The 72,089-nt window shown below is 29.4% G+C and overlaps 5 protein-coding genes and 1 long non-coding RNA gene across 12 annotated transcripts in view; 4 read left to right on the top strand and 2 right to left on the bottom strand.

Annotated features, from left to right (window-relative positions):
- Window positions 1-2,551, bottom strand: part of LOC111041984 (glutamyl-tRNA(Gln) amidotransferase subunit A, mitochondrial) — a 3,195-nt gene extending 644 nt beyond the window's left edge. The window contains exons 1-6 of the mRNA XM_022326459.1: window positions 2,349-2,551; window positions 2,028-2,269; window positions 1,228-1,420; window positions 1,042-1,170; window positions 594-975; window positions 294-514 (exon numbers count right to left, since the gene is read on the bottom strand). Coding sequence (XP_022182151.1) covers window positions 294-514; window positions 594-975; window positions 1,042-1,170; window positions 1,228-1,420; window positions 2,028-2,196 — 1,094 coding nt within the window. The 5' untranslated portion in view covers window positions 2,197-2,269; window positions 2,349-2,551. The remainder of the gene's footprint in view (window positions 1-293; window positions 515-593; window positions 976-1,041; window positions 1,171-1,227; window positions 1,421-2,027; window positions 2,270-2,348) is intronic.
- Window positions 2,552-6,242: 3,691 nt separating this feature from the next.
- On the bottom strand, window positions 6,243-13,084 carry LOC111041977 (chromobox protein homolog 2). The gene is made up of 6 exons (XM_022326451.1): window positions 12,328-13,084; window positions 10,143-10,186; window positions 10,014-10,079; window positions 9,830-9,887; window positions 9,578-9,752; window positions 6,243-9,271 (listed from the first exon to the last, which is right to left on the bottom strand). The coding sequence occupies exons 1-6, from the start codon at window positions 12,379-12,381 to the stop codon at window positions 8,418-8,420; spliced, it is 1,251 nt and encodes a 416-aa protein (XP_022182143.1). The 5' UTR covers window positions 12,382-13,084; the 3' UTR covers window positions 6,243-8,417.
- A 469-nt stretch (window positions 13,085-13,553) lies between these two features.
- Window positions 13,554-15,656, top strand: LOC111041979. Its single transcript, XR_002605386.1, has 2 exons — window positions 13,554-15,112; window positions 15,176-15,656. It is a non-coding gene; the product is annotated as an uncharacterized LOC111041979 (long non-coding RNA).
- A 3,241-nt stretch (window positions 15,657-18,897) lies between these two features.
- On the top strand, window positions 18,898-47,366 carry LOC111041971 (ras-related protein Rab-37-like). 7 transcript variants are annotated; one of them, XM_022326441.1, is made up of 8 exons: window positions 18,898-19,109; window positions 20,293-20,508; window positions 20,818-20,928; window positions 36,203-36,311; window positions 37,851-37,961; window positions 38,074-38,218; window positions 38,399-38,518; window positions 41,718-41,998. In XM_022326441.1, the coding sequence occupies exons 1-7, from the start codon at window positions 19,098-19,100 to the stop codon at window positions 38,505-38,507; spliced, it is 813 nt and encodes a 270-aa protein (XP_022182133.1). In that variant the 5' UTR covers window positions 18,898-19,097; the 3' UTR covers window positions 38,508-38,518; window positions 41,718-41,998. The 7 variants fall into 7 exon arrangements, 5 of the variants coding, with proteins under 5 accessions (XP_022182133.1, XP_022182135.1, XP_022182132.1 ...); XR_002605383.1 differs by lacking the exons at window positions 18,898-19,109; window positions 20,293-20,508; window positions 20,818-20,928; window positions 41,718-41,998 and adding exons at window positions 31,095-31,684; window positions 35,460-35,570; window positions 42,714-42,900; window positions 43,806-47,366; XR_002605384.1 differs by lacking the exons at window positions 18,898-19,109; window positions 20,293-20,508; window positions 20,818-20,928; window positions 41,718-41,998 and adding exons at window positions 31,095-31,684; window positions 35,460-35,570; window positions 42,714-42,900; window positions 42,975-43,747.
- A 1,477-nt stretch (window positions 47,367-48,843) lies between these two features.
- Window positions 48,844-57,945, top strand: LOC111041960 (zinc finger protein Xfin-like). Its single transcript, XM_022326420.1, has 3 exons — window positions 48,844-49,696; window positions 49,763-49,891; window positions 54,898-57,945. The coding sequence occupies exons 1-3, from the start codon at window positions 49,532-49,534 to the stop codon at window positions 57,880-57,882; spliced, it is 3,279 nt and encodes a 1,092-aa protein (XP_022182112.1). The 5' UTR covers window positions 48,844-49,531; the 3' UTR covers window positions 57,883-57,945.
- A 2,198-nt stretch (window positions 57,946-60,143) lies between these two features.
- On the top strand, window positions 60,144-67,535 carry LOC111041970. The gene is made up of 3 exons (XM_022326438.1): window positions 60,144-60,676; window positions 63,933-64,058; window positions 64,981-67,535. The coding sequence occupies exons 1-3, from the start codon at window positions 60,497-60,499 to the stop codon at window positions 67,189-67,191; spliced, it is 2,517 nt and encodes an 838-aa protein (XP_022182130.1). The 5' UTR covers window positions 60,144-60,496; the 3' UTR covers window positions 67,192-67,535.
- The last annotated feature ends 4,554 nt before the right edge of the window (window positions 67,536-72,089 follow it).

Here is a 72,089-nt window from a genome sequence, read left to right as displayed (position 1 = left end):
CAGTCCGGATACAAGTTACCAATATAAACAAGTAATACAACATTTAGTTAACATAACGTGTATCATTAAATAATCAAATAGGAAGTTATAAAGACAAATACAAACAAATGTATTGGTAATAAAATATTAAGTATTCATTGTTTTAAAATAACTTTTAACTATGAATAAAAATTATGGTAAGATGCGTACAACCATGTAAAACATAAATTAACTGCAAAAATATTTGTTTCCCATCAACATTATTTGGGCACAAGTAACATGTAGACTATTCAAATAATTTCTAACAAATTTACCTTCGTAAAAGGAAAAAATTTCCACTTAAGATTCGAGACCTTACAACTTCTCCTAAAGCTTCCATTCGACTAGCAGAGATTAATGATTCAAATGATTTGTGATCATTTGTTGATCGATAACCATAGAAGAGTCCTGTGTACCGTGACATATTGCTTGCTACTTCACAAGCATTCAATACTGAATATGTGGCTATTGAAACACTAGTATGAGGCATTGATACCTATAGAAGTTAATTAGGATAATTAAGAGGTTTATCTACAAATAAATAATAAATACATTTTAATATTTAACAGTCATACCTTCTTTACTGTGCCTTTAGAATCATCAATAAGATTTGCAATATAATCCCAAGTTTCTTTAACTTCGTTTGACAAATCCTCACAATTATATTCTTCGGGTATGCCAATACGACACTTGTCTATTAAAAAATTTGTTTGAAATGAATTTGTATCCAAATTTGTGTTTACACACGTTGAATCATTTGCATCTGGTCCTATTAGCACACTCAGCACTGAGACCACATCTTCAACAGTCTTAGCTACAAGACTAGGTACATCCATTGAATTTACTAAAGGTATCAAACCATGGCGTGATAATAAGCCATAGCTAGGCTTATAGCCAACGACACCACAGTATGAAGCAGGATTTCTTATAGATCCACCAGTATCTGATCCTAAAGCACTAATTTTTACAAAACATTATATTATAGACTTAACATAATGCTGCAGTTATCTTTTTAATACTCACGCTAAACACATTCCCGAAGCAACTGCTACACAACTGCCACCAGAACTACCACCTGCAATGTGCCATTGATTGGGTTTTGAACGCCATACATTTTTAGTAGGACCAAAAATTGAATCTACGGTGCCAGAACTTGATAGAAAAAATCCAATTTTTATATAATATTGAATTTGTAAAAACTAAACCTACCCCATGGCAAATTCGTCCAAGTTAGTTTTGCCAATAATTATAGCCCCAGCAGCTTTTAAACGTTCTACCACTGTAGCATCATAAACTGGTACAAAGTTTTGTAACATTTTTGACGCGCATGTTGTGGGCACACCTTTAGTACAGAAATTGTCTTTGACTGCAATCGGAATCCCTTCCAGTGGCCTCTGTGTACCTGAACACAAACAGTTGTTAATTGTTACAACCATGGAATGTAATTTCAATAGAACAAGCATACAATCTGTAATTTTTTAGGCTATGCAATAGTATTGTTTAAAAGTACCATCATACTGTAGCATTTTGTACTAGTAGTCAATATTAGGTATATTTTCCTACATGAATCAGCGAACATGACAACCATCCATCAGTCAGTTCATAAATGGTTAGACGCTAGTGTTATTCCTAATTTAAAATTAATTTAAGCAATTGTAATTTTAACATTTTCAGAAAGTATGTGAATATTGTGAATATATAAAAAAAATAAACCTCTGGTGTAAATAATTGAGACTTGAGAGTAAAACGAACAGTTTTGTACACAAACTGATTTTTTTATGTACGTAGGTACTTAGAAGTTTTAAACTTATTGAACCGGTGATTATTATGCCCTACCCTAGCAAATATTGAAATAATGCCTGCACTGACAGATACTTTTTGGTTAATTTAAAAGCTCACGATTATTATAGAATACCTACAGCTAAAATATAACAACATTACCCCTATGGTTAACAACGTTAAACGGTATGGTGTTTAATAATATTTATTTAATATGGGTGAATACGTACCATTTTGCAACCGTCTATGGCTTTCCGCTGCTCGCTGGTCTGCATCTCGTATGACTTGAACGAACGCATTGAGATCAGACTTCTTTTCAATATCACTCAACGTCTTGGCATAGAGATCTACAGCCGACAGAGTTCGATCCTTCAGCTGCTTCTTCAGCAACGATATCATAGCATCCAAATATTAAATAGCTGTGGGGTATTATGTGTAGTAGTACACCACGACGACCAGTTACTCGGGCGACCTATAAGAAAATTACTTTTTATAGGCTCTGTTTATATAATTATATTTACAGGTTGCAAATAACAGATGAACGTGAGTACCGTGAAGTGCTGAAGCAAAGCTAAGTAGTTAGTAGTAACTAGTAAGTAAGCACTCAGCGACTCTGGGTAGTGTCGTACTAGGTAATACTGGTAATAGGCAGTCGCCAAGCACACGCCGGCACGTTTTTACGAAATTATCAATGGACAATATTATTATGAAGTTTTCGCGGGGATATCATAAAATGTGCCTATGGTGGTCGGGACCTCTATCACAATTCACAGTATCACTAGACAATTCGTTATCAGTGTCGTGGTATTTTCTATTTAGGTATGATTGTAGTGTTATGGCGTTATGCTGCAATGGTAATAATTCCTAACAAAATTGAAAATGTGATTTTAACAAAAATAATAATCTAAAGTCAATGTTAAACAATGCAATTTAACTGTAGCCACTTCAAACAGTACAAACTAATCAATTTTAATTTTGTAACACATCCAATTAGGAAAAAAACCTTGGTTATTATTAAATTAAATATTATTATATTTTAATATAGTTCTTAAGGAAAATTGTAAGAAACCCCCATGAAAACAACATAGGTTTAATATAATGATATAATACATTATGTAGGTACTGACTGAGGCGGGCCAGTCAAACATTTATTTTGATGGAGGGCATGAAATCAAAATAAACGACATCTTAAAACCGTTATTTAAATAACTTTTTTTTTTAAAGCGCATTAAAATAACTAAAACGTATTTCATTCCTCAAACTTCAAGGAACTCCATTCTTCTTAGGTACCTAAATAATAACTAGAATGTCTTAAAACGATATATGAAAAACATTGTTTCCCTGCCTCCCAGGTAAATTTGTACCATGAATGAAGATATAAGTATATAAGATTGATTTCAGATTTGTACATATCCATTCGCTGCTGAACTACCTTCAATTTAAGTGAATAGGTACAAAATAAGAAAAAAATATTTAAAAAATGAATGGTATACTTCATAGTATTTAGGTACTATTTATAGTTTTTATTTAATGGTTAATATTGTTTATTGCAAATTACTTCTGTATGTTTCAGCTACACTATTTTTTAAATAAGTGAAGGTACCTTTGAATATAATTGAATTGATCTAAAAATAATTATAAACAAGTGAAATATTATTTTTACTCGCATATTTAAATAGATTCCATAATAATAGGTACCTAGTTAATATTTACAAAATTTCTATTAAAATATAATACATCCATATTCCATGTATAACCTCTGGTCAGTAACAAAAAATTGCTATTCAAGTAAACATATAAATACATTGTTAGATTACCTTAGGATATTTGCACATCTCACATTAGGTTATTCACATTAAATAATAAACAATATTACCTACTATTCTCTTTCCAGAATTGTTTGTAACAAGACTTATAAAAGTAAGCAATTTCTACCTATACATAGAACCACTCCCACAACACATATTATCCAACTTCCTCAATTCCATGCTATATCTAATAGTGAATTTCCTCAGTTTTCATCACACTGTCTATCAATCCAGTACAAAGTCTTTAGAAAATATTTCTTTCCTCTCATCAATGTAACTATAATAATAAATAAATAATAAAATATTGTAAATAATACCTATTTAATGATTTTTCTATCCTAGGAGTGAAACCTGTATTAAATTTTGAATTTCGAGGTTTAAATATTTAAATTATAATTAAAAATCAACCATAATATTATTATATACATGATGATCTATTTAAAATGGTACACATTAATATCATAAAAAGTATTTTATTTTTTTTTGATTTTTTTTTTTAAACTGTATAATATTTTAATTTTTTCCATCATTATATTTATTGGTGAAACCACTATCAATTTTTGATTTTCAATTGGGAACATATAATAAAAAGGTCATAAATTGATAAAACTATTTTTTATGCATTTTCGCATTAAAATGTTTCGTTATTTGGTTTGCGAGATACAGTTCCTCAAAGTTTGGTGATCTAAGGTGTTATAGTCGGTAGTACAAGTACTACAAATATCCAGTTATTCAAATAACCAGTTTTTTACTAATCATTCTTCATATCTAATTAAAGGATAGACAAATAAATTATTAGAGTTCAAATACAATAGTTAACACCAGGGTATCTCATTAATTGTTACCTTGGATTGAATGGTATCAAATTCATCAATTATAGCTCCTGGTCTTTACAAATGAATAGTTTAATCAGCACCTCCTTAAACCACCAAACTTTGAGGAGCTGTATCTCGCGAATGAAATAATGAAAAATAAAAATTATAATGCTAATATTCATAAATAAAATAGTTTAATTAATTTATGACTTTTTTATCATATGTTCCCATTTGAAAATCAAAAGTTGAAAGTGGTTTCACCAAAAAATATATCGGTGAAAAAAATTTAAATAGTTTTAGAAAATCATAAATCTAAATCTAAGTTCAAAAAAAGAAATTTTAAAAAAGTTTATATTTTTTGAGATAATTAGTGAAAATGAATGAATCACTCTTTATAGTATGAATAATGGTACAAATTGTTTTTATTTTTTATATATTTGGCACTTTTGACATAGATTGGGTACAGTTTTATATTACTGCTTTATATCTATTCTATTGATTAAGGCTCAAATGATATTAAGTAATTTATATAACTCTGGTTCTTATGGCATGCAGGCCTTTATACTAATGTGTAGGACAATTTGTATGAAAAACACACTATTAGCAATAATGATGTCCATACCTAATACAATTCATCACTCCTACTAAGACCACATCAATTTTTGTTTGTAATTATTAATTAATAATGTTATCATATTATTTAATCTATATATTATATATACACAATGCAAGGTATAATTTATATCATAAAAAAGTCAAATGGAATAAATTCATACAAATAAATAAAAATAAATACTAGTAATCTCACTTAAATGCAAGTTAACAGCGATACTAAAATCATAGCAGACTATTATTAATAATTTTTTTTTTTATTTATAAAAAATATTTACAATCTGTGTTAAAACGGGACAATACGCAAATAAGATAATTTATGAACAATTACTGTGAATGTTATGAGGAGAGAGGCGAACCAGTGATGGAACATAACGTGATACATAATTTTCGGTTAGTAAATCTCTGCAATATTTTTTGAATTTATGGAATTTACGGGCTGATTATTGGATGATCCTTGCAATACTAATGGGTTAATTAAAACAAAAACAAAAATTTTACACATCACTTAACTAAGTAATGTCATGGCACATAGATCTAGGCATCTGCATATGATACCATGCTATTATGCTTTTAATAGTAATAATTTCTTTTTAACAGAAAAAAATATGCATATTAAAATTTTTCATTTGTATACAAATAATACAGATCAACATTATTTAAAATATGTAATTAATGATAGTTTGATATCCATAATAAAATTTTGGGAGCCCTACTATTCAGAAACGACAGGGCTCTAGTACAATGTTGCACATATAATTTATCTAGCACTGAATAAAACTCCTATAAATGTACTTAAGTATTACTTTAAATAGTACATTTGGCTTTCTTAATTCTTTACAAATTTTTACTAAGTATTAAACAAAAATTAAGATATATCTCATACATCTTAATTAGTGGTGTCAAGTCACCAACCATGTCATTTTGGTTATGATAGGTAAGTAACTTGGAAGTTGGAACTCAAACAAATCATTTAATATTTGGTTTAATTGGTTAACACTTATGAGCATGTAGTAATGTCAATTGTTGAGAAGCCTTTTTCATACAATTACCTAACCTTTAGCATACTTTTTTCAATGTTCATATATTATAATAAAACCAACAATCTCATAAAAAAACACATTGTATTCTATTAATTTAAGACTGCTCTGGAGCATGTCATATTATTCATAAGAACCGATGACCAAAGTTAATGCAAATAAAAACAAAATATTATTTAAACATCCTCGACATTTATTACAAAGGCACATATAACTATAGTAAAACTCCTACAATGTAAATATTGCAACACAAAAATATGCCACTTATAATATCGTGTCCTGTAATTAATACTTTTGCATCAAAATTCACAATAATTAATAACAATAAAACGTTACATTTTCATAGAAAAAAAAAAACAATACATTCATTTCAATTAGAAAAGACCGGCCATGACTAGAGAGATGGGTAAATAGAGACAGCATTATAACGCATTAGTTTGGGTTTTTTTGGGAATTTCGTATACAGTCAATAACAGTTAAGAAATTGAATAAATAAAAATTAAGGTTTAAAACAAACCACAATGTGTCTTACATAAGATCATAAAGTTGGACACAATATTTTTTTCCATGTGAAAACTTAAACGAAACGAAGCATACTATATTTAATTTTTAATAATACCTACGTAAAATAACCAGTGATACAGTTACGTAATTTGTTATTTAAAACTTAACTAAAATAATCAAATAAACACAATAATTATAAATTAACTGTTGAATGTTAGAACTTATTTACTATTAATTTGTTAAGGAAGTGTACCGTATCTCCCATGAAACAATAAAAAAAAAAATAACAAAGTAATAGCACAGATTATATAAAGTTGTATCTAATCCGTGGTAATAGTACGGCACAATCCTCAAACAAAATAGAAAACTACTTAATTGTTTGTTGAATATCGGGTGCTAAAAATTATAGTGAAATTAATGTGCAATCATAATCATAATAATGATAATACAAATAATAATGTTAAAAAAATGTTAGGTAAAATAATAAATTAAAAAGTGTAAAGAGGAAAAGCAATGAAGAGAAACATAGTTTAAACAACAAATAACACTTATAAATAATCATAAATAGTATTAAACTAGAAGAAAATATAATATACAAGAAATTCATATTTATAGTTTTTTTTTCTTATTAATTTATAAGTTTTATTTGTTCCTAATTTTTATATAATTAGATTTCAGATTATTGGAAATTAATTTGATTCCCCTATACCATTTTAGAAGTACAATTTAGACTATAATATTTATTTAACTTGGATTTTCAACAATTGTTATAACTGTATTCACTTTAAATTAAGCTTGGAATAAATAATTTTATTTTGCTATCAGCATGAATATAATAGTATGTATATAAACAAAATTTATGATAAACTAGAGATCATTTGGGTTTGATAAAATTGGTTCTGTAAACTCACTAATAGAGGAAATCAATAACACATATGTTGAGTTAATACACAATAATAAAATTAAAACTTAAAAAATATGACATACACAATATTAAATTATCTTGTAACCCATTATTATAAAATCAAGTGGTTCATTACAATATTAATTATTATTAGGTAATCTATAAATACTGTTATATTTCAAATTGACTCTTAGAATATATTAGGGAAGAATTGTTTGTACTTATTTTTAAGCACATAAGTCCGATCCCGATCGCTCATTTAAATATAAAATAAACATTCACATTATTATAGTCAAAATATTGTAATCAAGATCTGATTGAAAGACATTAAAACTATTACAGAAAAAACTAGAAATGTAAATCTGTTTAGCTATGCAGCTCACAAAAATCAATTTGAAGAATTTTCTATATTTACTATACAGGGTGATGTATAGGCTTGAATAAATCACTGAAATAGATTATGTTTGTCCAAATGGAAGACCTATAAATTCTGTCAAGAACATTTAAAGACAAAAAATATTAAATTTCAGAAGTATAAAAATGTTTACATGACAAAACATTTGCAATGAACTTCATGTCGGAACATTGAATGAGCAAAATACAAAATATTTGAAAGTCACTTAAATTACAAAATTATAAATTATCTCATATTATGAGATGATAACATAGCTTAAAAAACCATCCAAACAAATAACTTCTCATTGTTTCAAAATGTATATATTATTCAGTGCTTGAAACACAGCTTCACCAATCACCCTGTATGTATATATATACATATATATATATATATATATAAATAGTTTTAAAAATATATTTATATTTTACTAATAACTGTTATAACTATCTATTAACTAGCCATAAAGAAAAATATTGCTCCTACCTATTATATCTAACACCATAGGATTATTAATTAAATAAAATCTCAACATAAATTTCTTTAAATTCTAGTTTCAACACTAGACTTAAAAAATCCTTTTTCTGTTTTACATTCCCTTATTGTAACAGTATTTAAATTAACTGTCACATCAGTAATAAAAACATTATCTACAACTGGATTGCGCGCAAGCCAATACTCTGGTCCAGGGTTTGCCAGTATTGTCTTGTACTGTAAACGCTGAGTAGGAGTTTCGGCAACAGAAGCTGTATCTAGTACCTGATGTTGACCTCCAGCCCCTTGAGTTACAGCCGTTGCAGCATCCTCCTGTGGCCTAGCTGGTTCACCAGATGTTCGAGAACTGATGGGTGCTGCTGCAGCTAAAGTGTCTCTTGACTTTACACTTGTTGGAGTACTTTGAAGTATAGCCGTCAGTGTTATATGTTGATTTTCTGGAGCTGGAGAAATTTGATTTGTCAAAACTGCGGGGACTGCATGTTCTGATGTTTTTCTTTTAGGAGTTCTTCCGCCATCTTGAGTAGGTACTACTGGAGGCAAACTATTGGTGTTTTGAATATTGGGGGGAGATTGTAATTTGGGCACTTTAGAATCTGTCACAGGAGGACTAGTAGTTATAGTAACACCAACTTTACCAGATTCTTTAGACAAAACCTCTGCTTTGCGTTTAACTTTATGAGGTTTAGGTAAAGGTGGAGGTGATTTGGAAGACTGCTTTGGTGTAGATGGAACTAGAAGTGAAGGTGCAGGTTTCACCACTGGAGTTAACTTTTCTTCTTCTCGTGTATCATTGACTTCTATGACTGGTGACTTTTTTTCTTCACTTACTTTTTCATCTTTCACTTCAACCTTTACCGCTGCGTTTAACTTTGGCATTTCTTCCAATGAGTCATCATCAACTGTAATAAAAAAAACTTAGAAAATCTGTTTTTGGACAAACACACAATAATTTACAACTTTTGACATATTATTATCTTATTTTATTAAGTTTTAGTATTTTATTTGAGTATATCTAAAACATTTTTTTATAATTTGCACTACAGTTAACAAAAGATAAATTTAAATTTGAGAAAAAGTATTTTAAGTTTTATATCTTTTAATAACATAATTTATTTATCGTGAACTAAACTCTAAATGAAAGTATTATCTAAAAATTCTATAAATATGTATATTGTAAAAGCATGATAAGAAAATTTAAAAATTACTTGTTTTATCTTCTTCGGTGTCATCGTCATGTCTGGGTAACAAAGGTGCTCCATTAGTAGACTCTGGAAGTACTTCAGCTTCATCCTGGCTGTTATAATCAGGTACATCACCATCGGCAGTTTCATCTTCATAGTCACTTCGGGTAGGTTCTGTAGTTGGTGTTTCAATGTGTGCCTAGAATTTGCCAAGTATACAAAGTAAATAACTATACATTATAACAAATATCCTGATATTTGTTTTCAACTACTTACATTTTGTGTTTTTCTTTTAGGGCCTCGTTTATGAGAACTATTATCTGTACGGATTTGGCTAAAACAAATACACATAATATGATATATAGGTAATAGGTAGATGAAGAGTTTAATGCATTTAAAAGTATCTTAAGTATTTGTATACAATTAACCTATACATAAATTATAAAAAAAAAGGAAATACCTTTGCTCAAAAATATCAATAAGCCTGGTGTCAATAATATTTTCTTCGGGTTCCCAAGTATTGTGCCTAAACATATTTAAAATTAATTTTAATATCAAAATCCAATCATTTTATATTTATGAAACATACTTAGGTCCCCATCCTTTCCATTTAACATGATATTCAACTCTGCCCTAAAAAAATAAACAATTATTAAAACACATGACATAAATAATAATAACATTGACACAGTTTCAATTAGGTAAATAATTATACATTTAATTTGTATTAAACTCAAATATCCAAGTAATAAAAGTTTTACAATTATAAGTACCTATTAAAGTAATGTTTATAAAATAGTGCTAACTTCTCCAGGGGAAATAATGTCAAGGTTAAAATAATAATAATAATAATATAATACCTACATGTACATTATAATTTGTTTTATTTTTAGGGAATATAAAAATGTGTGGTACCTAACTGGAGTACATGAATTATTTTGTCAATACATTAAAAAATATTTTTCTTATTCAGATTTTATACTATAATATAACTATTTTATAACATTATTGTATATAGATCAGTGTTTATCTACCTTTTTCATTCGAGTACCCCTTAACCTCTCACCACTACTCTACAGACCCCCGAATGTTAACTTCACATAAAATCTAGTGTAGGTACACGTTCGCCTAATATAATGATATATTACACTCTTATTATATCTAGTATACACTATACACGTATAATATACAATATATATTATGAAACCAATTTACAATATTTCACAAATACCAATCCATTTCAATTGAATGACAACAAATTTCATTTTTTTCTCTCGTGAACCCCCAATTACCTTTCTACAGCGTCCTAGAGATTTGCATACCCCCAGTTGAGAAACAATGGTATATATTATAAATATAAATAAAATTCTCGTAACACTATAGGTAATTGAGATAAAAAATTCACAAAAAAACACATGCTATCTCATAAAAAAAATGGATAGTTTTTAAACTAAGTATTAACTGCACATTAAGCTCGTAATAAAAATCATGGTGTATATACTTTTTCAAAAGAGAATGATCAGTTAGCCAACCAACTTTTGTCAGTGCTGAGCATCTCCTACCAACTTTACGGTGTTAGTGCGGTTCTCAAAGCGTCAATCGCATCATCCACGATGCACATAGAATTATTGTTCTCATTTGAGACAGAGTATAGACTATAGGTAATAAGTCGATATGGTATATTATAAAGATTTATAACAGATAAATTTAAAGATGACGAATATTAAAATTCATAAAAAGTCGATAGGTTCCAGCCAAAATTTTCCCTCCATTTATCTGAAATGGAATATTTCTAGCATTCCCTTAATTATGGGGGGGGGGGGTCATAGAAATGTTGATATCAACATTCTATCAGTAGTCACACAATTAACTGAATCATTTTGGGTTCTTTCAGAATCAACAATATTATAAGTGACTGTATTTACAAGCATTACAGTAGCTTGGAAAGATTCAGAGATAATGTCTCTCAATATGCTCAACCTACCTGGTTGCACCACTGAGATTATCTAACTCAGAACCAAACTATTATAACTGATTGAAAATTAACAAATTATTTGGTTCAAATATGTATAGCAAATTCAGACTGCTTGATGTTGGGTCATAATTTGAAGATAAATAGTTAAAATAGGTGGGTAGTGGCCTAAATGATCTTTAAGATATTCAGAATTATGATTGTAAATATTCTAACAAAGATTAAATTCAAAATTGGACAAATATCCACTACCCAAGTTATCAGGATTTACTTTCTAAAATACAGAAGATTAGCTAGATATAATATGCCTGCTTCACGAGCTGCTTCATCTTTCCGAAATATAGGTACGTAATGTCAAGTTGAAAGAAGTGATTGTTTGAATATTAAACACAAGTCACAACTTCTACAAGAAAAACATTACAAAGGTACCAATAAAGTCCATGGTTATGAAAACCCGCGGCAATTTTAGAATTCGACCCAGTTACAATAGAAACCTAGACAGGTTGTCGACAGCCAAAAGCTGTGCCATTTACAAATTAAGAGGTATACCTAGAACGGGTTAACAACGGTACTGACACGACCCGATGACACTAAATGGGGTTACCGAAAGTTGATTGGATACGGGTGATGGGAGAATCGTGGCCTAAACCTGCCTAAATACAGAAGTTCGAAAAGAAGCGAACCGGGGGGGAAAAAAAGGCGCGCAAGCCGTTATCAAAAGTTGATGGTACCCAGGTGGCCCGCGAGGACGAGACGTGTCTCCAGCGTAGGAGGACGAGGTAGGTAACTAGGTAAGACTCACCTTTCGGACACGCTTCTTCATGAGCTTTTCGGCCGCGTACACCCGGTCCCCCATTGGTGAAGATTATTGTGCACACTACGTAACCGGGAAACGGCGAAAATTACGTAAGTCGACGGACTCGCGCGACGACGGCGACGGCGGACGCGGCGAACGGTGAACGGCGGTGGTGACGGCGACGTTGACGGACGTCCTCCTCCTGGTGACGGTCGGCAACGGTCAGCGGCGGCGGCAAAGTTAAGTTCAGTAATAATCATAAAAAAAAAATAACGAAATTTCAAAATAAAAAAATAATTCTACATGTGTACACCTAAAAGATAAAATAAATAACAATTAAACGATGTTCACGGACGGCGAAATACCGTACACGGCGGACGGTCCATAGCAATTATTCGGTTTCGACACGAAAAATAATAATAAGTAATAACATGTAAACACAACAAATATTTACGTCGCACGCACACGCACGCGAATCACAACGTAAAATGTGGTGTGACCAACCGTATCCGGTGTGTGCCGCGGCCACCACGTTTCGAAACCGGAAAAGAAAATAAAAAATATGTTTTTTAACACGCACGGCAACGATAGCAGTGTTATTATTGTATTATAATATACCCTACGATTGGTTTATACTCTGCGCGGGAGACGGTTCACGCGATATTAAAAAGTATTATATCTCGATGCCCCGTCTCTGAAACGTTCGTTTCTCGGTTTCTCTAGCACGCCGCCGACGACGATCGAACGGATTATTGTTCTGGGTTACGACTAACGTCGTCGACGACCGTTTTGGGCGGTGCTGTCTCTAATCTGTTTTGTATGTCGCCGCTTACCTATCCGCGGCTGGCCGGTTATGTGGCGGGTGGACGGGTGGACGGACGGTGCCAAGGAGATCGCGACGGATATTCGCGCGAATCCGACACAAACTGGTTTTCGCAACACGCCCGGCAGTACACTTTTATAATATTATAATATTATTGCTGCTGCAGTGCTGCGACCCGCCATCGGCGTAACTAAGGGGGGGATTAGCCCCCTCTTGAAATTTAAACCAAGTCTTTGCAAAAAATACTTTTGTCATGTCATGATGGGTTCAATGAGTATAATAAATAATGGTCAATAACTATGCAATACTACATACATAAATTATATTAATAATAAACTATATTGGTAAATATAATATAATATTATATTTATTAATATTTTGAATATAAATGGTTATAATATTTCAATTTTTCATATGTACAATAAAACGCACGACAATATTTTATATACCTATTCTTTTTCTTGTAAATCGTATGAGGAAAAATAAAATTAACATAACACATAAGGTCGACCAGAGGTGGCTCTAGCGACATGGTTGGAGGGGGGGGGCTAAGTCATAATTTTCTGAAAACTTTCGATATTATTATGGTTCTTTTTTGAAATTTTGTCTTCAAAAGTATACAATTTTAGATATACGGGCTTGGGGGGGGGGGCCTGGAGCCGCCCTGAGGTCAACCATATCACAAAATACATTTTAGATTTCTAGAGTGGTTCTTCTAGTGATCTAGAGCTATCGTATTCGTATAGCTGTATATACTATGAACATGAAATTATCGAAAAAGATTATAGGGTATACTATTATTCAAAAGATCCAATGTGTTTACTGTAGAAATAAAAAATAGTTTTACTGTTCAAATTTTATTTTGAGAACTACTTTTAATGACGAATTTGCTGAGATCATGACTTATTTTGAACTTTGATCTTCTTGAACTCAGAGCACTAGAGCAGCGCCGCTTTAACAATATATCCTATAAATGAGCCCATGCCGATCACGTTCCGACGTCATACCTTTCCTCATTCCTCAATGGGGCCAAGCCATGCTTCCCCCCCCCCCTGGCATCGACTGTTTCTTGCCAAATATGACAATGTAGAATAGAAAATATTTACCTCTAATATAAAAAAAATCTCGTTGAGGAATGAAAGTTTTAGATTTTACTTGTACACAAAAATATTATTAGTACCTCAAAAAGATAGTTAAGAATATCAGTGCCGGGTTTTTCCTATTTTTCACAATTCTATCAAATTTGAAAATTATATTTTATATTTTAGATACTTCCTCATCATAATACTTTTCCTCTATTCTACTGCCATATTTCTATTTAGAGGGGTTAATACGGTGGATTATATCAACGAAAATGACTTCACAGAAAAAATTCTCATGCCCTGTAGAATAATCGGATTTCGTTCATTTGTTTTTTTTTTATTTAAAACCAGAGAACTTTTTTCAGGTCGAATCAAACAACAAATTTTCATTATACCTTAAATAGTGCTAAAAAAAATACCCTTGAAAAGAACAAGTATCGTGTATTATTAAAATTCATATTTTAGCTTCTGTAGTTATAATTTAAATAATCGGGCTTTAATTCGACCTGAAAAAAATTACGATATTTGACTGATCTACAAGGCGTGAGAGTTTTTCCTGTAGGACATATTGGTAGTGATGTCATACGCGATTTACCTAAATAGGCGATCTACCGAGCAGTTCCAAGATAATTTACAAATTTAAGATTAATTTTAAAATTATTAAATCATAGCCTAAATTGTATTGATCCAGGTACAGGAGCACATACTTAGTCAATGGAGGGTCTTTGGCGTATTTTGAAGAAAAGATACGGTATAAAAGTAAACGGAGCTTCACCTTTACTCGAAAAGCAGTTGAAGGAAGAGTGGTGGCGATCACTTCATCTATCCATAGATACAATAGTTGACGATTTTCTTTCAGACACGAAAACAACATTTTTAGCTTAAGGTATTTTATAAAAATAATACTTAAAAGCAGTACATTTAGGTGGATAAACAGCTCTTTAAACAGAAAAGAAGAATCGGTACTCAACAGATTGAGAATAGGACACACGCGACTTACACACGGGCACCTAATGGCTAAGGAAGAACCACCATTATGCGAAGTATGTGGTGTCCAGATATCAGTGAAACACATAATAACAGAATGCCTAAAATACCAGCAAGAACGTCAAAACACCGGATTGGACACGACCCTCGACATCGCATTGGGACCCAATGCTGTGGAGAACAATAAGATGATCCTTTTTTTGAAGTCAACAGGTCTTTATAATTTAATTTAATGATTCACATTTGTTTTATTTCTTTCTTATATAAATACTTAGAAACCATACTGTTATAACTTATCTTTAATATTGTAATCCCCTACAAAAAAAAAAAAAAATGATGTAAAAATCTTAAACCATGTAAACATACCATAACTGTAACTAATGGCCATGCAGTTGCCGAGTTTTTGTATTTGATCAATAAAAAAAAAAAAAAAAATAATAATACTTGTATAATCTTTGTATATTATTATTTCGTTGTGATAAAAATTTTAAGATAAAAATAATACGGAAATTAAATACTATTTTTGGTAGATCGCGCACTACTTGAAAACAAGTTTGGTAGATCGCGTACGACATGAGTACCGACATATTTTTATACTAAAAAACGCATCGGTTCAGACGTCCTTAAGTCTTTTATAATGAATGACTGCAAATAAAAAGTTGTTAAAATTGTTATGCAATAAGAATAAAAATTAAAAGTTATCCATTTTCGGTTTTATTTTTTTTTAATTGGCCCTCCCCTGATAGAGATTCTCGCTGCCTAACAGTATACGTATGCTTCATAATTTATATTTAATATAATATTAGTGCAGTAAGCACAATAGCCTGGCTATTGCACCGCCGAGACTGCTGCTGGTAGCTGCACTCGGCCGTACATATACGCGCTCGCGTCGTCGTCGTTGCAGCTATAGCCTCGTGGTGTACAACAAGTCTGTAACGAGGGCAGCTGCAGATGTGTCTTAGTTTTTCGGCGCTCGTACAAATATACAATACAATAATACAATGCACGTACGCACGCATAATAATAATATTATAAACCTTCTTCAGTTCTTCCCTCCGGTTAGTTCAGACGGCGCTGGCGGTGAAGGGTCGTCATTCAGTAGGGGTTGAAAAGGACAGATGAAACGCTCGGAGCGCGCGCGTGTATGAGTTATCATCGTCCTTCTTGTAGTTTAATAATTTAGGTACCGCCACCGCCGTCGTCATCGTCGTCGTCGTTAGCAATCCGTCTCGAAGGGCACGTTCTAAGCACTGCAGCTGTATAGGAGGTACCTACATATAAATATATAATATTATGATATTATATTATATAAAATTATGGGTACAGCGAGTGTACGACAATAATAAGACGTCGTTTTGCCATTGTATTTCGGAGGCTCCCCTCTTACCCATCCAACCATCCCCCGACCGTTTTTGACGTATTAAACTCGCGAACAAAACCGGATTTAATTTTAACGACTGTTTTGCGCGATATCTACGATGATCTATGCCGTTATTCATCAAATTAATATTATGCATATATCATTCAAACGTCATAATATATCGATTTATATATATATAAATATGTATAATATTATTGTTGTAGTGTGGTAATATTAAAATATTGAGAACCGCGGCTTACAAAATATTATAATATAGAATTATTATGGTTCTTTCGACGCCGCGGCCGGTGTGAACATCGTCCGGGCCGAAGGTAGCCGTACCGGCACGGCAGACGAAACGCAAGCTGTTCACGTGCCGGAACATCTGCCGCTCTGCCCGTTGCCGCCCGGTGTGGCGGTGTCTAATCAACTGTTGTCGCGACGGCCGGACGGACACCCAATGAAATTCCACCGCCACCGATGAAACGGTGGTGGCGGCGACGGTCAGCAGGACGTCCGTAACATAATAACACGATACGAGAACATTAACAAAATAGTCTTCTTTGGGACTAAAGATGTGGTGTGTAGGGGGCGATAACAATAATATAATAATATAACGTTGTTTACGGAGTACGCAACAACTCTAAGCAGAGCAACTATTAAATGTATAATATTACATAGGTTAGGCCTAATTGGTATTTTCTATATAAACCATTTTTTACACTGTATACCCAAACCGGCAAGCCCCCAATTCATCTGCCGTACCTAACCGATCTCGCTACTATTTCTTTATTCCATACAAACATATAATATTCCTAAATAATTATTGCACGCGCCGGGACAGCAATACATTATGCAGAAAATGATGAATCTGATTTTTTTTGAGAACTAATTGACCACGGTGCAAATTTTTAAAAAGACCTCCTTATACATTTTACGCCTATGTGTGAAAAATGAAAAACGATAATGAAGTATAATCAATGGGTTTTTATTGATATTACACCAGCCATCATCATCAGCAGGAAATAATAATGGTTGTATTTGATGTTTGATTTTATATAACACTTAAAAACATATAAATATGCATTATAATATTTGTATTATATTTCCTTAAGAGGATGTCAAACGCACTGTTTGTTTTCTCTTCAGCCCACACGCAACATATAGATAAAATTCATTCGCGCAAAATCAATTTTTATGTTTTTGTGTAATCTTAGAGTAAAACGACACAATTTACAAATTAAAGAAAATAATATTTTTGAGGGTAGAGAAATTTATTTGCCTTGATATTGTGTCTTAAAACAATTTAAAGTCCAATTAAATTTACAACTTTTTTTATAAGTCAAATAATAATAATTAATACAATTTAAAACCGATATGCCAAACCCTCAAAAATATTATCTTTTTTAATGATTCTGCCTATAGTGGCCAGTAGGTGATTATTTACTATACAATCACTCAAAAATCATAAAAAGAAAACGTAAATGCATATTTTTATCTATAATGAGTAATGACATCTTCTTAAATAGGTATTATGAAAAACTATCCTAAAAAATATATGCAATTATTTTGGCATGCACGCTATGTATGTTTGTACGTATGTAAAGAAATGTTAATCTTTCCCTGCTATAATGCTTTTATTATATTTTTAAAAATAATTCGAAAATGCGCATAAGTAATATTAGTGTCACCGTAAACAAAATTAAAAACTCATAATATTCGTCTGATTATGAAATACAATATAATAATATAAATCATGATAGAAATAAATAGGTTTTTTCTTTCATGATATAAATAATATTATTATTTATTAATTTTACTAGAACATTGTATATTATAGTAATAAAGAAATTCAACAGGTGCCTAATTTATTAATTTTCATTTTTCAATTATCAAAACTCCCGAATTACCTTTTTACCTTAATAATACCTCTGGGAAATTATTCCGGCGAGCATAACTTATAGAAATAATGATCATACACTAATTTAATAGTGGTAACTCAAAGAAAAAAACAATATTGGGTATTTAGAGTATAAACAACTCAAATCTTAACGAGTTTAAATGAAAATAGGTATTGGTATATTGATGAGTAGGTTCATTTTTTAATAAGTTTAATAATTTTAATTAAGATTGTTAATTTAATTAAATATTATTCGAGGTGTAATAATTTGACTGATTAAAACATATAACAACTATTAGATATTTAGATGTTAGATCTAAATGTATTTAGCTTTGATATGATAAGTGTATCAATGGTGGCTTATATAAAAGGGTCAAAAGGTAACAGAGCATGCGCTACCGTGTCTGGGAAACTCCCAAAATTGATTGTTTCGCCCCAGTTTTATATTTTCTCCTCGAAAATCTTCATAACACAACAAGTGTTTTTGTAGACAACATCGGCTGCAACCTGAAAAATATGTTTCGTCAATTATGTTTTTACCTTCCTTTAAGACGACCAATACACAACAATTATTGCAATTCGACTTTAAAAGCTTGATAATTATCTACAACACAAAAACATTTAATGATGAAAAAGGTAAGTTATAATTATAATACAATACGTCGAATCTATATAAACCGAAGCTTAAATACAATTATTCATAGCCAGATGTTATGCTTATAGATATGTCTAGGCAACATACTTTTATGTACACATAATATCGCTAAATAATTGACTTGTAATTATTTGTATTTACTTTTGGCAATTGGCTGTATATGTATGAATATACTAGGTATAGTATTTGTTTTTACGATGTTTGAAACAATTAAATCAAATCAAATATTATTTTATTTTATTTTTTTAATACTATGCTTAATAATTATTAATTATTAAATTCATCGAATTTTAATAGTTATAACTTATGCATTATAAATGCATGCGCCCCGAGTACAATATTAATATACAATATTATGTAAGTAATCGGAAACATAATTTTTACAAAAATATTTTATGTATACAATAAAATAAGAAAAGGCATTGTCGAGATGAATTTAACAATTTCACATTTCACATTCATATATAGCAAAATTCTAAAATCTAAAGTTTATTTGAAATCCGTACTTTAAACAAATGTTTACACTTTTTAGACACCAGATGTATCATAATAATTATCATAACATGCAGATTGTAGGCATGTCTTACGTGCTAGGGCACAACTAATATTTAATTGCAGTTTATAAATTGTACACGGTACCTTTATTGTATATGTCGTTTATAAACGTTTCATATTACATTATCAAACACTAATACAATATGTACATTTTAGCAAAATTGAGTTGGAAATTATTTAACTCGATCACAATTATGTATATTTTTGAAAGGTATGAATAAAGTACTTAGTATTTATTTAATGGGGATTTAAGATGTATTTAATTTTACATTCGTGGCAGTAAATCGAATAGTATGATATTTTTTTACGAAAATAGGTATAAAATAAGTTTACAAATTACTCTTAATGTAATCAATTACAATATATACATATATTACATTATCATACTATATTGATTGTAGATTTGTAGATTTGTAGAGAGAATATATAAAAAAAATTAATTATCAACAAATTCTAAACTCAAACTTTTTGTGCTTATTATTTAAATAAATATATATAAGACATCATAAGTATATATATATATATACCTCTATGTATTTATGTTTACAGATTTATCTCTATCAATATTTAATTTGATTTATAACTCACTAAAACTACATTAATGTTTAGATAAAAACACCGGTGTTAGCGATGTCATTACATGACAACATAAGTGACGACGTATTCGAGAGCATCGAAGAGGCTGAAGTTAACCAAAACACCAAAAACCTATCTACCACAGACCCGAATTATGATAAAAGGCCTTCGACGACTGGGTACAGGGATTATAAGCCCCCAAGTACCACAAGAAAGCCTTCGGATCCATCCTTAAAAATTGTACACAAGGTGAACAAATATATTTATTTCAAAACTATGGCACTGAGTTCTTAATAATATTTAAATATTATAATTTAATAAATTATAGAAAACAAGAATTATTTATTTATACTTTTTCGTAAAATTATACCTTTATAATAATCTCTGTAGGTATACCAACATCGACATTACATTAAAACTGAAATTTAGGTATTTAAATTGGAAAATAAGTTGCAATTACAATATCATTAAACATCATCATTGAAATACATAAAATATAGTTATTATGAACTCATTTTAAAGTTAAAATAATTTTGCTTATTAATATTTATATTTCAGACTATTTTATTAGGCGATAGTGGAGTGGGGAAAACATCACTTTTGGTCAAATTTGACACTGGAAAATTTCAAACAGGAAACTTTTCTGCTACCGTTGGTATAGGCTTTACAGTAAGTACAATGAACATTAAACGATTAAACTATTAGATCTTGAAATTCAAAATAGTCTTAAGTTATGCATAGTTAATAGTTTTAAAGTTATATTTTATAATTATTGTAACCATAATATTCGCGTCTCAGGTACATTATAATATATAGGTGTACAATATTACCAATGTATTAAATTATTTGTATTGTATATGTATGTATTATTAAGTCTATTGTCAGTATACATACGCTGGTACACTCAATATGATTTCATTTATTATAATTTATTCTAATTATTTAAATTTAGTAATTATTATTGTAAGTGTCTACTTTTTTTTTGCATACCTACTAAAAGTATGCTTACGTCAATAAGATTATATAATTATAATACTTTTTATTTTTATTGATAATTAATAATTATGTACAAAGGTCGTAGGTATATTACTGTCAGACTATTTAGTGTAAAAGTATAAATAGTAAATATGTTTAAGTTATGTGATTTTCATTCTTGACTTTAATATTTGAAAGCGAGAAAAGTTAAGTTAAATTGCAACCTACGATTTTTAAAGTACATGCAAATTGCGGCCCAAGCTTTTTATGGGTACATAGGTACGTACCAATTAACAATATAAACTTATATTGTATATAATGGAATTACTGGGGTTAGGTTGAAATGTTGTTTTATTCTTATTTCATTTTTTTAAAACTGTTTTTCATATTCTAGATTCCGATCGGAGACAAGAATGTCTTGACTATACAAAAATGTGTATTTTTTATTCTTGTGTCAGAAGACATGTTTCCTAGTAGACAAATTCTCTTTGAAGGAGGTTTTACCGATAGCGAATGTATTCTAGTACATTTGGAAAGTCAAAATTGAAAATTCTCAGTACTTTTTAAATTAATCGAAGAATAAAATACAAACATTTGTTAAAATTGTAATATTATTATAAAAATAATAGTTTGGTAACCAAGGTTACCAAACAATTAGATCGTCGTCTCTAATAATCGCTTTTCATCTTATACAATTATATATCATTGAATTCAAATTTAACACATCCGATATACAGTTTCTAATCTATGACTGTGGTTTTGACGTTCAGCAGAGAGGTTATTATTTTTATTTTTAAATGTTTGTCATATATTTTTTAAATTTTTGTTAAATTTTTTTTTAATGTATTGTATTTTTTTCTGCAGATGTGTCAAATTTTGACATGATATGGCACTGGTAAAAACTTGTTTGACATTTTTTTTGTAATTTTGAACTTGTTAATTTAATTTTCTTCTATACAAGTGTGCCATAATATATTTATAATTAATATATCTTTATCTACTATATGTTTGTTCTGCCATTATATATCTAAGGAGTATTTCTTATAGCTTTGTATTTTATATACGACGGGTATATTATTACATATTTTTGAAAACATCGATATTTGATGAGCACAAATTTTTTTAGATGTTTACTGTAGTCGATAGAACATATGCCATTGCATTTTTAATGAAAAGCCTCACAGCTAATATAGTAGTTCACATAGAAGTCGTTGTTATTATTAAACTGGCAACAATAATTTAATATTATAATTATTTATATATAGTATATACTTCATACCTACGATAGACACAAGACCCATATAAAGTGGTAAATATTATTCTGGCTGTAAATCGATATTCTGCATAAAAACTCGGGCCACAAATTGAATTAGACCTTTTTTTGTAGATTATCTTCGAGACCCAATTAGTATGCAGCCGAAACAATAATATACATTACAATAAATCATCGATTCTGATTGTTAAGATTGAGATCAGATTAAACAAAAATATTTTTAATCAATTAAATTACACTTGCATTGTTTTTACTTCGCACCGTTATATCTTATATACTTTACACGATTTTCTAAAAGAATATACTGACACATTTTTTAGAAACATAATATCTGTGTTAAATGCTGTAAACGTAGGCTCTGCATTTGACCTTTTTTAAATAATACTAACAAAAATGTTTTTCACCATTGTCATTTGTCAAACCATATTATCTTCATAAACTCTAAAAAGATTTTAAAACTAATACATATTCATAAAAAAAATCTAGGGGACGTTATTCACAGTTAAGTAGGTAGGTAGTATTTATACTAGAAATATATTGTATCTAAGTTATATATTATAGGTAATTTTATTTTTTTGTAATGAAATTATTTCGTAATTATTTAACGAAAACAAACAATTTACTATTAGGGGCCATTGTTATTTAGTTTGAAATTTTTGAATTATAATGATTTTAGATTCTGACGGTAACAAATATCGTGTCATCAGTTTTTTATTGTAGTCAAAAAATAAAAAACTGTAGAGACTTCACTTTTAAACAAATATTTAAACTGGAATTTTGTTGAGAAGATACTTATAAATATTTTTTCTCCCTTTGTGAAGTTTATAGACATTTGAAGTTTTTTTGACTTTTTTTGGATTTTTTTGAATTTATGTGTGATGCAGTTTTTGTTTATGATTATGAGTAAAGAAGTTTGAAAATTGAATTCGAGATTAGTCAAAATTTTTTTTACTGGAAAAAAAGTTAAATGTAATGCCACTTGAAAATTGTATGAGTGACTTAAGATCGTATTTTGACGATATTGCAAATATGTAAATAATAGTAAAATAATTTTTCATATTTTGTTGTAATAAAAAAATGTAGCCCTAAAAACTTGAAACTTACTACACCATCGCTTAAATGATAACTTTTTGTACAAAATGAAAGTTTCAAAATATTAAGACTAATTTTAAGCCAGTTATGCATGAATCTATATTCACACTGTTCTATGGAAGGTACGCCGGACTTCGATATTAACTTATAAGTTTATAACAAGCAAGAGGCAACAGCTAGTAATATTATATGAAATAATAGTAATAATAATTATATTAATATAGTTAATACTTAATACCTATTGTATAATAATGTGATTAGTTTTTGGCATAATCAACATTAGTTTAACACTTTAACCTACCACGTATAAGCATATTACTTATTAAAAAAATAAATCACAAATAGAAAATAGAAAAATATATATCATAAAATATCCTCAGACATATAGGCTGACAGGTAGTCTCCGCTCAGATTTGTTTTTCTTATGCAATAAATTATTTATTTATTTATTTATTTATTCATTCATTTATGAAATACACAATAGAGTCAAATATAGTTAAATAAGGTACAAATTTATTGACATTAACTCAGCCATGTGTAATAGCTACGCAAAACTATCTGATTCATTTATTATCTTCTTATTAATAATATCGAATATTCTAATTTATTAAGTAAGATCGGTATTTGTAGTACTTGTAACTTGTACTAACAATTATTCGATAAAATTTCAAGTTTATATTTTGCCCCTTTTTTAAAAAAAATGTGCACTGATTCTTTTTTCCGAGAGCGCTTTTGCATTGTAATCTAATTTGTAAGTACGTCAATTTCTTTTTTACGTCCCTTGAATGTTTTAGAACGAAAACTATATTTATATTTTCAAACTAAAACCCATTATTATATGTATCACATTATTATGTTTCAGTACCTGCTTAATCTAAAATAAATTATTATTTTATTATTTTTTTCTTGTTGGTTTTTCTAGATTATTATTATATATTTTTGTGTCTCTGTATTTAAATTTTAAAGTCAAGCCCGGCCCGTTAAAAATGTTAATAAATAAATAAATTAAAAATATAATGTAAACATGTTTAAATACTTAAGTAACAAATATATTTTCAAACTAAATGAAATTATGAATCTTCAGAAAGTTTCATGATACGAATTAAAAGCCTCGCGTACCTTAAATAATTAGTAGAATTGCGAGGTATAAGAAATGGGACAGTGTTATACGAGTATTGTAGGTTGGTACTTTAAAATTAATGAGAAATAGGATAGAAAAAGAATGAATGGTTTTTCTGGAGGAATAAATAATGTCGAGTGCATGTCAACGATCTACTAAGGATGCTAAATTAAGCTTATGGAGAACTAAACCACGACCATGAACTGGTGAGCAGAGTAAATTTAATTTAATACCAGCAAAAAATAAAAATGTCCGTTAAGGTTAAACACGATCCAGTATGTACCTATCAGCAGTAGTCTGAGGGTTTCATATAAGTAAACAACTGACTAATATTATATTATTATAATATTGGGCTGATAAGTGCACAACAAGATAGTGATTTGATAAAACTAGAAAGCTTGAAATCACAAGCGTTTCTTTTATAATGACACCTAATAGCTTAAGGGCCTAATTTATAGTAATTATAAGGGCTTTGGAGACTAATATATTAGACAAATGTGAAACATAGTCCGTGTTTAGTGTGTCTGACGGATTGGAGTATCACACAGTTGATAGAATATAATTTTTTGGCACTTCGATATATTTATTGGTCGTTGAACTATATTTGATTCTAGAAAGAAAGTTTCCGCTTATCATTGAATTCACATACAACACATTCATGTTATAGTGAGTTACTCAATGACGATGTATCAAGGTACACTGACACCTACTACTATACAACAGCAGAATGTAATTTTTTTTAAATTAAAGATATTTATTATTTAGATTTATTTAAATTTGATTTTTAGCTGACGCTTGTGACTTGTGAGTTGTGAGTATTAAGAATTGACACTTTAATAGAATGTTACGTCTTATCCAACTCGTATAAACATAACTTTATTCAATAAATGTTTGAAGTAATCAAAATCAGTAATCGTCAATTCTTTATCACTAAAAACGTTAAACCCACAATGGTAATAAGTTGATTTCTTCTCAATATCTTTATTTAAATTCTATGGTTTATCATTGCATCCAAATCTATAGTAATACTACACCAGTATTCTACGTCTTAGTTAGCTATGCAGGACGAATGTATACTACTTTAATATAACTCTGTCTCTGTAGTTTGTATCCTGTTCAGCTTTTTGGGTATTTGAATTAATATTCCAGCTATATTATTTGGAAATTGAAGTTATTGAGTTTGTATCGTATTTTGAATATTTAATCAAAATAGGAAAAAATGTATTCTTTACAAGTCTATTAACATTTATAAACTCGTCACGTACTGAATGAAATTGAAAAAAGATGATAAAAAATAAAAATATAAATTAAGTGCATCAAAAATAAGATGAAAACATTATTAAATGAAAATAAAAAATATTTGTATTATAGTCTAACAAAATGTTGTTATCATCTTTGCTGTATTGTGGGTTAAGATAGGTTTATACTATCCGTCAGCTGCAGTTATAACGCAAGAATAAATATATTATATATTTCATTATGAGTGAATTGAAACATGAAACACAAGATGAATAAAGTCAAACAAAGTTTTGCACTTTAGTTGGCATAGTGGTATACCTATAATTTCGTCTGATAATAATTATTGATTTGTTTCCAAAAATATAGTGGTATACGGCAAATATGAAAATATAAGTTTTTGTATTTTATGTCACAAATATTTCCTTAGAAACTAAGAATTTTACACTCTTATTTAAAAAAATCTTAAAAACTTGCATCAAATCGGTAATAAAACTACCCAACAAGTAAATGGTATTATAGGTACCATCATTTTTTTTTATGTATTTATATAATATACTAATATATTATTATATATAACGTAATATACTCCCGTCATACTTGAATGACATTCAAAATGAATTATAAATTTCATTACATCAATGTATCGGCATATGTTAATGAAGTGAAATTAACGGGGCGAGTTACGATTTGTGAAAATCGGGGGGGGAGGGGCACAACAGACAGCTTATTAGTTATGTGGGATGTAAGTCCCTTGCTCGCATTGAAGTACTCCCCCCCCCCCATTAAAAAAGAAAGGATTACCGCCTATGATAGCTATACTATGTAATTAAATAATAATTAAAAGTTTGAAAGTTGCAATACAGAATTAGAATAGGAGTAATGCGAAACGTTTTTTTAGACTAGTTTTAATATGTTAATATGATTTTTCAAAGCAGGCACGATGACTGATAATAATATAATATCTCCTCGCGTATTATAACTATTGTCTGTTAACCCAGAAAATCTGTCCGGTCAGTGAGATTCCTTGACTATAACGCGTGTTGGGAGTGATGCATAATGCATAAATAATGAATGTTTGACTATCCATAGTAATATAACACATACAGCATAAAATATGTTCAAGTATTCTATATAATTTATTATACGCAATATTTTGTTGTACGAATTTTTAAATATTGATATGTTTTAACCACGTGTATTATATCCATTCTATAAACATGTAAATTACATACATCGGTCCTATTGGTCGATGCACATCAGGGGTAAGGTGAACATTTATAAACCATATGATACACAAAACTCTGCACCTTTTTCTCGAGAATATTACCCATGTAATTTGTTTAAAACATAAATTTAAAAGCTCCACAAACTGATTAAGTTTTTTTTCAATTCTTACTTATACCATATTACCATATAAATTAATAATTATACATTTATACCTGCCACTCAAAAATGTCTACCACGACTGCACTGTAAAATGATGTAGCAGGTAGCAACGGTCATTCTGTGGACATTTTATTCGAGTTTGTCACGTAAACGATTTATAACGTATTATATTACTATATATATACACTATACACAAATACACAATGTAATAATGTAATACGTTGTCATATTATGGATATAGTAATACACTACTGCATGAAGTGTAATAATAGTATAATACTATAAGGAAACTGCTGTGAGACCCTTTTAGAAAAAACTAAAAACCCACCTATACCCAGTAAACAAATATACATATATTAAACGTATAATATACGGATACACATAATCTAAGTTACGTATAATAAACGAATATATTTAGTTGATGATAAGTAGAAATCATGGATATTTTTGGGTCAAAAGATAGATATTCAACGTATATTATGTGTGTAATAAACGTAAATTCTAACGTATATTCAACGTTTAAAATACGTTTATATTTGTGGCTAAAAATATGTTTATAATTAGTGTATATACGAGTATATTTATTTAGTTAGCAACGTATAAATTACGTTTAAAATACGTATAAATTATAATAATAGTAGTATAAATTTGGGATATGATACGTTTATCATATACGTGTATTTTGGTATAAATTTCGTGGATATGATACGTATATCATATACGTGTATTTTGGTATAAATTTACCTACCTAGTTTTACCCAGGGAGTCAAAATGTGTTAAAATATTTCGGGTTTTGGGTTTCGTGTTAAAAGCCGGGTAAAATTTTTTGCGGGTTTCGGATTTTGTGTTAAAAACTTGTTAAAATTTTTTGCGGGTTTCGGGTTTCGTGTTAAAAATATATTCGTATATCCTTACACGTAAATCGATGTAAGCAGTGGCGTCATTTCAGTTTTTATTAGACTAGGACAACTTTTCACTACTTTTCTGACTCAAAATTTTTTTCACTCAGATTCTCATAGCATAGTGCCGTATACTACAGTATACTATAGTGGTTAAGGGCCTAAGGATGGGGGGGGGGAGGGTTGGTGTTGGTAAATATGCCGACTTTAGGTTGATGTAAATACTAGACTGGGGAAAATGCCCCAGTTCCCCCCCCCCAAATGACGCCACTGGATGTAAGTTAGACCAACCAATAATACACGTACGATCGACGTTAATTAAACGTAGTTTTACCACGAAAAATATACGAATATTTATCAACGTATTTTAAACCTAATATATTCGTATATCCTTACACGTAAATCGATGTAAGTTCTACCAACCAATAATACACGTATGATCGACGTTAATTAAACGTAGTTTTACCACGAAAAATATACGAATATGTATCAACGTATTTTAAACCTAATATATTCGTATATTCTTACACGTAAATCGATTTAAGTTCGATCATCAACCAATAATACATGTAGTATTAACGTATATTATACGAATATTAATTACGTATATATATACACCAATATTATCCTTAGTATACACGTATATTATACGTACTGTGTTCACTGGGTATCCGAGTATACAATAATAATATTATTATGCTGGACAACGCATTTCTCACAATTATAGTTCGATTATTAAGTTACTGGCTGCAGAGTAGGTAGGTATGTATATCACACTCCTTTTGGACCCTCCTATAAAGACTAAAGAGTTTGTGGACGTCACACACATAATATAACTAACAATAATAGAGGTATATTGGATGTACATCAGATACGACAGCGCACTATATCAGCACTTAATTTCGGTTAGTTCATATAATATTAAACAATATTAAACGAAACATATTTTACCTCGTATACATACATATGTATATATATATAGGCATTGGGTGGTATGATATGTATGAATCTAGGTAAAAACGGCCGAAGAAATATATGTTCAGGAAAAACGGGTCCACAAAAAAATATTTTTTAACTCACTTTTTGGCGAAATAATATTTTTAATGATAAGGGGCCAACTCACGTATCCCCTTAAACTTCGGAGATTTATATTTTACATCAGTTTTTAATCTACCTCTTGTGTATTTAGCAAATTAATATGAGTTTAATCCATTAATCCATATTAATTATGCGGTTTATTAAAACCAAATAATTTATAAATTAGTAAACAGAGTTGGAGATTCAAGGAAGTACTAAAAAAGTAATATTATAATGTTATCAAGCACACGTTATTAAAGTATACTGACTAATGATTATTTAGATTCGTCATTCGGGATCATGATTTTAAACTTTATTATGATCCTATGAAACCAAAACAGTGGTGTAATTGGGGGGAGGTGGGAATTTGGCCTTGTCTGATATTAAAAGTAGCCCGATGGGCCGGTGCACGGTTGTTGCCGTTTAACCATTATTATATTTTATTAGAGCAAAAATATGCCTATTTTTATAATATTTTCAAAAAATATTAAACAGTGTACTAAGAAATTATCGACACAACAATACTTTTTTAATTAATAATTGATAGTTGGAATACATGTATGTTTAGAGTGTTTAGACACATAGGGGGACGTGCATGTATGTTTGTATTTGTGTGTGCATGTGTGTTTTTTGAAGTAAAAGGAACATAATATTGTTGTATGTACAACAATAATAATAATAATTAATATCATAATCCCGTGTAGTTATACTTCTAAAATCTAAAATTAATACAAATTCTAAAAACAACAACCGATTGGCACTTTTATTTATCATTGATCTCAGACTTCAGTTAACTTGGTGATAGTCTGTATTACTACGTGGACACGTGGTAAACTATTCTGTATTTACTATTTTGTTAATTTTGCTGAGTAGGTACCTTATTCTACAAACAAAAAAATTAAACATTTTTTTGTGTTCACATTAATATTTTAATATGGACACAAAAAAATTAAACATTTTTTTGTGTTCACATTAATATTTTAATATGGACAAAATATGTCTTAAAAAAAGAAATGAGCGGAGCGGCTAAAAACCGACGTGCTACAAAAAAAGTATATCATAGTATGGTAGATTTTGTTTTAATCTTCCGGGTCGGTCAAAACTTCCCCCCCCCCTCTATTGAAAACTGAAATGACGCCACTGAATTATAATAATATGTTGGATTTACGCTCGAGCTACGAATTTGTATTTAAATTATATTAGGCTCGGAATCACAAATTAAAATAGATAATAATGATAGATAATAATACCAATATTATCTATTTGTTAGTTGAAATTACTCATGGGTAAAAAAAAAAAATTTTGTCTAAAATGAATCAACTATTGTCCCTTTTTTTTTATAAGACGATTTTCACGAAACAAGCCCGTTTCAATTTGGCCATCATTCTTTCCGTGGCCATTATTGCCGACTTCACCGATGCGTATATGTCGTATTATATTTGTATTAATAATAATATACTACGAATTTTCGACGTTACGTAACGCGTGCGTAGTATATTATACATTATACGTAGTATAATAGTCGCAATAATAACGTGATGTACCCGCGAGCGATAGATATACGCGACGAGACGCGCATCATTAGCCCCCAGACGGTAACTATGGATACGCCAGGGAAAGCCATAAGCTCGCTCGCGCCGTTGGCGAAAAGTTCGTATCGTGAAATGCGATGCGTGTGTGTACGTGTGCGCGCTTTATGTACGCTCACGCTCGCGCGCACGCGGTGGCGGGCGGAATGGAGGGACGCTGGTTGAAAAGTTTCCGCGCGCGCCACAAGTGTTCAGATATAGTCGCAACAGTTCGCGTGCCGCCAGCAGCGCATGTGTCGTCAGACGCCACCGCTGTCGCTTATTGAAGGCCCACACAATACGTATAGCCCGCGTAGACTCGCTCGGCATTGTCTTTGTCGTCGTCGTCGTCGTCGTACTTGAGGACTCGACCGTTATTTTTTCACCTTTTCGAAAAATGATCGTGTAAGTGTTGCTTATAAATTATAATATTTTATACCTAGTGTGCAAGCGGGCGCGAAATGTTCGCAAAAGTGCAGTGAAACGACTGCGTCGCGTCCTCAAATTACAATAATACTTACATCGCGTCGACAATTATTTTCTAATATCACGTACGATGTCGTCTACCGATCGGGTGTTCGAGCGACGGATCGTGTCCAAGCGAAGAACATCCGCCAATCTGGAGGACGAGCCGGAGAAGCAGTGTCCGAACGGTTGGGCCAGCGTCGTGGCGGCCGCCGCGGCAGCCGCGTCGTCTTCGTCGTCGACTTTACGGCAAAAAGCGGCCGCATGCAAGAGCTCGCAGAGAACGACATTTCAACCGCATCCCGATGCCATCTGTGATTGGTTCTTTAAAGTAAGTAAAAAACTCATGATATAGAGTTAATTGTGTCGCATGTATGATTAATCGTAGTATAAGGTCTTTGATGGTATTAATTTACGCACTCGCAGTCATAAGCACATATTATGTTATATAGTTACATTTAATTTAATTAAATACGTAGTTTTAACATTATATTATAATATTCATAGGTATGTTTGGGACTTTGGGTTATAATAAGCACCGACGGTTTGAACGGAAAGAGTAGACATGTAGACTGCAGCAGGTGAACCCGAGAAGGGTTTTAATTATTTTAAAAACAAGTGCTGACTATTATTATATATATGATTCAGTATTTTACTTACTACTACTTCTTTTTTTGGTTGCTTTCTAAAATGTGTCATATTGTAAATTTCTACATAAAATACGTTTTATTTGTTATGCAAATTTTTTTCAAAATTTCTGAAACTTTTTAAAAGTATATTATATCTTAAATTAAATTAAAGTTAAAGTTTTGTTTTTAAATTATTTATTTTCATAATTATTAATTAAAGCAACTAAGTTATTAAACTAAAAGGTTCTTTAATAAATTGACATGTTGTATTCGGAACAGAGCAGGGGAAGCTAATGGTATTACAATGATTTATTATTTTTATTGGTTATAATACTTTTACGGTTAGTATAAAAGTTCTAAAAGTTTCTTGCCACCTCACTATATAGATCAAAAATTGAGCACAGATGGCACTTTAAAGATGGCACTTCGATATTTTTATCTTCCCAATAGTTTTTTAGAAAACTGCATTAAAACGACAAGTTAAAGGTGAAGCAAATACTGGAACGTTTTTAATCAAAACTTGGTGACACTATTTCAAATAATTCAACCTCAGAATAGGTATTCATACGCAATTATTTATCATTGTTTCAAAAAATTTAAAAACAAGTACCTACATCAGTGCTTTTGTTTAACATATTATCTTTAATTGTTACAGCGTATTTAATTAATTTAAATAATTTAAAATGTATAAGAAATTACTTAGTATTACTTTTAACGTACCTATAGGTAATATAGGTATAGTGTATACATTTTCTTTGTTTTTAAAATGTACGATAGTTGGATTGGTGAGGGGTGACCCCACAATATACTTTAAACTCTGTTTAAAATATTTTCTGTGAAATCTCTCTATTATTATTTTTCAATTTAGACGATGTTTATATACTATAATTTATAGACTGCAACACATCTTATTTCTAACATAATATTATCATTTATTATTAAGGGGTGTAAATAAACATGTGGGTATTGGCATAGCTGCAGTGTTATAGTTGTATGGTTTCTTTGTTACTTGAATTTATTTTCTTGGATATTCCGGACAAAATTTGTGTATTCCACCATGTACCGAATTTAATATGCTTACCCTGATGTCCACCGTCCACCGTAGAACTTAAAATTTCCAACTCATTTTTCAAATATTCTCTAGATTATCTAGATTCTATTGATATGACTTATCAAGATCGTACCTTTTATTCACCGCTGGTGTGACGGTAATCCCTCTGAAATACACTCCATTGAATATGTTAAGAAAAGCTTCATATAATCATATTATTTACACGTCATATATTATACATACATAATACATATACTTATATAAATATAATGTGTATTGCGTATGATATCTGATAATCCATCAGGACAACTTGAAAGTTAATTCAGACCTCAATAATAATAATTCTTTAAACAATTTGTTTGCGTCGGGCCATAACCTACGAGCATAGTTTTCTAACATACAACAACTATAACGTACAACTCCACGTGTCTGCCAATAACAAGGCATATAATAAACTTAACATAAAAAAATAAAATCAAAAATTGAGTTTATTAAATTTTTATTTTTGTGACTTGTAATAAAAAATGTTTAATTTATGCGGACAATTTTTGTTTGGAGTCTATACTAATAGTATCATCCCACAAAGTGCCGTCGTCCGCAGGTGTTGTGTTTCACATTTTGTTATTTATAATTTATAACTGCAAAGTAGATGATCAACTATACAAGTCTAATACCCTTTTGTGACCTACCTAATTGACATGTTTTTAAATTTATACATCCATAACGAGTTAAATATTAGGAAAACTCCGAAAACTATACATTTCTTAAAAACAATAAATTAACGATGCACAATAAACTATTGGCATATTTAATAAATTAGAAACCTGGAGTATATAATTATAATTATATAGTATTATATATGACTAAAATATTGATACTTTTTTATTCTTTTAATGAGATTTTAACAGAAATTATTGTTTGTCAACTATTACTTGGAGAAACCCGAAATACAAGAATAATAAAAAAAAAAAAAATAATAATAATAATAATAACAGTAACAAACAAACCACGTAAAGCTAAATGCTTATAAATCATAATGTTAAATTTTTAAACCAATATTAATAAATTGAGATATTTATAATTAGTCTTATTGAATACTCTACTAGTATTATACCTTTATGTCTGTTTTTTTAATTAAATAATAAAGTAATCTTTATTAACTCATTTTATTTTGTTGATCTGGATAATATGACTTAAGGGCTCATAAATATTTCAATTGAATATAAATAGGTTTAATTAATTATCAATACCCACAAAATGTGTGTAAGATATTTATGATTATTCATTATTTATTCTCGAAATTCAAAATAATATGGAATAATATCTGAATATTGCTGTTATTGATACGCAAAATGTACGTTTTTATCATTACAAAAATATCGATTGTTATTTGTTCAACAAATAATAGCTAGAGAGAAGTTATTCAAAATGTTTATTATTACAGACGTTTCAATTTCATTGATACAGTCTAGTTGTGTCCGTAACAATGTAACATCTTTATCATTGACTGAAAACACACTATAGGTGAATGTATTTATAAAGGAACTTTGTTCTAGATATGTTAATCAGTTTTGGATGCTAAATAATTTTGACGTTGAATCAACCATGTTATAACTTATAATAACTTTAAAATGAAGTAGGTATCCAATTTATCTTAAATGATAACGTAATAAAATTGTCTTGAAACAATTAAAAATAATAAGAACCTGTGTATATATTAAATTGTGGAAAGTAGTATCCATTATCTAATATTATATAATATTATGGATCTTCAGTACCTTGAATACGTATTTTTATAACTACGACTACCTATCCAATAACTTTATTTTGACATGCAATTAGCCTAACAAGCTATTACACAAAACCATGCTTTTTCATAAAATGTATAGTAGTTATATAGGTATTATACGAAACATTGCAGTAAAATCATTATTATCAATTTTACATATTATAAGTCCTTAAATGTACAATAGGACATATTTAGGTAAAGTTAAATTCCTGTTATAACTAAGTGGATGGATCTCCAGCTCCCAATTACACTTGGTCGTAGGTATTCACAACCATTTTTCAAACCCTGAGGGCTTTCGACCGTCTTTGAGTATGTAAAATATCAAGTGTGTAGTATAATAATACATTATTATTATGTATTAATGTATTATCATTAATTATTATAAATGTATTCCTTAATATACAATAAACCATAATACTATACTACTATAGTTATAACTTTAACCCTGCCGACACATAGTAATTGCGATGTAAACACTAGTTGTATGTTACTGTTACACTAAACATACCGATATGTATAGGTTAACTATACCTTTCTACACTTTTCCAAAACCATTGGGCCGTGTTCTTCTCCTCATAAAATAATATGATTTTGATTAGTTTATTTAGTATTAACTGCTGCAATATTTGGTTTTTAGGTGATGGTACTCGGCGATTCCGGAGTTGGGAAGACTTGCCTGTTGGTCCGTTTCAGGGACGATATGTTCTTGGGTGGCAATTATATTTCTACCGTTGGTGTAGACTTCAGGGTGAGAACGACGATCGGTCTCGGATCTTGTTAAATCATTGATCGTCTAGCATGCAAATGGATATAAAGACTATTCATCTATAAATACTATTTTTTTACCGACGGCGAATATTATGAATATATTATGATTACTTAAATCATCATAATAGTAATTTGTACTTGACCCAAAAAATTTAATCAACCCGTATATAATAAAATAAAATTATAATACAACAGGCACGTGTGTTAAGATAATGTAGACGCCGCTTCGCGGTCATATAGGTAGACGGTGTTATTTAGACAGTTGCTGTGAACATGTGGTAACTCATTTTGTAGTTGCAGGTACCCTATATAAAATTGACGTATTTTATATTAATATTATTATTTTCTGAACTATGAATAACCAGGAGAAGCACCTGTACCTTGATCATTTATCGCGATTTTAAGATCATTATATACTGTACACGAGGCAAAGTCAAATAATAACAGTTGGATAACGTAGCTGATGTGTTTAAATATTTTTAATGACTAATGAAATTACATTTTTTTCTCCTATATATATTTATTATTATTATTATTTTTTTTTTTTTGAGAACATGTGGTTTGTACTTTTACTTTAAAAATTAAAACACAGTCAACAATTATCTGTTTCAGAATAAAATTATATCTGTCGACGACTCCAAAGTTAAGCTACAGATTTGGGACACTGCGGGTCAAGAACGATTTAGAAGCGTAACCCATGCATATTATAGAGATGCTCATGGTAAGTAATCATATTGATGTTAACTAAATAATTAAAAAATTAAAAACGGATATGATAATATACTTCATACATTAAGAGCACGTCGTACCTTATGAGTTGTCTCCGTCTTACTAACGCATAATGTCCACAATTTACGTTCAGTAGATCTTATTTTGTGTTGTTAAGTTGAATATTAGAGTAAAAGTAAGAACATTATTTGTGTTAAGTTGTTGGTTTCTTACGATATGATATCATTTTAAGCAAGTTATGAGTAATGTGAATTATTAAAATTTTTAAATAATCATAACTCGCTTAAAAATGTAAATATTATAAAAAACAACAGGAGAGCACAGATGATGTTCATAGTTTCGTACCTCCTCTTTGATATTAGGTTAATTTACTCAAATATTAATACGAACAACACAAAATTGGAACTGTTGAAATTTTCCTTTTACTTCATTTGTCAAACGGAGGCAGCATATGCAGCTTAGGAAATTGTATTATTTAATTAAAATTGTATATTTAACTGGTATCTATAATATATTATGTAAAACCATTTGAAATTTAAAGAGATATAAACATATCAATAAAAATCAAAAATTAAAAATTTAGAGACAGGTGGAGTAATAATGAAATTAAATAAATATAATCCCATGTCATTGGTTCAAAATAATAGCTAAAAGCTAAAATTATAGCTTGTATGTACCTATACTTTAGTTACAAGTTAAAAAATATAAATCCTTTTTTAAAAAAAACCTGGAATATTAGTTCTCTTGAAAAATTCTGAAGTACATATTTTTTTTACTAATATTACTTTTTATTAGTATAATATAATTATTATTTATTGGAAACAAATACATACTTACTTAATATTTTGAAAATAGAAATATTATAATAATAAATTATCAAAATAACATGTCATAAGGGTTTTAAATTTATGGAATATATATAAGGTATAAGTTCTACGTGATATAAAATATTGATGTTTATTTAGTATACCTACCACACAATAACAATATAACATATTGATCTGACTAAAAAACACTCATCCATAATATGACTTATACTGAGTTATACTGTGTAAACTATGTAACTGTATATAATGTAATATAGCTTCAACATTTCACAGCTTTATTAAATTTCAAATACAAACTTGAAAAATCATTATGAATTAGGTTTTTTATACGATGAGGAGAACTAGACACAATATTTTAAATTCCAATTTAAGTAGGTATATCTGTGTTTATTTATTATTCAATTTATCAATTATTATTAAATGTACGGTTATATACTTCTGAAAATTAATAACTACCAATACAAATTTCTAAATGTAATTTGTTCAACACAATATGTACCTATTTCATAAGTACGCATGTGTTTGCCACATATTTTCTTAAATCTTTCCGCATTAAAATAGTTACCTATTCTAAACTATAATACTATTTAATAAAATTTCTCATTAATTATTTTTTTATTTGAATTCGAGAAGCATACTGCTTGCATAAATTGTATAATGTGTACGGTAAATAATTTATTATCTAATGTTCGTTTGTATTACAGCACTTTTACTTTTGTACGATGTAACTAATAAAGTAAGTTTTGACAACATACGAGCGTGGTTGAGCGAAATTCGAGATTATGCAAATGATCAAGTAGTCATAATGTTAATAGGTATATCCATATATATATATACATATCCAAACTTAATTATAATACTATTTAGTATTAATACTTATTGATTTGCATTGTACTTAAATTTAAAAAAATGATTAATTTTATTTAGGAAATAAAGCTGATTGCAGTCTAAACGATAGAATGGTGAAAAGAGAAGACGGAGAACAATTGGCCAAGGAATATTCAGTCACTTTTATGGAGACTTCTGCTAAATCTGGTTTTAATGTCGAAATCGCTTTTATGGCTGTTGCAAGGTATATTAACATAATTATTAATTATTATACATATACCTATGAATGAAAAATTACTAAAAATGTATGTAATTAAGAAAAATTAGACAATATATTACATGAATAATTATGATAGTGTATCGTATACCCGAAACCCGTTATCTTTTTCATATTATAATATGTATATTGCATTTACAATTTTAGGGAGTTACTTTTCAAAAAAACAGGTATAGAAAAAAAAGGATCTTTTAATGTACAAGATTATGTGAAAGAACAAACTAAATCCAATTGTCCGGCATGCTCTACATCATAATACATTTTATGGTAAAGTATAAAGGTCAAAATTACTCAATGTAATCAATAAAACAGTTCCAAAATAAAAATATGAAAGTAGAGATTCAAAATGGAACAATTTTAATTAAATTACCTATATGTATTAATGTTATATAATTTTAAGCTTGTGCATTCTTTGTTAAGAATGGTAGATGCATATAATATATATTAATGTATAATGTATATTAAAAATTGTATAAATACAATTAAAATACTGAAATGCTTGTTTCATTGTTGAACATGCAATATATTTATTAGAAACCAATGAAACCATACTTTTTGTTTTTCTGTGTTGGCGTTTATTTAATGTATCACATTTATTCTGTTCAAATATTTTGTCGAACACTCGACATTATGATTATATACCGTATAACGTCCGCACAAATTGTTGTTCATAATGACTTAAAATTGTTTGTCTCCAAACTAAAACCATTAATTTACAGAAATTACGAATATTGCACATTTAGTAAAATGTATACGCTTGATGGCCTATAATATAGGTCCTAATTCTTAGTACTTAGTCACCTAGACATTAATATTTAATAGTATTGTATAATCCATCAACGTTATACAGCCGTATAATGTTAGTACAATGTAAAGTCAACACAGGTAACAGAAAAGTATGATTTCCGCCAATCGGCAATTAGTGCTGATAAATTATGTTACTACAGGTAGCATTATAATATTAAACCTGTCTATATTAACTTAGGTAGGTACTGCAATTTTATTAATGTTTGCCTACCCAAAATATAGATAAAAGTGTTATATTATTTTCATAATAAAAAATAACCGTTCATAACTAAATATAAGCTACAGTCATGCTGATTCTGTGACATAAGCACGTTTAACAGACTGATTCATTATTAATCTGTATTCAAATGTGAAAATACCTAGGTATAGTAATTAAAAAATTAATCTATAGTCTAGCTGGAATTTATTTAAATCGCTTTTTTTAGTATTATGAACTCTAATTGTTAATATATATATACATACGTAACTACCTATAACTCGTATTGTATATTAATATATTTTTTTCAATTACAAAAAATAATGTAGGCTTTTATTTGTATGTTTGGGTAATACACGATGATAATACAATTGATTTAACTATAAGTTGTACAGAAATTATTTGTATATATATAACTTACATATTCAACAATCAACCGAGTTTGTTATTTATATTATTGAACAATAATTTTCCTAAACCAAACAGGTATATAGTATTAACATCCGGCCATCCGGGTATTTGCTCAATATTGTTTTCAATAAAAAGTTTTAAATAGCATTTAAAATAAAAGCGTATTTAAATAAATACAATGAACTCTCGTCTCTCAGAGTATAAACTCAACATTATTAATAACAACTAGATTTTTTTTTGCTTTAGAGTTGGAAAACTGAGATTCGATTATCTATATCTATTCGTTTTGTTAATTTCTGTAAAACTGTTGCAATTGATCAACAAACAACAAACAAATGTATACGTTTTTAAAAATTAAGTCAAAATATCTAATACATAAAAATAATTAATGTGGAAGGTACTTTCCTGGCATCTCGACTATTAACCGCATTGTTCTAGAAATCACGACTACCCTTTTCTACCTACCTACGGACTTGATTTTAAAAAAACATTTGTGAATGTATGATTTCATATTGATTTATAAAACTAGAAAACTAATTACAAAGTATGCATAACTTATTAACCTTTTTAATTAATATGAATATATTTAATTTGCTTAATCTCCTTTTCAAGTGTACATTTGCCCTTCAACGAAAAATAATGTTCTAATGAACATTCGTGTCCTACCTTAATTTTAGACTTTTAAGTGGAGCGATGAATGTTTTGGTACACAATGATGTGTGTTTTTTTCGATTCTAATTTTTTTTTATCCGTCACAAGTCAATACATTTTTGCTTTTGGAACAGTATAAATGTTTCATCTTCATCTTCAAGGGTGGATTCTGGTAGAAAATTCTATCTAATTAATATTTTGAAGAGTCATACATTAAATTTCTAGCACTACAAAATAATCAGGGAATAACAAAAAAAACTGGAATTATGTTGCACCAGTTTGTGACAAAATTGATTAAAAAATGAATAATGGTGGCAACTTGAATTTTACACTAATAAGTTATATTTTCTAGACATGATGAAATTTTCAAAATATTTTGCTTCTTTTTGTGCTATAGTTACACTGTCATCAGTATTTGAATTTTCGAATTTTTCATTTTTATTTTCATTAATGTATGATACAATTTGTCAATAAAAATAACTTGACATTTTAAAACTACGTTCAACTTAAGTTTTTCTAATCATAATTAAGAAACCTATAGTCACCAGTTTTGTTTCTAAGCATTTGAGATTTAAATATTGAAAAAATTTGAAAATATTATCCAAATTATTTTTTAACTAAAAATTAATAACATTTTTGATAAAAATAGTTGAGGCTTGAACATCAAATGCAAGGTTCTTCATAAGTTGTTCTTATAGCATCCTAAAAATAATATGTGTACAATGCACATACCGTTTCCGCTCAAAATCGTTTTTCGTATACATTGAGTGACTTCCTTTATTTTATTTTTACTATAGTGACTTGTGTTAATAAATCGCCATGAATAATTATAAGTATTATCCGTGCTGCGTATTTTCAGTATTACGAATTTACGAATGATGTGGCAGGTAGTCGCACCAACAGGTATACAGAACTTGTAGGTAGGTACGCAATGCGACAACTAAATTATTTTAATAAAAAAATGTTATACAGAAATATAAAATCATCATTAACTTGTCAGTTATATTAGGTTTCAAAATCATACTCATTTTTATTTTCTTACTGTCGTTCCTATTGAATTGTATTTATCTGTCTATTATTATCCATTAGATATACCTAGTACAACATAAGCCTTATTAGTTAATTACATTAAGCTATTAAAATGTATCATTACGCTTGTAGACTTAATATTAATAAGTAATAACTATAATAATAATATGAACTATTGAAAACTATTTAGCTAATATTATTGACCTTTACTAATACATAGATATTATGGCACATAAAGAAACTTATTCTAAAATATATAAAGAAGTATTTTATTTATAACATTATAGCTATGATTATTTAAAACAAAAATAAAGTATAATTTATTTATTATACTTGTATTTGGTTGATTCATTTCTTACGTCTAATCTATAGATTTCCAAAAACAATAAACTGGATACAATATGAAGAATTGAAAGATGAGTTTCTACACATGAGTACATGACGAACACAAATAGCTGTTTATTTACTATGTATGATTTGATTGTATACCTATTTCGTTTCATTCATCGTTCGATACCTAATCGCCGAGATAAATATTACAAGACACTAAAATTGGGTGATTATTATTTTATAATATAGAAGTCTTACAAAAATATGACTATAATTTGATTTTAAAATAGTATGTTGTTTCTAAAAATATGTTAACTATAAAAAAATATAAGTATATAAAGGTAGTTATTGGTACCGACGTAAAATTATATTAATAATAATAAATTCCGTTTATAAACCGAGTAGGTAACAATAATTATCAGGAACAGTTATTACCAACCGACTACAATAATATAATATACTATACACAAATATGTTATGTAGTAATAGTTATTAAGATAACAAGAATCATTAATATGTCAATAATTTAAATAGTATTTATATTTATTAGTACGAATGCCGCATGTAAAGGAACTATTGTAATGTTATAACTTTTATTATTATAAAGTATTGTTATTGTTTTTAATTTAACGTTATTCAATGTACATGTATATTTTTTTTTTATCAAAGTTAACATATTTAATGAATTAGTATATATTGATTTTTTTAATATTACCATTAACTAATACCATTTTTGTATTAAAAAATGAGTGAATTATTAAATATATTTAAAATATACTGCCATTGTACTGTTGTACGTGCATGGTTTTTATACCGTTTTTATTTTTTACTTGACATATTATTAGACGTATAGGTATTTATCGAGGTATTTATAAACAACGTCCAATGTCAGCCTGTCTACTAAATAATAATGTTTAGTTGACCAATGCAGACTGCGGTAAAATAATAAAATATAGTATATTAATCATTTATTATTTATGTGCGGATAAATTTAGTATGATAACTGGAATCAATTTTTTTTTTCAAATTTTGCTGCAGGGGCCTTTGGTGTGGTGTGGCAGGCTGACACTGATGAATTCGACATTTAAACAAAATATTGTGTCAATATATGCTTTAAATTATATGTCAGGCGCTGATAGCAGGCATCCATGATTGCAGACGTTTGGAATAATCTGGTTTTCGATCGTACAGAGAACTCCTGACTCCAGATTCGCGGCCACACAACGTACGTATCGATTGTCAACAACACCGAAAATTTTACGTGGTTCCAAAAAAATAACACTTAGTATGTCTAGGTAGACATGGACTATGCCCAAAATTAGGAACATGTGGGTATGAATGAATTAACTCGTTAGTATTTATGCAGAGAAATTGATGTACATATACTACATTAAACATATTAATGTGCTATGTGCATGTGTTCAGTGTTGGCTTTTTGTTTACTTTTTAAAAGTAGGTATAGTAGTATACACTAATATACACACAAAATACTCATTATTATTTACATAGGCTTTAAACTGAAAACGAAAACAAGAATTTAATTAAATTATTTAAATTACCATTTAAATAAAAATCAATTAATGCAATGCAATTATCTACATTAGTGTAGACATCGATAACAATTGAAAAGTAATGAGTTAAAGGTATCTACTGAACAAATTACTTTACATATTTCATTTCATGGAATTGTAATTAGGTGGCATGTGTATTTGTGAGTACTTAACAACAAAAAACTCAAAAATTTTAATGATTTTAATGAGTTTTGTAAACTTTAACTAATGTATTTTTTAATTTTTTTTTTTTATAAGCGGTGCTTAAAGATATTTCATCCATCAAAATCAAAAAACTTGAAAATGTAATCATATTCCATATGAGTCATTCTTATAATTTTATAAAAATTAAGCAATCCAAAAATATCGAAAATGCGTGAGGAATATTTTTTTTTTTATATTTGAAGTTAAAATGTTTCCAAAATTGGAATATGAAATTTTCTCAATATTAAGATTTCTCATATTTGTTTAAAGAGCCTAACCTACGTATAAGTTAATAGTTATATTATATTATAAAATCAACAATAAACTCAAGCTGATATAACATATATAATTTTAATCTTATTATTATATAATGCAGAATACTCAAAAACACAAGGCGATGCACATGCGTGAACTAGGACGAAAATGCGGATCGTGTTGAGCATACTTCTTTTTCATTATAATATTATACGGAGAAATACCGGCCAACTGGCTGCAGGTGTAAACTAGTAAAGATGGAGAATTTAGAATGTTCGCGAGGCGGCAACGGACGGCGCGCGCTCAGTCGAGCGCCCCAGAACATTCTTGTGACGGCATCCCGTATTACTTGCCACGTGGCATGACTGTTTCAGAATATTCGAGTGTTTACGGTGAAATATAGAGAATATTCTCGCGGTCACCACATCACTCTCTTGGGAAGTGAGTTGCTACCCTTAAAAGTACTCGATAAACAACAGAAAAACGAACACGACGATATAAACGAATAGTAACTGGATATAGTATGGTATTGAAGTATATCGGCTTGCGGTGCGGTCGACGGACATGGTCATTTTCTTGCCTTCAACCAGAATAAGAGGGCTAAAGTTAAGTTTGAACGTTTTTTGTGCAATGGGAAAGTACTATTCTGCGCTATCATGCCGTTATTTTTGAGATGCCCTGTATAATATAGCAGAAGTCGTCGATAAAAAATATTTAAAACTGAAAATGTATTTTAAACACTACTTTGATTCTATATACAAACGTACAAATATTTATAGTAATTAATAATATCTACACAGGTACTTCTTAATTATTACGAATTTTCAATGCATTTCAAAGACAAAATTTCAATTGCGCGGCGTTGCAGATAGGCCACTATATCCTCAGTCAAATGGACTTATTCGACATTAGCTCGGCAGCTGCCATTATGTGCCACGAACATTATTTTTGGTCAGACGCACTTCTATAAGTCCTCCTTGGTGTGTGCACTGCTTTGAAAGTGGGTCTCCAATCTTCAGTCGTTCAACTGTAGTTCACCTAGTGTTGTATACCTATATTTTTGAAAGGTACCAAAAAATATAATAATCCACAACTATTAGAATTACTCTTTTATTATTAGACACAAACACAAAAGTAATATTCAACACGGACAAACAAACATCTAGTCTTACTCGACAACCAGCACTCCCCGCACACCGTAGTGCTACGTCCTCAAATATAATTTTACAAACGGCTGCCTCACCTCATTTGCTTCATTGGCCTATTATTATGAATATTATACTGTTTATAGTACACATACAACATTAGAGACACTGTGAGTTTTAATTCCCATGTATGGTGAATTTTTGTCTTCACTGCTAACCTCCCCTGAACCTTTAAACTTCATAAGCAATCTGCACACTTTGCTTTTCTTTCATCGCATTTCACAAATAAGGTTCAAACTTAACTTTAGCTCCCTTACGCTGGGCTTTATTTCGTTCAAGCTTGTAGTGATAAGACTTAAATATTCTGGTTAAGGACAAGAAAATGACTTGGTCCGTTGACAGTACCTCAAGCTGAATACTCCATTACTAATTAATAACCCTTTCCCTTCAACTGAACACTTTCAAACAATCCAGCTAAAAAGAACTTTCTGGCAAGACGTTAATAATGCATCTGACGCACGAAACATATGCGACGAGTCAGTCATCATACTACCTACAGTGTTGTTAACGATGTCGAAGACCTATGAATTCCATCGGCTATCTCCCGATAACCTTTTAGCTGCGTCGTGAATTGAATAACCATTGCAATCGATGATAAAATTAGTTAATCTTAATACTTACCTATTATAGCTTTTTTTTTATTTTAGAACTTTTAGCAATAACTATAACAGTTCAACAATTAATTAATAAAACCTATTATAGCTTATTACATATAAATAAGCAACATATAAACATCGGTTTTACCTAGAAACTTTTATCGCAAAATGACGTTTACAAATGATATTTTGGACTACAGAAATTCTATTTAATGTGATTGAATTGATGCCATTCATTTTCATTCTATAAGCCAGTTGATTCTATAAAACATCTTTAGATTGTGAGCGGAGCGATAAATGTTTTGATTTTACAATGTAGTGTATTTTGTTTCTGTCTGTAAACATTTTTATTGTCAATGATACTATTAATAATATTTTTGAATTGAGTATGTTTATAAGTTATACTTATAACCCTTAAGTTAAGGTAGATCTCCACTCCTCACACACTGTGGCGGTAGCAGTAAAATGAGTCAATTTACCGCCACCGCGGCAGCACCTCCAAGACAAGAATTTTACCGCTAAATCTCTTAAAACAATGTTAATAAAATTATAAATTGACATTTTGTAGTTTAAGATTATAATACCTACAATGATAATAGAATATAATCAGAATATAAGATAAGAAAAATAATAATAATAAATTCTTAAAAGTAAAATCACATTATCAAAACTACAGATATATTTATTTGAAATTACAACGACGTAGAACATGGGAGTGCTTAAAGTTAAGTACTCCCGTAGTTACGCCACAAGGTAAACTTACTTAAACCTACCTATATCATACATTTAATGATGATAAGGCCATTCTTGATACAGATTCAGATCCTGTAGGTACTACTGTAGTACTGTACAAACATCTCACAAACTCTTGGGATATGTTCCTATGTATATAAGATATGTTAAACACTTGGTTCAAAAATTAGAAAATTGAAGTTTACCTCTCAAAATAAATCAAAATTTAATTTACTAGGCTCTGATGGACGCCATCCAATCTTCAATACGAATTAAGAACACTCAAATCCCAATCTCCCCTCAAAGTTTCAGTTAACTAAAACAATATATAGGTACCTAGGACTTATTCTTGAGTGTCGACAAATGACTCATTTGCAGTCCTTAGCAAAGCGTCAGCAATTATTAACCAACGACTCCAACTACTTATAGTTTACTCCGTTCTAGGGGCGTAATTTAATTTTTTTTTTTTGATACGCATAACATAAATATTGAGCAGACTACTATTTTTTTCAGAATATTTTACATTATTAATGGCCAGGCAATTTACACAATTAGTAAGAGGTTAGATGAAATACCACTGATTCAAGTTACCTACCATTCATGAAGAGCTCAAGGGAGGGGAAGTTTTAATAGTATCTGTTGCATAAAATTCAGCATTTATTAATACAATGTATGCCACACGGACACGGCACACGTAATATATGAGTATAAATTAGTATACACTATATTACGACCGGTAGGGGACTGTTCATAGGTCATTAGTGAGTACTGAGATCATTTTAATCTATATCATTACGATTCCTTTAAACAGTTAACATAAACGACTATAAAACACGTTTGTGTTGTTATTTATATTAGTAATCCACCAATCCATCCGTAAAATTCTACTCTCTGTGGTCAATAAGAACCAAAATATTACTTTAAAATTTTAACTAAACGTTCTATTTCTGTTTTATTGCCTGTATTTTTATTTATTTATTCAAAACCATCCTTGAAAGTAAGTTGACGGCTAAGTTTATTTGATTGTTTATAGATCTTAACTATTGCAACACTGCCTTAAGAGGCGCTATACCCGCATGTGTTGTATTCGTCTTACAAGAGCGTAACATATCAAATTGTACGTACAGCAGATCACGTTTAGCTCAGTTAATTTTAAAATCAGAGCGAATTGACCTCTTATTAAAATTAAAGGTAAGATTATTACGGAGGGCTTCTCATGAGCTTTTTATTACATTTTAATTTTAAAGAGAGTTGAGTATATAAAAATTGTATACATTGTATAATAATAATAATAATAATAATAATAATATATAATTTGATATGTTACGCTCTTGTAAGACGGAGACAACACAATACACATGCGGGTATAGTGTCCTCTTAATTCTTAAATTCAGCTGTACAAATTTAGCATCGTGAAAGGTAAAATAATTAAGCTACTCTGCTACTATTTAATAGTAGCATCCAAGAAAGTTATTACTTGGCGTGCTTTTTCATCTGCTCTTTCATTTGTCGATATATTTTGATTGTGACTTGAAAATGGAATCCTTATCAAAATAATAGAATAACCAGAATTTGTTAGGTGATGGACTATGAAGTTGATTTTGGATTTTTCTGATAATCTCATTTGGCGTGGAGAGTACTCCTTATATTTCGACGTCTGCAATACTTCTCAGAGCTCTCAGTGTGTAGCATAGGATGACTGCTTTGAGTATTAGTCTTGTTTTAATGAGGTCCAAAGCATGAGAAATTATTGCCGCTGCATCCGAGCTTCAGCTGTATAGATCAAACAAAAAATAGTCTCAGTAGGTAAATAATAAACTCATTAGTGATTAGTCCCAACATGGAAATATGATCTTGCAATACTACAGCTGCTGCGGCACCATTTTCCATTCTTGATCGGTCAGTGTATGTTTCAGTAAAATCACGATGTTCGTAGGTAATTGAATGTAGATGTTGGTTATTATATGTATTATGCTTAAACATTGGAGTCGTTTTGTGGAAGTTTATCAAGTTGTCTCTTGGGTCTTGACGCAATTTTTAATACCCAAGGGGGCGTCTGCGTGATTTCACTTTTAATAACATCCAGGTGTGAGAAATAAATGTCCTCTAGGGTTTAAAAATAATATGTTTAGGGAATTAAAAAATGTTTAAAATAAATAATAACTAATAAGTGATGAAAATGTGGTACCCTCATACATTCTTTTCTAATTCGAATAAAAAAAATTGTTATATAATATGCGTTACGCCTTATCCCCTCTTACCAGAATGAGTCATACAGGCATACAGCGAATGTTAGGGATGGATTTTGATCTGACTTTTGAAATTCAAAATAACCGACAGTCAACGGTGCCACGGGGCTGCCCCGCCCATACGCGGTTGGAACTCTTAGCGTTCATGGGAAATTTCGAGAAAAAATCTGGAACAAATCCTCGCTGTGGAGAAATCACGCTTGTGAAAATGTCGTCATAATATGTTCTGTGGCTCCACTGCAAGGGCGAATCAAAGAAACACCCACCCACCCATTAAACAGGGTATCCATTTGCTGCTGCAGGTTCTATACCTGAGTACTGGTATGTTTACTGTTCACCGGTATAGTATATTATGTTTACATTTTGCGATCGGCGCCCGGCCTAGTGGCTGGTTTGTTAGTTAATGACGCAATATCCTCATTATTTTACTCCGCGGAGTAGGACACTAGGACGCACTCCACGCAGGTTATTACTAAAATATCAACATATATATTATATTATTATTTTAATATTTCATGGTACAGCCATGTAAATATTATGTAATAATGTACTATACATGTTAAATTGGTATTTTGGTCGCGATCAACGTTATCATGTTGTCCGACACCGTAGCGGCGTAGCTCGGTATCGTCGCTGATTCGTTCATGCTTTTTTTTCGACATTGTTGTCATTTCATGTATAACGCATGAGTTTTGTAGCCGACGAAAATTACATCTTTGTCGATAGCCTGAGTGTCGTACTCTCCCCAAACTTTTTCGTTTCGCGTGAGCTCATATTTTTTATCTTAAAAGTATAATATTATAGTTTATAATACCGAGGCCTAACGTCAACCTCTGAAACTCTGTGGTTCGCCGGGTTTGGGCGTTTGGCCAACTGAACTGTTGGACGTCGATCACCGCTGGAACCAAACCAAATCTCGCCGAAAATCAATAAATAACGATGTCTGCCTGTCATTGGTCCCACCGCTCGTAGCTGACAACATTAACCGCTGCCGCCTCTCACCGGGTGCCGTCGTCTGATCTTTTGGTTTGCGCTGGTGCAGGAGTCCTCAAACAGCCGTTCACCATGAACAACACACAGATGCATTTGCACAGTGAGAACTTCGATCTCTGCAGAATTTGTCTGCTAGAACCGGAATCGAATAGACACGTCAAGTTTATACACATTTTCACGCCTAGCAATGGCGAATTAAATATGAATCAACAGATTATGGAACTATTAGGAGTCAAAGTACACACATATATAGAAAAATAGAAATTAAATAATTAAATATATATTTTTTATTATTTTATTTAGGTGGAGAAGGATGATATAAAACCAAAAATGGTGTGCGAAAATTGTCATACTTTATTATTAAGCTTTATTGAAATGAAGAAGAAAGCGGCCGAATCTCAAATTGTCATCAACTACATTGCTACAAAAAAAGTATGTCCGAGTTGTTTCCTTATATGTATTCTTTTATATTTTTTATATATATATACATTCTATTTATTTTTAAAATGCTTCAACATAATATGGTATGTTTTTATAAATTGATGTTAGTATATGCCTATTTTAGTAAGCGTTATAGCTAAGTCAAATTATAAAACTCACATCTCAGGTACCTATGTATTTACCTAAATCTCTAAAATAGACTGATTTAAAATTGAATGAATATTATTTACTCATTTATGTCTGTCTTACAAGTGCATCATATACATTTTTTATTCAGCTATCGATTTTGTTTGTTTTGATACTAGAGAGAATTAATTTTATTAAACACTAAGGTAACATTATCAGTAGTTTGTTTGATCAATTTTTTTATTTTTGAATCTAGGTATCAGTGTTAAAGGTTTTCATTTTAAAATACTTATAACTATCTCTAATTTCACAGTAAAAATATCTAAAAAAAAACCCAAGAACCACAGAAAATATGTTTTAACTTTAAATTTAAATAAGAGGTAAATTTACTCTAATATTAAAACTAACAAAGCTAAATGAGCCCTAATGAACAAAAATTTGTTATGTTACGCATTTAAAACACAATCATGCGGATGATACGTCTTTACTCTTTTTTGAAGATCTTCTTTATAGATTAAATTTGTATTTCTAAATTCGATTTTTATTTTTAAATTTTTGTTTCAATAAATTTATTTAAAACCTGTACTGGCACTGCAATAATTTAGAAGTTGATTTTTTTTATCTGAAAAAGTAATTGTTCTGACCTCACTATTTGAGTTTAGTATTTTTTCAATTATCAAACTTTTGTTCTAGATGTTAGTTTAAATAAAATCCCATTTATAAATTTAGTTTAGTATTATTAACCTAATTTCCATGTTTCAATATTAATGGTGTATCTACATTTCTTAAACTATTAATTAAAACTGTTATACTAAAATTAATTAATTCATGTAATTATTGTTATTTTTTAATTCTATAGCGCTTAATTTAGACTTGCATTGAATATTTGGTAAGAATTAAAGTTTTAATTAGGTCTAGGCTCTCTGTTTCACAATTTTTAAATAACTAAAATCAACTAATGTCACGATGAACAATGATGGATAATGAATAATATTCTATTAATTCTATAAATTATGGGTAGTAATAATCAATTAAATACAGTGACACCAAACTTGATTTGAAATGAGATGTCAAAAAACAGTTCAACATTTTCAAACACTCACCTCTAACTTAAACATAGGTTTACATTTTAAAATAATTGAGTATTTGCACCCTTAATTATATTTAAATATTATAGTCTACAGTTGTGCAACACAAAAACCACAGTTATATATATATATTTTATATTCTTTAAAAGTTATAATTAAGTAGGTACGTTCCTGTTGGACTACCCCTATTATTGCAACAACCACCTAAGACTATTACCGTTATCCCGATTGTCACAATAGCTCAACAATATCCATGCGCTGTCACAAGTCACAATGAATCATGTTAAAAAAAAACATTTAATTTTTGTATTAATGCCATTTATTACAACAATTTTTTCTTATATTTAACATCTTATACTGAAGTGACAATAATTATAATTTTATTTGTGGATTTACCATTTTTTTCATGTTTGTGTTTGATGACAATATTGATAATATTATTCTTTGTATTATTATTTACTATTATTATTATTTTATGATTATCAAGTGACCGAGTGTGGTGTACGGCTTATAAAATATGTTACAAATAATTACTGTTTATTTTAAATCTTTTTCTTTACTTCATTTTTTTTTATAATTCGAGTATGGCCATCCCGACAATACCTACATACTATAAAAACTAAAGAACTATTTTTAAAATATTTATCAATATATATTTCTATTAAATGTGTTTGTACATTTTTGATCCACCAAGAACTTTTGTGGCCCTTTTAAAAAGTTTGAAGACCCCTGCCTTAAAAAAATATCTTAAAAATAAAACACTTGAAGAAATACATGCAATTTTTCAAGTAAAATTTCATTTTTGCCTAAATTAATAATATATTTTTTTATTGCAATTGAAAAATTAAAAAATCTGTAGAAATTTCGTTTTTTTTCACCTAATATTCACTTAGGAATTTTCTTGATTAAAATGTGATATACTTTTTAAAATATTCTATGCTAGTTATACAAATTTTTTCAACTTATATAATATGATAAGACTAGCTGCCCCGTCACGGCATTGCCTGTATATTTGTTTCTTTGTTGGCGTTTTTGTAGGCCGTGTATAAGTGTTTAATTGAACTGTGTTGGTAGTGCTAGTATTAAGTGGAATTCACAATTTAATAATTAGTAATCACTATCAATGATATAACTGGTATTAATAAAACCAGTCGCAGGTAATCGGCGACCCACGATTGCAACCCTCACATTATAGCTGTATTAAAAACCTCCCTTTTACCTTCTAGAGGTCAAATTTTGAAAAAATCTTCCTTAGTGGGCACCTATATTGCTTAAGGAACCTTCGTACAAAATGTCAAGTCTCTAGACAAAGCGATTTGGTCTGGGTGTTGATGAGGGAATAGGAGCGGTCTCCTATATACATAATATAGATGTTTGCTTGTAAATTAAAAAGCTTGTAAATATAATACAAGGTTCTTCATAACATGTTCTTACTGCAATTAAAAAATAACAAAATTAATTCTTACCATTTTTTTTATAACTACATTTTTATGAAATTTGTTAAAATTTTGTTAATATGTAAATTATTGTGTAGGTAAAAAATGTATCTTCCCCCCCCCCCCTATGGACGCAATTGCTTTAGATTTCATCCCATAAATAATATTTTTTTTTTTTATCGAGATTCCAAAAAAAAATGATTAGATTAAGAGAGTATTTTTAATCTAAATTAGTGTTTTTAAGACAGCATACTTCATCTGCAGTCTTCCTTTAATTTTTTTTTACAGGAGGACATTGTTTAAAAAGTAGTGAAGAAATTCACAGAGGGATAAATCCACTTCTTTTTGATTCATGCAAGATATTGTAGACCGTGAAATGGTTTTGCGTACCTAACATTCTGTAAACAGTTTTTTCTTTCATAAAAAGTATAATATAACAAAAATAAATAAATACCTTAATAAATTACCTTGTAATTTGTCTAATACAAACTTTTCACACTCAATAAAGCGACCTGGGTCACTTATACATAACAAGGTTTTTTTAAACTTACAGCAATTTAAAAATATAAAAAAGTTGAAATTTTTAGATTATATTTATTGCACAATTTTTTTGCTATTGAGTTCAAATAAAACAAAATTCGATATTTAAATATAAAATGATAATTTTTACTACTTATTGGCTATTTTATTGTAATTCAAAAAGATACTATTTGTGGAGACTTAAACTTTTTTGCTATTACATATATTATTATTCACTATACCCAATGATATTTTTAAAATATTGAGATTAATTTGAAGGTGTTTTTACCATGGACCTATTCACATCGTTGAAGGGTACATCAGTATTGACTTGAAAATTGATAACAATAATATAATAAATGAGATGTTTTTGGAAAAAATTAATTCAACCTATAGTTTTACTTGTAGAAAAATAAACTAACAATAATCATTACCCAAATATCTTTAGAAATAAAGGCTGTCAAAATCCTTTTTGTATGCAACAATTTATTCTTGAATTAAAATGTAATACATCTATTATGGTGATCTACATATATTTCATATATTACATATATCTTCATATTATATTGCACCTACTTTATTTTTGTTTGCAAGATTTATACCTAAGTACGTATGTATCAGAATTAAAACTGTAAAAATTTGATTTTCATTATTATGTATTATTATTTAAACTAAATACTCCCATTACCAAATGTATAGAGGAAGATATTGATAAAACTTATAATTATTTAAAAAGGTTGAAAATCTTGTATTTTTATATCACATTATATTCTATACAACAAAGCTCTATTATACCTAAATTGATGGGCATTTTGTTCGGGGTTTATATTTTATGAATAATATAAAATGCACAACATCTACTAAGCAGTCCAATTATTATTACTATGATAAGTTTATACAATTTAAACTGTTCACTTTATTTACTTTATTAATAGATACATAGTAAACATATACACTTTTGACTTAAAGTAATAATTTAAAAATATTGAGGTTTGGTGCCACTAAATAAACAGTTAGGTATGAACAGTTAAACAAAGTCTCTAAACTAAAAATATTAATTGTTAATCAATAACTGTATTATCAAAATAATACTATTTTAATGTCCTATCCATATATTACAAAAACTGAAATAAATTGTATTATGTACGTCTTTATAATTTTAAACTGCTATTAAAATATTAACTATAAGAGATAAATAACTAATAACAAGTAGTACATTATTTTTCTTCTTTAGTTAAGTCAGTTAAGTAAGTGATTATTTGATTGTATTATAATTTTAATTTTGAACAAAATTACTATGTCTTCCACTAATATCTATAGGAAATTACACATCAGCCCACCAGACAGTAAAGTTCCTAAATGGACTGGCAAATCGAAACCAAAATGATCATAGTTTTATTTGTAAACAGGCCTCTAATATTTTGATTTTTGAGCCTGGTAAGTAATTCATTTTTAAACAACTATTTACCATTATTAGACACATTCAATACCATAATATTGCCATATTTTATTTTGATTTTTGAGTAATCGACCTAAACAATATTTTCTATTATTAAATAGTATCTTTTATCAATTATTTATTTTATTTTCAAATTAAATATTATAGATATGAAAATATCTATATGATATAGATTGTTAATAAGTATTAGTTTTTATGAATTAGTTAGCAGTTTAGGATTTGTCACTGATTGAAACTTAAGTAATTTGTTTTTTTTATTAGTACATAGGTACCATACTATTTTAATATTAGAAACATACTCATTTACAATTAAAGCTTTGTAAACTTAATTAAGTATATTATTTTAAATCATTATGTTTCTGTTTTTAGTTTGGTACTTCTATCCCTGGAACATCTAATGCATCTTATTCATCACCAAATTCAAGGAATAAAGAACAGTCTTCCAATGCATCATCTTCATTCACAAATTCTCGATCTACTACAAAACAATTAAATACAAATAAATATAATGTAAATGGTTGCAGTAGTAGTGGGAGCAATAGTGTCAATAGTAATAATAAACAAGGTGATTTTAGTTGCTCATCTATCACAAATCATTCAAAATCAGCAACAGTTGATAGTGAATCGGATGATGATATTATATCATGTGTAGAAGTAGAAAACCAAGTTGAAACAATTGATTTATTATCATCAGACAACGAAGAAACTTGCAAAAATGAATGCATAAATGAAGTTGAAAAATTATACTACTGCTCCATCTGTCAAAAGAAGAATATTTTGAACCATGATTGTTCTCAATACAATAAATCTTTCTTTACTTGTTTGGTGCCTAATTGTAACATTCTATCAAGATCAAAAAAAGATTTTACACCACATTATCGCAGACATATTGGTTTGTCTTCAACTGCAGTTATGTGTCGTCGTTGCTATCAAGAAATTAAAACAACTGACCGTGATGCCAGTGGTCATTTTCACATTAGTTGCCGTACTGTAAATTTATTTAAATGTTATGCATGTAATGTTGTATTTAACAGTATGGAGGAATTCGCCTATCACAAATTAAAATCACATAATGGCCGATTAATGAACTCTTTCGGTAATTATTTATGTTTTTATTGTGAAAAATCAGCTCCAGATCTAACACAAATTATTGAGCATAGTAAGCATTGTGTTCAGAACCAGACACAAAATGTAACTGAGTACGGTATGAAACTTAAAGAACCTACTGAAAATGAAACTGATTTAATACCAGTTAAGAAAAGTCCTCCAAAGAATGTACTGGAACGTAGAAGAGGATATGTGAAAAAGATTCCACGTTCATCAACGCATGTACTTTTTACTTGTTTAAAACCTTCTTGCAATCTCATCTTCCAAAACTTTAATGTTTTTAAATTTCATCATCGTGAACATTTTGAATTAGGAAATACGTTGATGTGTTGGCAATGCTGTGTGCCATTTCCTACTTTAAATAGTCTTAGAGTTCATCAAGTAAAAGGTAACTGTCGTATTCCTGGCATGTTCAAATGTTATCAATGTTCTGAACAATTTGATGATCTTGAAAGTTTGAGTATTCATAAATTTACCTTACATGATGGTGAATTAATAGCAAATAAAAAAAATAATAAAAGTATTATGTGTAGATACTGTAATAAGGGAACTCTTATTCATAACTTTAAATCTCATTTGATCACATGTCAATACAATAATGTAGATAAACGTTTAAAAATTAAGCCTAAATCTAAAGCTACCTACACAAAAAAGTATAAAAGTCCTTATAAATGTAATGTTTGTAATAAAGTGTGTCTTACAGCAGCAGCGTTATCAAGTCATTTAAAGACTCACAATCCATCTCGGCCAAAAATAAAATTGATAAAAAAATTACCGAGTAAGACAGCAGCAACTTTATCAAGTCATACAAAGACTCACAATCCATCTGGGTCAAAAATAAAATTGATCAAAGAATTACCGAGAACGACAGAAGAACCAATATCGGCAATGAAAGAAGAATATCTTATGATGGCCAACTCTGGTATTAAACATGAACCTGGTGAAGAAATAATTCCAAGTACTTCTTATGATTACGGTATAATTGAATGTATGAATAATGACATGATCGACTATCCTGATGATGGAAACAATGAAATAGATGATGAAACGAATACATTATCTGATAATACTCGAACCGATGGAACAATGGAATCTAATAATTATGAATCATACTTATTTAGATGTAAAAAGTGTCCTAGAAAATTTAAATCAAATTCAGGATTGGCAAGACATAGGCAATTTTGTGATAAAAATACTTTGAAAAGAGTACCTGAAAATTATTATTGTACTAAATGTAAAAAATATTTTACACGCCTATCGTTTTTTCAACATTGGAGAATATATCATGGAAAGAGACTTCCATATCATAAATATAGAAGGTATACGTGTAAACAATGTCCCTTTCAATTTATGTACCTAGTAGCATTAACAATGCATATGGAACATGTGCATGGTTTACAGGATAATGTAACTTTACCATCTAATATAACTCCTATGAACAATGAAGAAATGTTACCAATTATATCAGAAACAACATCATTGGCTAACAATATTGCTGAAACAACATCAGCGGCCAACGAAAGGTCTAAAATAATTGCACTGGCCAACGATATTTCTGAAAGAATGGCAATGGCTTACAATATTCCTGAAACATCATGGGCCAACAATATTCCTGAAACATCATGGGCCAACAATATTCCTCAAACATCATGGGCCAACAATATTCCTCAAACATCATGGGCCAACAATATTCCTGAAACAATTACTGAAAATAATAAGGAACACAATGTACAAATTAAACAAGAAGCAAATGCTAATACATTATCAAATCAATGCGGAGTGTCCGATAACAACATTAAAGAAAATATCACTGAACATAATGCAAATGAAAGAAATAATGAAATCAGTGTCGTACAAAACAATGAAGAACAGGGTATAAGCAATAGTAATGATGATGGAGATAATGAAACTGACGTTTACACTGCTCAAAGTATAAATCAAATGATGGATCAATTGAATGATGATGAAAATATTATAAGTCTCTTGGATGATGATGATGATGATGATGATACAATGGCAGTTAATAATGAACACTCAATGGATGTTTCAGAATGTGTCAATATTGACAAGACAAACACTAAAGTTGATAAAAATGAAACAAGTATATCATCTTCTGTTATAGAGAAGCAAAATCGTATAGGCCGTGAATTGGTAGCATTAAATGATATCGAAATTGTCATTGTCAATGGTGTAAATGAAAACAAAATCAATAACTCAGTTCAAGCACTCCCTTCTTCAGATGGATAAAAAACCAAGGGACAAGCAAATTTATTAATTTTTATCATTTTCTAAATAAAATTTAATCTATTTCACAGACGTTCAGTCAACACTGAAGCTAACTTTATAAAATTTAAGTAAAGTGTAATGACAAATATCTTTTTATAACTCGGAAGTTAAAAAAATATACATACACTGAAAATATTATAGTTTTACTTTTTGCTGGATAACCATTTTTTTTTTTTTTATGATTACGTTTGTTGAAATTAATTTTGTGTCATAAAATTATTTAAGTTTTTAAAAAAATTGTATTGAACAACTGATGAAACAGTTAATTTAATAAACAATTAAATTTTTTTATTATTATTGAATTTAATGAATAAGTTAAAACATAAAGTAGACTACATACCGATTTTTATAAAAAATGTTTTTTCCTAAAATGTCTTAGGCATTTTTTATTTTAATATGTATTCTTTTTACTATAGTACACCAACACATCTAATTAAGTTATGATTTAATAGTTTTTTAATAAAAAATTAAACTAACTCATTTTAAATGTGTTACTGAATTTAAATATATATAATTATTAAGAAATGTACTTTTAATAAATGAAATAAATTGCTAAGCTTTTATAATGGTATTCAGACTTTTTAACATTGTTTTCTGTATAAATGTAAACTGACCTAATACCTTAAACTTGTACCAGTTGTATCATTATTTACAAATGACATATTGTAATAAAATATCACCTCTTAATTCTGTATACCTAACATTTTTAAATATTGCTTTACATTTCTATATTTTTCTTAAGGTTTATTAAATATGACTTAAGTGTACTAAAAAGTAAAAATACACATAATATAATATATATCAATATTGAACAAAATTACATTTATTATTGTATTATTGTTGTAGTTTATACCTAACATCACAAAGACATAATGAATTGTCTTATAATCAGTGTTTGAATTGTGCAGGGGAGGGGGGAGATATTTGTTGAGGAATAATAATTATAACCGATGCATTTAAAATCACATTGTTGTGCTTTTAATTTTGAAGACATTAATTAAGATAAAAAAAACAGATTCAATTTAAAAAATGTATTTAATCTGTGATAAAACCAGTCTTTTAAAGTGCTTGAACAAAAATATTCTAATATTTTTCAGGACTCAACTACGTACTTTAAGGGCTATCTCAAAAATTATGAAAATCTAATGCCTTTTCTTTTTTAGTTGATATATTTTCTACTTTCATTTAAATTATGTTGAGCAAAAAATACATATTTGATTAATAGTATAATTGTCATTAGTTGAATAAAATAATATAATTTTCATATCACTTATACCCAACTAAAAATTCAAATAAATAAACAAAGAATGGGTAATTTATAGTTATACCAAATGATACTTTGTGAAATGATCTACGAAGTAAATTTAACACGTGAAAATCCCCCCAAAAAAAATTGTTTCAGTTGATTTGAGGGTGAACAAATTTAAAAGTGTCTATTAATAGTACTTATGATATTTTAGTATTTATAGTCTAATAATTTTAAAAATAAGTAGGTAACTGTTTTTCAAGATCCTTAAAAAATATATTTTAATAAACTGGATTAAACAATAATTATAATCACTACCTCTTGATTATACAGGACCGTGTTCACTAGGTGGTGGCACTGTTTGAGTTTTTTGTATAGGGGTGCCATAATTTTGGCATGCCAATTGTTTATCACTATCGAGCCCCTTGATACATCTTGGTAAATATATGCATTTTATGTATAGGGTTGAAGGTTTGTATACATAATAATTAAATTAATTTGGAAACAGCTTTTGTTATACATCTATAAGTAATGAATATTATACTTCATCTTCGTACATATTAAATTATAATCACTATGGTTTCCATAATATATTTTCAACATTTACGTATGAGTCGTCGGAATTTGTAAATTTTATGGCAGGCCAATATGGAGCAGAAAAAATAGGTGTGTCAAACTGCACTCTGCTACACTGAAACCTGAAATGGCGCTCTCCTGCAATTGGGTTTGATCGCCATTTCTCGAAACGCACTACAAGTCAAATTTAAAATTGCCGCTAAATACCTGGAACAGGTTACAAAGTATTTGTGCCACTATCGTTTAAACACTGTTTCCATCGTCCTTGGAACGCATCATACCGCGCGTCCGTTCATGTGCCCGCTCTCCGAGCCATGGTTGGTGGCAGTGCACAAAACAAGCCGTGAGACGCCAACAACCTTGTGCCCCCACTCCGCATTAAACGCTTACGGTTTCCGTTTAGGCGGCAGCTGCTGTATGCGTACCCCACCAATCACCAATTTCGGTGGTGATTTTGTGTACTACTCACGAACTGCTGTTGTGACGCACTGACGCCGTTCTAGCGTTCGGCCGGCCATTTGGTTTCTGGTAACCCGTTTGCCTGGTCTTGCCGGCGAAGCCACATTTTTTTTTTACCCGCCCGGTGTATTTTTGTTTTTCCAGTCCTGTTTTGTGTGCGTTCCGTTCCCACTTCGCTGGCCACTGCGGTTTGACGTTCAACAGTTGTTGTGTAACGCAGTGCTGCGTGCAGGCGTGCTTGCGGCGGATACCAACTCCGGCACCTTCCGTCCACACGTTTTTTGACCGATCAACATGACGTTGTCCCTAACCACTGGTAATAATGCCAATAATTATTACAACAACAATGTCGTTCTCAACCCGCTCGAGATGTGCCGCGTTTGCCTGTCCGATAGAGCTCAAGTTTACACCGACGTTATGGGACCCGACGAACCGCATCTGGTTCAGTACGTCAAGGAGTATTACAAAGTGGAAGTAAGTATTGTTGTTCGCGCGTACCTGCCCATCACTTTTGTTTCGTATTTGTCTCCCGTTATCCCGTCCGTCAGACCTCGGCCTTTATGACAATTTGAGGCAAATAGATTATTGCCATTTCTTGTATAAAGCCCTTTTTCCGCACTGTCAGATGCATCCAATGGCGTGTTGAGGTCTTAGTGTTTCATCAATTTTTTTTTTCTTCAAGTCAGCATTGCCGTTGGACGGTTTATGTTACGATTATTTTATTGCAAAATTTATGATTTATTGTTTACACTGCACACTGCGCTCTGGATACACATACCTACTACAGTACTACCCTACTTGCGTTGACGGTAATAGTGGTGATTTTTTTGTTGGGGGGGGGGGGCGGTCTTGAGCCGCCAGAATTAATGTAACAATTAAGGTATAGTTACCTTGACAGTCGAATATTGTGACGTCTAGTTGCAGGAGCGATATTTGGTGCTAGACGCTGCAGATAAGCCATACCTTTCCACGTCATAACCATGGGTTCTAAATTGTTCGCTCTATGTACATAGTATAAGGATTAAAAAGTATGCTCAGCGATAACATTGCATATTTCTTAAAGGGAAATGTATCTATTTTTAATATATTATATGCAACCGACAATTAATTCAATCTGACATCGCATGCATATACTGTGCAGTATGCACACAACATAAGGCGATGGTCAAGTAGAACAAAAACATGTACAGTCTTAAGCATTTTTTCTTATTCTTTATTCTATGAATGCGTACATATTTAGTGATAATAATAATGTACAGGTTATAGGACGTCAGTTAGTACAAAAATATTGGTTAGCACTACTGAAATCTTATAAACCGCACTTACTTGGTATTATATTATATGTATATGAAACATTGTTATGATTGTGACATAGTTTTAGCAATGTTATAATTTAAATTTCTTGCGTATATTTTATATAATAAACAGTATATATATATTATATTATATATTATTATTATCATATATTTTCAGTCAAAAAATATTACTAAAAAATTTCCACAAATAACAGAAATGGTAGTTTGTCAATTGAGTGTCATTCTACTTTTTTTTTATTTTCTTCGACTAAAGATAAATTAAAGTTGATTTTTTAAAGTATCAAATTGTATTCTTATATAATAAACATCTTGCATTAATACTAGGGATTTGTAGCCAAATTATTTATTTTCTTCTAAATTTATTTCTTAGACATTAATTCACTTAAATAAAAGAAACTAATTTAGGCGTTAACAACCTATTGTTATTTAGGTTATATGAATGTTGAGAACCTATACAATATACTCCATCTACCGAGAGAATGCAACTGGAAGGCCACAAATACTAGTCTATTGCTGTGCATTTTCACCATTACACCAGCTCTGGTAGTCGTATGGTGAAAGAATTTGACCATAAGACAGTGGTGCTGGTTCATTTGGATGTACGAGCGAGTTGCGTTCTCTCAGTGGACAGAATATAGTCAAAGAATAACCTTGAAAAAGTTTTTTTTTAACTAGGTACCTATTTAATTAAAGTTAGTTAATGTTTCTTAGAATATTATTTCAACAATGATTATCATTATTACCAAATTTTTGGTTGTCTGGACCAAAAACAATGAAATTCACTTAAGAGGACGTGATACCCGCATGTGTTGTCTCCGTCTTACAAGTGCGTAACATAGCAAATTGTACACTTAGCAGAACACGTGTAGCTCCGTTAATTTAAAAACTAAAGTGAATTGACCTCTTATAAAATCTAAAGGTAAGATTATTATCTAGGCAACCTTATAGGCTTTTTATTATATTTTAATTTTAACGCGAGTTATAAGTATTTTAAGATGTATAAAATATTTACAATTTTAAAATACTCATAACTCACGTTAAAATTAAAATTAAATTAAAAACCTATGAGGTCGCCTAGATAATAATCTTACCTTTAGATTTTATAAGAGGTCAATTCGCACTAATTTTTAAACAAACGGAGCTACACGTGTTCTGCTGAGCGTAAAATTTGCCATGTTACGCACTTGAAAGACAGAGACAACACATGCAGATATCACGTCCTATTAAAAGTTTAATTATAATTAATGATTAATTACTGAAGTACAATAAATTATTGTTGATTAACAAATTATAAATCATATTAATTTTTACATTAATATTTCAAATTTTTTAACTTATTTTAAAATTTGATTTTACACAAAAATATATCTTCCCTGTTTTTAACTCTTCAGGCCGTTCTTACAAGTTACAATGTTAGGTTTAGTGTGTGATAAATATAATGTTAACTGGCAGAATTTCCTTTGTGTTTATTGATAGAATTGGTAAGTCATAAGTGACACTTAACCTTTTATTTTTAAGAATGGCCCTTAGAAAGTTTTAATTAAATACTAGGTTTTTAATGACAAAAATAGGTACTTTTCTGTTATCTGAGTCTCCACCAGTGTTGCAATCTCATTAATTCAAACCAAAAAAATTTAACACTTCCCTGTTAATGCGGGCTACCTATTTAATTAGTTTTATTATATGCACAAGCTATCAAATATTCTAGTTTTGGATGTAGTATTAAATGTGTAATTAAATACGATGTTTCTGAAGCCACCTTTTTCAGTTGTGTTAAGCAGAGTCCAAATATCTATAAATATTAAAAGAATTTTGTTCAATGCTATTCGAGATGCTATTGATTTAAATTGTGTCATTTTTTTTAAAGTAATAAATAATTTAAGCCTTGGTCTAGTAATGTGCTTTGTAATAAATTATAATTTATAACTTGTATAGTACCTATCGTAAAGTATGTTTATACATGGCCAAAGTTGGTTTCTCCAATAATTGTAAATGCTTTAAAATTGTATAAAATGTGATACCTAAGTAATATTGTGTTGGCTTAATATGCTATCTACAAATTAAAATTATCTTACCATTATAGGTGATGCAGTATTAGTCAATTTCATATTGATGTGTTGGTTGTGTTCAAAAGTATTTTTTACGTATGGTTCAAATAAATCTTGTATGCTCGCCGCTTGTATGTATATACATTAAATCTTTCATCCAATATTTCCTACGGAAAACGGTAGACATTTATTTAAAATCACTCTGAATTCATAATTTTTCAAAATTGCTCGTATTAAGATAAATATAGTACATATAAAAACAGAACTTTTTAATACAAATAAGTAGGTATATAGATAATTACACCAAAAAATTAGTAAAACATACTCTGACAAAATTTATGATTTTTAATGAAATTATATTTCTAGATTACAGGCGATGAAGGAAAATCTACTAAGTTATGTCAATATTGCCTGGAACATATTGATGTATGGAGAGGACAAGTCGAAGAAGCTAAAGCAAACCAAGTGATAGTGAATTATTTAGCTGAAAAAGTATGTTGACAATAATTGAAGGTTCATTACTATAATTGATATCTATATCTATGGTCTATACCTAGAAATATAAGCTTGAAATTTTATTTTTAATTTATTTTTCTTAATAATATAATAAGTTGTTGAGGTTGTACTGTTGGTATGGTTGTTTGATGTTAATAATTTACAAAGAAACTAAATATTAACTGAAATCAAATTTTATAATATTGGGTATCTACATGTTAAATACAACATATTTATCAATAAAGTAGGATGTTTGATGGTTTTACATTTTTGACATTCTGATCAGAAGGATAAATGTATTGATTTTACAATGATTTGTGTTGTTTTTTTGTATCTGTGTACACAATAAGTAGACAAAATAAAAGGTTGAGTTTCAACTTCAAAATTTTTGTAGGGTGGGAAAAGGCATCTAGTTGGTGCATTCAAGAGGTTAAAATTTAAAATTCTCAGACATTTTTGAAAGCGTCTGGAAACCAAAAAAATAATGATTAACAGGAATTTTTTACACAAAATTAATTTTGGTTTCTGGTATAACTTTTAAGAAGAGGACGTAGCACTTGCATGTGTTTTCTCTGTCTGATAAAAGCTTAACAGCAAATTCTACTCCTAGCATAATTATGTTCGGCTATGCCAGCTTAAAAATTGAGTGAATTGACCTCTTACAAGATTAAAAGGTAAGATTATTATCTAGGGCATCTCATATGCTTTTTATTATATTTTAATTTTAAAGGAAGTTAGAGTATTTTAAGATGTACAAACCATTAACAATATTCAACACTTTAGGGTGCTATGTTTTCTTAAAAAAATGAAAAAATTCAACATTAACACCAAGTAGGCTTCATATTGCATTATAATCTATATACTGTGTTTATACCTATGTATATTTATTACTATAGTTTGATTTTTTTTTTTGTCATAGACATATATGTCACCTGCACTAGCACCACCACCCCAGATTGCGAATAAACGATCCTTGTTCGTTTCAAACAAAAAGAAGAAAATAACACCAAAAAGGGCTAAGAGAAAAAAAAGATCCTCTCCAATACCCGAGCATGAAACACAATCGTCATCTTCGTCATCATCCATTGACATGATTCAATCACCATCAGAATCTATCGAACAATCTGCATCAGCATCTATTCACCAATTTCCATCAATAGATACAGAGTCTATGCAATATGAACCAGATTTTCCATCCACATCAAATTCAAAAGAAATTGTTCCATTCGCTTCAACTTCTACAGAAATTATTCCATTTGCATCAACTTCAACAGAAAGTATTCCATTAGCTTCAACTTCAACAGAAATTATTCAAATTGCATCAACTTCAACAGAAATTATTCCATCATATACCATGAATGAAATTTTACCAGCAGAAACTTTTAATCCAACTTGGATTTCAATGGATGTTGATCATGAGCGCGCATCAGAAATGTTTGCTGCCATATCTAGTTCTTTTAAAGCAGAATTTGTTTGTATATTTTGCACTTACCAGAATGAAGAAGTATCGCGAAATGTGTATAAACATATATTATTTTGTTCCAAACATTCCAAACCATATGCCTGTCTCATTGAAGATTGTCACTCGGTATTTCCCAATAAAGAGGTCTTTATTCCACATTACCGAACTCATTTGAAACTCGGCAGTTCGACTTGTTTGTGTCATAAATGCTTTGGTGTTTTAACGTGTTCTAGAAGATCAATTCCGTTTGATCATGTTCACCAGAATTTATCAGATTCATTCAAATGTTGTTCTTTAACTTTCCCATCAATGGTTGAATTAGTTCTTCATAAACTTATAAATCATTGTGCAATTGTTGTCACAAGTAACAACCGATCACGTACCCTACAAAAACCGAATCTGACTATTAAAAAAATGGAATCGAACGACCTAAAAGGTGGTTTTAATGTACCTGACAATGTACCACACAGTGAGATAATTATAGACAACGGAAGTATTAAGTGTAATTATTGTCCTGATTATTTTAATACAGTTCTCAAATATATTGATCATAGTTTGATTAAACATAGACATTCAATTAAATTGAAAGAAAAAGGAATAAAATTGTGCCCTCTATGTGAGTACAGTTATTTCAATGAACAATTTAGCGAACATATTGAACACTGCACAAATACCTTGAGAGTCGGTACAAATTCATTGAATAGTTATGGATGTATTCATTGTAAATTTATTTTCACGGATACAACACCCAGAGAAATTCGCAATCATGTTCTGTACTGCAAATCGTTTAAATTAGGTATCATTAATAATAAACTTCATCAAAAATGTAACAATTGTACTTTTACAAGTACTGATGATGATACATGTATGGAACATGCAAATTCTAATTGTTTATATTTCCAATTGAAAATGAGATATGCAATGGGACCGGATGAAAAAGATAAAGTTGAGGAACGAATGAAATTTGCTATGCAAAATACACAGCAAGGGGCAAATGAGAATGAAAATGATGAAGAACTTGCCAGTTCAAATACAGTTTGCAATACAGCTAGACAAAAGCTGCTCAAATTTTATAACTTTTATTGTAATAACTGCGAAAAACGTTTCTTTGATATGACTATCTTTTTTAAGCATTTGACTGTGACAGGATCTTATTGCCGATTGCAACATTTAATCTACTGCCAAAAATGTCTAACTGAGTTTAAAACTGTGGAAGAGTATCAACGCCATTTACCCAGTATGCCAGAATCGTCACCATTGTTATCAATAAAACAAGAAGTGTTTGATCAAAATAACGATGAAGACGGCGATATTCATATGGATGTAGTACGAGTCAATCATAGTTTTTGTCATGTGAAAGTTGAAATGAATGATGGAACATATGTTCATAAACAAGAACCTCCAAATTTTTATGAAACAAGCAATTTGCAATATCAAGAACAGGACCAAGAACAGGAACAGGAACCGGAACAAGGACAAGAACAGGAACCGGAACAAGGACAAGAACAGGAACAAGAACAAGAACAGGAACAGGAAGATTCAAATGTTGATTACAATAACGGTTTTGCATGCCAAGAAATGGAGTTAACCAATGGTGATATATACATGCAATGTGAAGTTGAAGATAAACCGGATTTGAATAAATTGTTAATAGAAAATGTGGAGTAACATGTTTTTATCACATAATTCCAATAAAGTTAAACTAAACATAGTTTTACTTACAAATTTTTACTCGATTATTAAAATTCAATTCGGTATTGTTATTTATATTAATTAAATAATTTCTGTAGTTCCGTAACCAGGTAAATCCTAATAGCTATTAACTTAAAAATTACCTATTTCATATTATTTTTTTTTCTGTTGAGAAAAGGATTATATTAGTAAATTTATAATCATGACTTTAAGTACATAGTTATGATGTAAGTAATGATGTATCGTATTCATTTTTCAAAAGTTTCACTAGAATACATTTTATTTAAATACTTAATTGTGTTATTTGTTTTTAATGTTGAATCCTTCACATTAATTCCAAAATATATAATTAAATAATAACAATTAAATATTTAGCTGTAGTAGTATATTATTCCTGACTGATTTGTTTTTTTATATTATTCATTTTGAATTTAAAATTGTAACCTAAATATTTATTGTCGTATATTGTTACAAAATGTACTGAATTTAACTGTAATTTTTTTTATGCATACTCAGATATCCATTAAATGATAGCTGAAGGAAATATGTATGCAGAATAATTAGTTAAATATTGACTATAATTTTTTTTTTTATTATTATTATTTAATAAGTATGTATTTTACTTATTATTTATTTATTGTGATCGGGCTTGTTTATTTTAAATTGAAATTAGACATTGTTTGAATTGTGAACTTTGATTTGACTATGTATCACCTATCTTTTTAAATTATAAAATGTTTTTTCCAATTGACCAAAGATAGGGTTAAAGAAATTTTTTTTGCTGTTCTAATGTTATTGGATAATAAATACTCGACGAAATCTATATTTACTCATATGATGACTTGTTAATAATTATTTTTTTTAGTTAACAATCTCATTTATTTAACTTACGTTTGTTTTCTTTAGTTTTGACTTATATAGTTATATGTTAATTCCTTTAGATTTAACTTGTATGACGTATGTTCTTAAAACTATTACATAAAATATATATTATAAGCTATTTTTGTAAAAAAAAAAATCATTTAATAATATAATTTATTATTTATTAAATTTTTTTATAACAAAACATGACCATTAAAATAAAATTTTTCTTTTTGAAGTTTATAATAATATTTTAGAAAAATGTTCAAACAACTAAAATTACATTATTATATATATTATGCCATATTTTAGATTTAATAATGTAAAAACAAAATTATAAAATACATGCTTATTGTGTAATATATATATTTTCTTTTATAATATATCAAAAAGCAAAAAATGAAAAATGGTCCTAAGTCTTAAAACTGCTGAAACATACATTGTTTTATTACAGTTATTTTTTCTTTACGCTATTTAGGTAACTTGTAACACCGAGAAATTGGTCAAGCCAATGTTTTACAAATAACTTAAACATAATTTACTCCAAAATTATGTACATTAATAATAAGTATTCTTATGCTTGTATATAATGTAATGTATATGTCTAATAAAGATTTGAAATATTCAAAAACAATTTTTGTTTTGATATGATTAAAAATAGAAAAAATAGAGTGAAAACGTCTACCACATAATATTATAATTTTTTTATTAAATTATACTTGCGTATTTAGAGGTTCTGTGTATATTCATATTTTTTAATTTTATATCGTTACATATTAAGTATATATTATATGTTGATAAAAAAATTTTTTTTTCTATCAAAAAAATATAAGCGTTTTTGTAGACCGTAGTAGTACATATAGGTAATTTTTTAATTATTCTCACGTTATACAATCATAATACCTCGGATGTATTACTCTAAACTTTAAGAAAAAAAAAAGGTTAGTTATTCATATTGATATTTAAATGACAGTTTAAAAATTGATCTAGACGCGCCTCGTGTGCGGTGCTTTTTATATACTACCTATTTACCTAACGCCGCAGGTACCGTGGTACTGGTATATTGTGTTATTCATTGGAATATTGGATTATCCGTATAATTGTCTTACAAATTTACTGAAATTTACTCTCTGATGCGGATCAAACGCGGTTTTAAATACTGTTGATGGTGCACCTATTACAATTTTTTTGCTTCGCTACGACGACATTTGAGTGCATTTGTTTTATTCGTTTTGTTACAGATTAATGAGTGGTTTCAAAAGAGAGCTTACGGTCGGCTCCAGAGACATGGTTTTTTTTTTTGGAGGGGAGAGATGGGCTAAGTCATAATTATCAGAAAATGTTTGCAATTATAACGTGTCTTTTTTTTTAAACAATATGCGATGTATTATGAATACGGGCTTGAAGGGTAGGCCTGGAGCTTACACTGAATAACTGTTACCCGTTTTTATGCTTTATCGTTTTATGAATATTTATAAAAAGAAGAAAAGAACACGACGAACAAAAATATACCTACATAATAGAAATGAGTGACTAACACGCCGATTGTGTGCCGAGTAAAAAAAAAAAGAGCTCGTCCAGGGCATTAGTACCTACCTACTACCTACAATGTGACATTATGAATATCGTCGTTAATGTTTTAGGTAACCGTCAAGTGGGGCATGTAAAAATATATCGCAAATACCTATATGAATAAAATAGAAAAACAATTCGCCGTGGTTTTGATACCTACGGTTAAAAATCACTCGAAACACCACCGATGATGATAGGAAACTGGTGCGATATCCGAAGGGCTGAGAAACTGAAAGAACACTTGTTCGATATTATAATGATCAGTCGGTGTCGGTCATAATGATATTGTACAAGTAAAAAGTACGATTATTCGTTTTTAGTACAGTTATTTACGGCGGGGACGAACGATCGTTAGAAAGAAGCGGGGATGAAACCGGTCCCATTGGGTAGGAAAGTATTTTTTAATCAATTGATCGTGTATCATCGTTAAATTATTAATTTTTTATCCAATTTCGTCACTGTATTACTGTCACACGCGCGCTGGACAAAACTATTATGATAATACGACGAGAACGTCGTAGAGCGTTATATTTTTACTGTCGGTATGTACCTAATTAGTAGGCATATTATTTATATAGGCAATACGGGTGTACATCAAATTATAATTTAATTTGAATGTAGATAATTATACATTACTTTTATAGATTGTCTGTTATATAATATTTTATTATTGTTATTACCTATTATAATTTATCATCTATAATAAAATCAAACACGTATAGAAGAAATCGTCGAAACTATTATTTTATATATATATATTGTACATAAATTGTAGAAAATAAATTGAAAATGATTTTAAAGGAAAATTGTCAGTCGCACTTTACGTGTTTGAATTTTTTGTTTTGGGAGTTGGGTGGGAGGATCTGGGATTCTCTACGCTACGCTAAAGTCGGTCTACTAAAACTACGGTTATGCACTCATGTCGTAAAAAAACAGTCTTCTTTTTTTTTATAACAACTATTTTTTATTTTAAGTTATATTTATTTGTTTTGGCGGGAGGAGGGCTGGGACGGGGAGACATCATTATACGCGAAACGTAAATACAATAATATATTATCATTACCTATATACAGGCAGGAAGGCACCTACATCAGCGTATGACATTTAACGACAGTTTTTGTGGGGGAGGTATTTCACGTTGGAAGACAGTGGGACCAAAAGCACTCTTAAACCTAAGTTTTATTTTATTTATTATATAGGTAGGTACGACACTAAAGATTACTGATTAGTTTTGTCGGCGACGAGACCGACGAGGAGCGCCGTCGTGTACACAAAAACCTAATATGTTTTGGAAAAAACAATAACAATATACATTTTACTATATATTCAGGTACCTAATGTATATAATAAAAATTAATATTATATTATAATAATTATAACACGTCAGACAAACATTTCGGTCGAGTAGCAAAACGTTCAATACTTAGGTATACAGTTAGGTACACGTATAGGTATATATAGGTAACCTCATATGACATATATATATAATATATTATATTCATTAAAAAAAAAATAAAGTGCAAAGTAAAAAATACAATTTTTCGTTTCATATTATATATAAATATATGCAAGTAGGTATACGTATATTATATACATAATACATATATATTAGTATATGCATTACATTTTTAGTACATGAAAAAAATGCCCTACGGCTTAAATTGTAATCACAAAAAAATATATATGTTTATGAATTTATTATTATTACTATGTATAATATATTTGTATATATTATATATTATTATAATTAAATAAAAAAAAGAAAAACTTACTAAAACGATAATTTCGCTACTTAAAAAATAATAGTTTCTAACTCTAAAAAAAAACCCATGTATTTCATATAACTTTAATATGTATATAAAGAGTAAAAAAATACCAAATAAGTTAAAAAATTATAATAAAACATTTACTAAATAAAACTTTTAATTTAAAGCTTCAAAATTAAAAAAAAAATCGCATGCAATTTTTTTAATTGGATAATATTATATTTACCTATAGGTATAATGACGAAAACAATAATAATGATTTTTTTTTTAAGTAAACCTCGATTTATGTTGCAAAATGCAAGTACAAGTTAATAACTGGCGAGATCCATCGATAAATTTTCCAGTATAACAATTTTTAATTTAAATTTTCTTAATATTGTCATAACAAATTTACTACATTTCTACAAAAGGTCATTTAAAATAATATATTTAATTTTTACTTTACGTATATTCTAGGCCGATTTACAATATTACAAATATTATTTATGATTATTATTATTATTATTATATTATTAATAAACGCCTATAAATTTCACGATTATTGCGATTAGATTGTTCCTGTTCAGTTTTAAATATTACATGTTAGAGCATGGAATTTGAAGAGAAAAAAGACGATTCCTAAAGATGAGGTAAAAGGTATAAAGGTTAGGGAGATTCATGTAGAATACATGTAGA

This window comes from Myzus persicae, unplaced genomic scaffold (assembly GCF_001856785.1).
Source record: "Myzus persicae strain clone G006 unplaced genomic scaffold, MPER_G0061.0, whole genome shotgun sequence".
NCBI lineage: Eukaryota > Metazoa > Arthropoda > Insecta > Hemiptera > Aphididae > Myzus > Myzus persicae.
This window is presented reverse-complemented; position numbering and strand designations above follow the sequence as displayed.

Coding starts and splice junctions, on each gene's coding strand:
- LOC111041977 (XM_022326451.1), bottom strand. CDS start 12,381: ATGGGGGACCGGGTGTACGCGGCCGAAAAGCTCATGAAGAAGCGTGTC. Junction 10,187..12,327: donor TGAAGAAGCGTGTCCGAAAG/GTGAGTCTTACC, acceptor TTATTTTTTTAG/GGCAGAGTTGAATATCATGT. Junction 10,080..10,142: donor TGGAAAGGATGGGGACCTAA/GTATGTTTCATA, acceptor AAATATGTTTAG/GCACAATACTTGGGAACCCG.
- LOC111041971 (XM_022326440.1), top strand. CDS start 31,445: ATGTCGTCTACCGATCGGGTGTTCGAGCGACGGATCGTGTCCAAGCGA. Junction 36,312..37,850: donor ATATTATAGAGATGCTCATG/GTAAGTAATCAT, acceptor TTTGTATTACAG/CACTTTTACTTTTGTACGAT. Junction 37,962..38,073: donor AGTAGTCATAATGTTAATAG/GTATATCCATAT, acceptor AATTTTATTTAG/GAAATAAAGCTGATTGCAGT.
- LOC111041960 (XM_022326420.1), top strand. CDS start 49,532: ATGAACAACACACAGATGCATTTGCACAGTGAGAACTTCGATCTCTGC. Junction 49,697..49,762: donor TGGAACTATTAGGAGTCAAA/GTACACACATAT, acceptor TATTTTATTTAG/GTGGAGAAGGATGATATAAA. Junction 49,892..54,897: donor ACTACATTGCTACAAAAAAA/GTATGTCCGAGT, acceptor TTCTGTTTTTAG/TTTGGTACTTCTATCCCTGG.
- LOC111041970 (XM_022326438.1), top strand. CDS start 60,497: ATGACGTTGTCCCTAACCACTGGTAATAATGCCAATAATTATTACAAC. Junction 60,677..63,932: donor AGGAGTATTACAAAGTGGAA/GTAAGTATTGTT, acceptor TTATATTTCTAG/ATTACAGGCGATGAAGGAAA. Junction 64,059..64,980: donor TGAATTATTTAGCTGAAAAA/GTATGTTGACAA, acceptor TTTTTGTCATAG/ACATATATGTCACCTGCACT.